The following is a 68,718-nucleotide window of genomic DNA, read 5'->3' on the forward strand; positions in this document are numbered from 1 at the left end:
CCAAAAGAACAGATATTTTATGACGGCCAAAAGATAGAAGGAATCCAAGTGTCCAACAGTGCTAAATGGATTTTTTGAGCTACTATGAAAAATTAGTCTCCTTATTTATTTTTGGTCTGCTAAGATTTTCCATTTCTTCATGATTCAGTTTAGTTAGGTTGGATGTTTCTAGGACTTTATTCATTTAATCTGACTTACCTAATTTATTGGTATGTAATTATTGGTAGCTTTATTATCCTTTGAATTTCTGTGGTATCAGTAGTATTGTCTTTCTCTTTTGTTTAGAATTTTTTTAATTTGAGTCATCTATTTTTTTCTTAGTCTACCTCAAGTTGGTCAATTTTATTTTTTTTAAAAACCAAGTCTTAGTTTTATTGATTTTTTTCTATTGTTTTGCTAGTCTTTTTCAATTCTGCTCTCATCTGTATTATTAAATTCCTTCTGCTAACTTTAGGCTTAGTTTCTTGTTTCTTTTCTAGTTTCTTGGAATGTAAAATTAGGATGTTTATTTGAGAGCTTTCTTGTTTCTTGATCTAGTCATTTGTCACTAAAACCAGGAGTGCTCTTGCTGTATCTCATAAGTTTTGGTATATTATGTTTCCATTTTTGGGTACTATTAGATTTTTAAATTTCCCTTTGAATTTTTTCTTTCACCCATTGGTATGTTGTTTAATTTTCAAATATTTGTTACTTCCCAGCTTTCCTCCTGATTTTTGGTTTCATGAAATTTTGGTCAGAAAATAATATTTGATATAATTTCAATCTTCTTAAATTCTTAAGACTTGTTTTGTCACTTAATATATGCTCTAATTTGTAAAGTGTTCCATGTGCACTTGGAACAATGAAAATACCTCTAGGAAGAGCTATTTCCAAAATATCAGCACATCCAAATCTAAGAAGAATGGGGGTGATACTTTTTTGTTGTTGCTTTGAGTGCTCTGCATGTGTCTGTTAAAACTATATGGGCTAAAGTGTAGTTCAAGTCTATTATTTACTAACTAGAAGCCCAGTGCATGAATTTTTTTTTGGGGGGGGGGGGTTGTCCCTCAGCCCACCCTGTACCCTCTCCAATCTGGGACCCCTTGGGGGATGTCAACATCCCTCTCACAATCCAAGACTGCTGGCTCCCAACTGATCGCCTGCCTGCCTGCCTGCCTGATTGCCCCTAACCGCTTCTACCTGCCAGCCTGATCAACACCTAACTTCTCCCCTGCCAGCCCGATTGCCCCCAACTGCCCTCCCCTGCTGGCCTGGTCACCCCCAACTGCTCTCCCCTGCTGGTTTGGTCACCCCCAACTGCCCTCCCCTGCTGGCCTGGTCTCTCCTAACTGCCCTCCCCTGCCGGCCCTCTTGTGGCGGCCATCTTATGCGAGGGCATGACGGTCAATTTGTATATTACCTCTTTATTATATAGGATTAATTTTATTTCTAAATAGTCTATCCTTGAGGGTGGATTATTAAAGTCCTCCAGTATTATTGCTTTACTGTCTATTTTTAACCTCCATGTTTGTTAATAACTGTTTAATATATTTAGGTACTTCAATATTGGGTATGTATATATTTATGATTGTTATATCCTCTTAATGAATTGACCTCTTTATCATTATATGATTACTTTATTTCTCTTGATCATTTTAAGCCAAAAGTCTATTTTGTCTGATGTAAATATAGCTACTCTTGCTCTCTTTGGCTTTCATTTGCATTAATACCTTTTCCATACATTTATCCTATGAGTGCCCTGAAAGCTTAACTGAGTTTCTTGAAGTCAGAGTCTTGGTTTTTTTTATTTTATCCTTTCAACCATTTCATGTCACTTAATTGGTGATTTTAAACCATTTACAAATTTAGAGTAATTATTAATAGATAAGGATTTACTAACACCATTTTATTTTCTGAATTTTTTATAGTTCCCCTTTTTCTCTCTTGCTATCCTTTGTGCATTTATTTTTTGCAGGTTTTTGTAGTGATATGCTTTTATTATTTTCTCTTTATCATTTATGTATTTATTATTGTTTTTTGCTTTGTGATTATCATAAGGCTTTTATAATACATCTTATAGTTATAACAGTCTAATATAAACTGATAACTTAAATTCCATAAAGAAGTTCTACACATTTGCTTGCTTCCAATTTATTTTATTGATGTCTCAATTTACATCTTTTGTATAGTATCCATTAACATAATATTATAGCTATAGTTATTTTAAATATTTCTGCTTTTTAACATGCTAGAGCAGTGGTGGCGAACCTTTTGAGCTCGGCGTGTCAGCATTTTGAAAAACCCTAACTTAACTCTGGTGCCGTGTCACATATAGAAATTTTTTGATATTTGCAACTGTAGTAAAACAAAGACTTATATTTTTGATATTTATTTTATATATTTAAATGCCATTTAACAAAGAAAAATCAACCAAAAAAATGAGTTCGTGTGTCAACTCTGACACGTGTGTCATAGGTTCACCATCACGGTGCTAGAGTCAATGTGATTTACAAATCACTATTTAGAGTGTTTTGAATTTGACTATATATTAATCTTATCAATAGACTAGAGGCCTGGTGCTCAAATTCATGCACCAGTGGGGTCCCTTGGCCTGGCCTGAGGAATCATGCCAAAACCAGCTCTCCAACATCCCCAAGGTGTCCCGGATTGTGAGAGGGGATCAGGGCTGGAGAGGGACCATGGGAGGGCTCCAGGGCGTCTTGCTCAGTCCTGATTGGCCGGACCCCAGCAGCAAGCTAACCTACCAGTCAGAGCGTCTGCCCCCCTGGTGGTCAGTGCACGTCATAGTAAGCGGTTGAGCGGCCTTAGCATATCATTAGCATATTATGCTTTGATTGATTGAACGGACGATGGGACGACCAGACACTTAGCATATTAGGCTTTTATTATGTACTAGAGGCCTGATGCACAAAATTCATGCAAGAGTAGGCCTACCTTCCCCCAGCTGCTGGCACCAGCTTTCCTCTGGCACCCGGGACCCAAACTTCCCTCTGGCCGCAGGCATGCACCTGGGACCCGGGCTTCCCTCGCAGCCCCGGCTTCATCTGGAAGGTCTTCCGAAGGACATCTGGTCTAATTAGCATATTAAGCTTTTATTATTATAGAGGATTTTATACTTTCCTTTTTGTCATGTTTCAGCTTGAGAAACACCCTTCAGCATTTCTGTAAGGCTGTTCTAGGGGTGATAAATTTCCCCACTCAAAGGTGGCTGTGAGGTCACTGACTGGCAGGGTTGCATTATCTATGGTTCTTGGGAGGACACAGCAGTATATTCTCCATACAGTTCCATCAGCTGAAGTCAATGTTGGGGAACACTGGGGGAGTCTCCTGTGGCCAAGACTGTAAAGGTCCTGTAGGTGGCGGTAGCAACTAAGGCTGTTAGGGTTCTTGGAGATAAAGGCTGCTGTGGTTCTCTTCTTCTCCTTTTTTTGCCCATAGGAGGAAGTTCTAGCTGAGGAAATCCTCCTGGTGCCAGGTCTGGTGTGCTAGCACTCAGATTAACAATAGAGACAATCCTGGGATCGGGTACACATGGAACTATCACAATGCTTGGGTCCTGGGACAAAGGTACACTTGCTGTGGCAGTGGCACTAGTGTCTGAGGTATGGGCATATGCTAATTTCCAGTGAAACTAAAGTCTAGGTCTCTGGAGTTTGCTGCAGTGACTGTGGAGGGAACATAGTAGCCACCTGGACTCTGGGATGACAGGGTGCAGAGGTGGCTTGGGCTCAGGGAGCAGGATGAAGTATCATCATGGTCTGGGAATGGTAGGTCGAAGTCTGAACTCTGGCCTGAGGGATCAGTCACAGAGAACAACAGTATATCCAGGGGATGATCTGTTAAAGCTAAGTGTCAGGACACACAGGATGGAGTATAGAGCAGCAGCAACTTGGTCTAGTGATGGCAAGTCAAAGACACAACCTAGGACCTGGGGCGGTGGCAACTCCTCTGGTCCCATAGATGATAAGGTGCTGTGGCTTCCAAATCTCAGAAAATGTGGTGCAGCAGCTACTCGTGACCCCGAGAACAGGTCTCATCACAGCCACAACTCCAGCCCTGAATAGATAGGGGGCTTGAGGGCAGTCCAGGCAGCTCCATCAGCTAGGACAGTGGTTCTCAATCTTCCTAATGCCGCGACCCTTTAATACAGTTCCTCATGTTGTGGTGACCCCCAACCATAAAATTATTTTCGTTGCTACTTCATAACTGTAATTTTGCTACTGTTATGAATCGTAATGTAAATATCTGATATGCAGGATGTATTTTCATTGTTACAAATTGAACATAATTAAAGATAGTGATTAATCACAAAAACAATATGTAATTATATATGTGTTTTCTGATGGTCTTAGGCAACCCCTGTGAAAGGGTCGTTCAACCCACAAAGGGGTTGCGACCCACAGGTTGAGAACCGCTGAGCTAGGATCAGCATTGGTGAATACGCTAGGAGTCCTCCATAGCAAAGGCTGCAAACATCCATGGCAGTGAGGGATACTGTGGTTCTCTTGCTATCCTTTTTCCTCTGGGGTAAAATCTCTCCCAGGAATTCCTTCCTGGCTGCCCTGGACTGGATGATAAGGTGATTCAGGCAAAATGCTCCCTATGCTTTTTTATGCAGCCATTTTTAGTTTTTGAGCTCCTGAGAATTTCTGCTGCTTTTCTTTGTAGGGCAGAAATAGCTCTCCTAGAGCTATTTTCATTGTTTACTCATTGTTTTTGCTGGGGAGACTAGCACTGGGACCTCCTGACCCTCCATCTTGCTGATGTCACCTTTATTATTATTTATTCAAGAAAACATGATTTTTCCTGTTCATTAATTATTAAAGCATAGTAATATATCTTCCGATTCATATCAGCACATCCAAATCAACTTAATTCTTTTTAAGACCTTTATAGTTAAGCATACTATAGTATATTTAGCTGGACCTCTGTTAAATGGGTTCTTTCCAGTTTTCTCTTTTTTTATAAAAAACAATCCTATATAATTAAACCCTAACCACCAAATGGCAGAACAACCAGTGGACCAACCGGTCACTATGATGTGCACTGACCACCAGGGGACAGACACTCTGCGTTGAGTGTCTGCCCCCTGAGAGGGAGATGACCGGCAGTGGTGATCAAGGGACAGGGCCGGCCAGCAGGCAGCGCCAGGCCACCAGCCAAGGCAGGGCCCCCCCGATTGCCCTGCCTGCCAGTCACCCCATAGATGGCCCTGATCGCTTGCCAGGCCTAGAGACCCTACCCTATATATTGGGAACAGTCTCTTAGATTTAAAAATTAAAACCTGGCAAGGCTCCTCTAACACTGAAAAAAAAAGGATGATGCAGCAATGACATGCATGGACTCTGGCTTGCACATTTTGTGGTCAGCCCTGATTCTGACACTTATAACAGTGTGACAAAGCCAATTACTTAACTGCTCTCTGCTTCAGTTTTCCCACCCATAAGATGGGGGAAATGGTACTACTGCCTCAGAAGGATCATGTAATGTACTACTTTTTATAATCAGGGCAAAAAAATGTAGTTTCCCATACAACAGCAAGGTGCCTTTCACCTGTATGAAAAGTATGCTCAATGGTACATGCAGTGTCCCAGATTGCGAGAGGGATGTCTGACTGCTGGTTTAGGCCAGATTGCAAGAGGATACAGGCCAGGCTGAGGGACACCCCCCACCGCACAAATTTTGTGCACCAGGCATCTAGTCCAGTGGTCAGCAAACTGTGGCCCCTTGAGTGTGGCTCTTCCACAAAATAGCACATGTGGGCGAGCACGTACAGTGTGATTGAAACTTTGTGGCCACACTCAAGGGGCCAAAGAGCCGCATGTGGCTCACGAGCCGCAATTTGCTGACCACTGATCTAGTCTATATGCAAAGTGTCCCCTCCGAGTTCGACCAGGAGACAGGGAGTTCGATCACTCATTATGACGTGTGCTGACCACCAGAGGTCAGCATAGAAAGAAGGAACACCCCAGCCAGCAGCCGGCAACCAGGGAAAGAAGGCCCAGCCAGCAGTCGGCAACAGGGGAAGGCCGTAAGGCCCTGGCCAGCAACTGGCAGCTGAGGAAGGAAGGCCCTGGCAGGCAGCCGGAAGGCCCCGATCGGTCCTGATCACTGGACAGGCCTAGGGACCCTACCTGTGCACAAATTTCATGCACCAGGCCTCTAGTGTTGCAATGAAGATCATTGGGATAAATAGATATTTTATAATCCAGTCTTGGTTTCCATTAATTCAAAATTAGTCTTCTACATAAAGGAATTGCTGCTCTTTTCTCCCTGGCACTAATTTCTTTTGATCTCTTTCATTACAGTTCATAAATTGGCCTCTCATTTAAAACTGTCTTTTTGAAGAATCATATATATATTAAGCATACACATTTTATGTATTCAGTTCACAAATTGGCCTTTCAGTTAAGAACTGACTGGTGTTTTTGAAGAACCATAGTATATTAAGCATACACATGTTATGTATTCCAAAAAACAATATTGCAGTGAACTTGAACTTTTAAAATTTCTCTATTCTATAAATGCTTCTCAAAGTTTGACTGCTGGATTAGCAGCCTGTGCATTAACTGGAAAAGTTATTAGAAAAACAAATTATTGGACCCTGCTGCAGATTTGCTGAATCAGAAGCTGTGAGGTTTGAGTTAAGCAATCCATTTTAACAAATCCTCTGGGTAATTCTGATGCAGGCTAAAATTGGAGAACCATTATCTAATCTAATAAAAAGAGAAACATGCAAATTGACCGCACCTCTGCTATACCCCAAGCCACGCCCACCAGCCAATCAGAGCGACTAGATGCAAATTAACCCAACCAAGATGGCAGCCAGTAGCCACGGAACTGGAGCAAGCAGGAGGCTTAGTTGCCCAGTTGATGGAGGAAGCCAAGCTTCCCACCTGCCCTGGCTGGCTGTGGCCTCCGCTCAAGGCAACAAAGTTTCAATTATAGAAGATAAATAAATCCCAGACACCTGCTTCCAGCCAACCTCCACTGGGAGCTTGTGTGGCTGGGGGCCATGGCCAGCCTGCAAACAGCCATCATCCCCTCACCCTTATGGCCACACCCTTATGGGGTGAGGGTCTCTGCTGGGGGGCTTGGCCAGCTTGCAAACAGCCATCAGCCACTCACCCAGACTGGCCAGGCACCCCAGCAGGATCCCTCACCCTGAAGGGGGTGTGGCCAGTCTGAAAACACCCCTCAGCCCCTCACCTAGGCTGGCCAGGCACCCCAGTGGGACCCCCACCCTGATCCGGGACACCCTTCAGGGCAAACCAGCCAGCCCCCACCCATGCACTAGGCCTCTGTCCTACATAATAAAAGGGTAATATGCAAATTGACCCTAACAGCAAACTGGGAATGACTGGTTACTATGACACACACTGACCACCAGGGAGCCAACACTCAATGCAGAAGCTGCCCCCTGGTGGTCAGTGTGCTCCCACAGGGGGAGCTCTGCTCAGCCACAAGCCAGGCTGATGGCTGCCAGTACAGCGGTGGTGGTGGGAGCCTCTCCCACCTCCTCAGCAGCACTAAGGATGTCCGACTGCAGCTTAGGCCTGCTCCCTGCTGGCAAGTGGACATCCCCTGAGGGCTCCTGGGCTGCCAAAGGGCTGTCTGACTGCCAGCTTAGGCCCAATCCCCCAGGGAGCGGGCCTAAGCCAGCAGGTGGTCATCTCCCAAGGGGTCCCAGACTGCAAGAAGGTACAGGCCGGGCTGAGGGACGCCCCCCCCCAACTGCACAAATTTTTGTGCACCGAGCCTCTAGTATTATATATTCTGCTCCAAGTTAAGTATGTCCTGATATAATTTCTATAGAAACATAGGTAGTTATTAAATACTACAGGCCCGATGCATGAAATTCATGCAACAGTAGGCCTTCCTTTCCCCAGCTGCCAGCACTGGGTTCTCTCTGGCACCCGGGACCCGGGCTTCCCTTGCAGCCCCAGATTTGTCCAGAACGTCGTCCAGAAGGACATCCAGTCTAATTAGCATATTATGCTTTTATTATTATAGATATGTACTGCTTTTCCATTTCCAATGTTACTATTATTAGCATGTAATGATATTCTGTTTTCCATGATATGCTATGTAATAAAAATTACATCAACTATAATGAAATTAAGTAAAGTATTTTTTAAAATCATATAACTTTTCTTTAAGTGCCACATACCACTGCTGGAAAACCTTCAACCTACTCTTGAGAATTAAAAGCATTCTGAGCAAGCTAAGCAACATATGCAAATCAATGAAGACAACAATGAAAAGTGCAAGTATGGAAGCCTTATGAAAATAACACTGATTTAAGTGGATGATGCTTACTGAGCAACAGTGAAAAATACCCTGAATAAACAGGATAAACTCAGATTATGAGGATCTTAATCTACAACAGGTGAGTTTGAATATTTATATTGCTTTCCCTTTTTTCTTTTAAAAAATTACAGCTATCTTTTAAATCACATATGATGAAAATATTAACCCTATTGAAAATATTAATGTTTGAACATTGCACAACCAATTTCAAAAAGGAAAGGAAGCAAACACAATGCCTCATAACTATAACCTGATTGAAATGTGCTAGAGCATATTCTGTAGAATTTGTAATGGCACAAATACAAGTGCTAAGATTTTAAAGACATGATTTTTGTCAATCAATATTAATGGCATTAAAATATTATTTTAAGTCACATTTTTATTGTGGCCTGGACAGCTTAATATTATTGAATGAGATTATCTTAAAAGCAATCTGGATTATCACTGACATAGGTATTTAATTTTATATAACATCTTTTTGTACCTGGAATCTATACTAATAAAAGCCTAGGTGGTCATCGTGCCTTCGCGCGATACCCTCACGTCATCACAAGATGGTCACCACAGATGGTCGCCACAAGATGGCCATCTTCATGTCATCACAAGATTACCGCCACAAGATGGCCAGCAGGGGAGGGCAGTTGGGGATGATCAGGCCAGCAGGGGAACAGTTAGGCATCATTAGGCCAGCAGCGGAGCGGTTAGAGTGGGATCAGGCTGGCAAGCTAAAGCAGTTAGGGGCAATCAGGCAGGCAGGCAGGCGAGCAGTTAGGAGCCAGAGGTCTCAAATTGTGAGAGGAATGTCCAACTGCCAGTTTAGGCCCAATCCCGCATCAGGCCTAAACCAGCAGCCGGACATCCCCCAAGGGGGTCCCAGATTGGAGAGGGTGCAGGCCAGGCTGAGGGACACCCCCACCCCCATGCACGAATTTTATGCACCAGGCCTCTAGTGTAAGTATATTTCTCCAGCATGGATTAGATCAATGAATAATAATATTAATCTAAATATTTTGGAGATCTATCTTTTGTCAAAATTAATAAGAAAATTGGGTTTTGATAGAAACAATATAAAGTAATATAAAATTAATGAAATAATGGCTATACTCTAAAATCTCTCATTGTAAAGCTATAATTTACATTTTCTATAATAGTAAAAATGTACAACTTATACAGTAAGAAACCATGAATTGAGCATAAAGTATCAGTCAATAGAAAATAAATGGAGTAAATCTTTACTAATGACTAATCATCTATTCTCTGAAACTGAAAGATACCAAAGGTAATATGAAGATGAAATGTATGAATAATTCTTTTGAGGGTTTTGAAGGCATATATGCAGAAATGAATAGGAAAATAGTTCTTGCAGCTTGCCAATTGGGTTGTGAGCAAGTAAATTTTATGTTATTCTCCAGAATTATTTTTCCAAGGTTTAATTAAGCATAACAGCATTCCCCTATGTCTAGAATTTGCTGAGATTATCTAAATGAAATCCAATCCAGCTTCTCAGTTTGCTGCCATGTACTACTACACAGATAATAGTGCCATATATATATATATATATATTAATCATGTGATCTTTTGATTAAATGAGCTAATATATGTGCTAAATCAGTGCTTCTGAAGCCTGTCTACAAAATCAGTGCTTCTGAAGCCTGTCTACAAAATAGGATTCACTTGAAGTGCTTTTAAAAAACACGACTTCTCTGCCTCCATACCCAGATCAATTAAACCAAATTCTCTATAGATTATTCAAATATGCATCCAGAGTTAAGAACCATAATGCTTATTATTTAACTAGAGGCCTGGTGCACAAAATTCATGCACTGGGGTGGGGGGTGAGTCCCTAAGCCCAGCCTGCACCCTCTCCAATCTGGGACCCCTCAGGGGATGTCCGACTGCTGGTTTAGGCCCAATCTCTGTGGCCCAATCAAGCCTAAACAGACAGTCGGACTTCCCTCTCACAATCCAGGACTGCTGGCTCCCAACCGCTCACCTGCCTGCCTGCCTGATTGCCCCTAACTGCTTCTGCCTGACAACCTGATCACCCCCTAACCACTCCCCTGCCAGCCTGATCGATGCCTAACTGCTCCCCTGCCAGCCCAATCACCCCGAACTGCCCTCCCCTACCGGCCCAGTAGCCCCCAACTGGCCTCCCCTGCCAGTCCGGTCCTCCCCAAATTCCCTCTCCCACTGTCCCGGTCACCCCTAACTACCATCTCCTGCTGGAGTGGTCTCCCCTAACTGCCCGCCCCTGCATGCCTGGTCCCCCCAACTACCCTCCCCTGCTGGCCTGGTTGCCCCTAACTGCCCTCCCCTGCTGGCCTGATCACCCACAACTGCCCTCCCTTGCTGGCCATCTTGTGGCTGTGGGCACCACCATCTTTGAGGGTGTGACAGTCAATTAGCATATTCCCTCCTTATTGGCTGTGGGCGCAGCCATCTTTGTGTCAGTGTGAGGGTCAATTAGCATATTCCCTCTATTAGATAGGACTAGAGGCCCTGTGCATGAACTTTGTGCACTGGGGGGTGGGGGTCCCTCAGCCCAGCCTGCCCCCTCTCACAGTCCATGAGCCCTCAGTGGATGTCCTACTGACGGCTTAGGCCCGCTCCCTGTAGGGGGCGGGCCTAAGCCACAGTCTGGCAGCAGAGGCTTGAAGCAGGCACCCATTGTGTGTGTGTGTGTGTGTGTGTGTGTGTGTGTGTGTGTGTCTGTCTGTCCTACTGTCTGCTGGGGGCCTGCCCCCAGCCACACCATGGAGGCCCGGAGCAGGCACCCCATGTGTGTGTGTGTCCACTGGGGGCCTGCTCCCAGCCGCACCATGGAGGCTCGGAGCAGGAACCCCATGTGTGTGTGTGTCCGCTGGGAGCCTGCCCTCAGCCACGTCGGAGCCTTAGAGCAGTTACCCCATGTGTGTGTCAGTGTGTGTGTGTGTGTGTGTGTGTGTGTGTCCCCACTGGGGGCCTGCCCCCAGCTGCATCAGAGGCTCAGAGCAGGCACCCTGTGTGTGTGTGTGTGTGTGTGTGTGTGTGTGTGTGTGTGTCCACTGGGGGCCTGCCCCCAGCCACACCACAGAGGCTTGGAGCAGGCACCACTCTGTGTTGATCTCTCAAGCTCCTGGCCGCACCTGTGTGTTGTTCTCTCCTTGAGCAGCAACCAGGGCAGAAAGCTTGGCTTTCCTTCAATAGCCGGGGCAACCCCCAAGCTCTCCAGCTCTGTGTGCTGCTTGCTACAAGGAGTGGCTGGGGTCGCCAGAGCAACCCAGGCTTCCAGCCTGCCCTGGCAGCTGCTCAAGAGAGAGAACAACACACAAATAGGCCTTCCTTCCCCTGGCTGCTGGCACCGGTTTTCCTCCAGCACCTGGGACCCAGGCCTTTGGTTCAGCTGCAGCTGAGAAGCCAAGCCTCTTCAGTCTTAGGTCTTTAGTCTTCAGTCTTCAGTCTTCGGTCTTCACTCCGGCCAGAGCCTTCAGTCTCCGCTCTGCGCCTGTGTATGCAAATTAACCGCCATATTTGTTGGGTTAATTTGCATACTCATCCATTGTCTGGTGGGCATAGCAGAGTGACACCAATTTGCATGTTTCTCTTTTATTAGTGTAGATGATATAAGAGAAATCAATAGTCAAGCCCATATACAAATGGTTACAACTAATTTTTAAATCTAGATTTTTTTTTGTAGAATGCATTGTAAAAAATAAAAAAGGGGTTATTTTTGGTTAAAAGAAAATGGTTGGGGTGAGAAAAATATTTTTAAAAACAATCTGTAGTTTAATACTGTAAGAATGGATATTGAGAAAAATGCAGTAGAAAAGAATAAAACTCAAAAAGGAGAAAGTATTCTTTTTTCTTTCTGCTGGTCTGATTATGTGTTTTCTGCTACCTTGTCTACCAAGTTTCTAATTCAGTGCTCTGCTTCATTTAATCTGCTGCTAATTTCTTCTAGTGTATTCTTCATTTCAGTTATATCCTTCTTTTCTGTTTTTTTTAATCATTTCTTTTTTTATTTAAATAATTTTTATTTCTTGAAGTATTACAAAGAGTATTACATATGTCTCATTCCCCCCCCTTGATATTCCCCCATCCCCTACCCCCTAGTGTCTTGTGTCCATTGATTATTCTCATATGCATGCACACAAGTCCTTCGGTTGATCTCTTAACCCCTCCCCCCAAACCCTTCCCAGGCTTCCCACTGTAGTTTGACAGTCTGTTCAATGTTGCTCTGTCTCTGCATCTACCCCTGTTCATCAGTCTATACTGGTCCCCATTATCTGTCCCACCCTAACTGGAGCAGTCCCAACCTCACCGGGGCCATCTCGGCCTCACCAGGGCCGTCCCTACCTCACCGGGGCTGTTTCAACCTCACCGGGGCCGTCCCTACCTCACCTGGGCTGTTTCAACCTCACCGGGGCCGTCCCTACCTCACCGGGGCTGTTTCAACCTCACCAGGGCCGTCTCTACCTCACTGGCACCGTTTCAACCTCACCGGGGCCGATTCAACCTCACCAGGGCCATCCTGACCTCACCGGGGCAGTTTCAACCTCACCAGGGCCGTCTCTACCTCACTAGCACCATTTCAACCTCACCGGGGCCGTTTCAACCTCACCGGGGCCGTCCCAACCTCACCGGGGCTGTTTCAACCTCACCGGGGCCGTCTCTACCTCACCGGGGCCGTCTCTACCTCACTGGTGCCGTTTCAACCTCACCGGGGCCGTTCCAGACTCACCAGGGAAACACGAAGTTTGGCCCTCTGTCCCCTGCCAGGCAGCTCCCCACCAGACAAAATCTCCAGGCGTTCCCAGTGGCTGAACATCCAGCACGCCTGCTTGGACTTCGCCCTCCACCAAGTGCACAGACTGCCCGTCTGGCGTCCCCCAGCATCCCACGCGAGACTGGAACCGGTAGGCGTGCTTGTGCGCCTGCTGGTACAGCGGTTCCACATCGCCGGCCCAGCCGGGCCCAGCCCCGGCCTACCCCGAACCCGACTCTGCCCCCCGAGTGCATTCCTCCCAGATGCGAGGAGCCAAAATCTGCAGCCTGCTGGGTTGGGCTCTGTACTTGGTGCCTCTGCACATCCTACTCAGTCTCAATGCTCTTCTTTCTATGCGATGAGTTGAAATCTGCAGTTTGTTGGGTTGGGCTCTGTACTTGGTGTCTCTGCACATCCTACTCAGTCTCAAAGCTCTTCTTTCTTTCCTTCCAGTTGTAGAGCTTCCACTGGGCCAGCTTTTCCATGGTTCTGTATGATAGCTGTTTGTCCTATAGTTGGTAGTTTCGATGTTGTTGTGGGAGGCAGCACGCACAGGTCTCTTCCTTACGCCGCCATCTTGGTTCTCCTGGGTCTGCTTCTTGAGTGTGTCTCCCATGGGTGCGAGCAGTTGAAGTCCGCAATTTGTTGGGTTAGGCTGCAAAAGCGCAGGTGGGTCTTTTTGTGCACCTGGCACAGCTTGGATGGGGATGTAAATTGATTAAGGCTGGGTCTCAGGGAGTCGCCAGGGCGGAGCAGATAGCAATGGTGGCATCTCCACGGCCCCTCACCTCCCTGGGACACCAGGGCTTCACGTCCCCCAGTGCCAGCGAGCAGCTGTGCGACAGAGCCTCCCTCGCTTTCTGATGGCTGCAAGGCCATGCCGTCTCTCCCCGTGGGGCCTGGGGCCTCAGAGACCCGCCCTGAGCAAGCCCAGAGGATTCGAGGGTTCGAAACCGCTTCTGATTGAAAAAAAACCACGCATCCAGTTGCAGCCCGCCTGGCCCGTGACTGTGTACCTCTGTTGTTGGTGCCTCTGTAGCTTCTACTCAGTCTCACTGCGCTTCTTTCTTTCCTTCCAGTTGTAGAACTCCCACTGGGCCAACTTTCCCATGGTTCTGAGTGGTGGTTGTTTGTCTTATAGTTGGTAGTTTCAATGATGTTGTGGGTGGCAGCACGCACAAGTCTACTCCCTATGCCGCCATCTTGGTTTTAATCATTTCTATGTCCTTTTTTTATGCTTACTATCCCTTTTTGAAGTTCTGAGTTCATTTATTCTTCCCTTAACTTCCTTGTGAATTCTTATAATCATTGTTTTGAACTCTGTATCTGGTAGTTTGCTTGTCTCCATTTTATTTAGTTCTTTTTCTAGAGGTTTCTCCTGTTCTTTCATTTGGACATGTTTATCTTCTCATTTTGGCTGCCTCTCTTTGCTTGTTTCTGTGTTAGATAGATCTGCTATGTCTCCCAGTCTTGGCAGGATGGCCTTAATGTAGTTAGTGTCCTGTGAATGTGAAGCCCATGCAGTCTCCCTGATCCCCTTAACTGGGTGCTCCAAGAGTATCCCTTGTGTGGGTTATGTTGTAGTTGAGCCTCAATTGTTATTGGCATGTCCATAGGTGTGGTAGACCTTCAGGCTGGCTGGGTGTGAGGATTGGCCATGACTAGTTTATAAGAGGCTGTTTCAGGGGCTGTCCCCACAAAGCAGAATTTGCCCCAATAGTGTCTTATGCCTGCTGAGATCTCTTTGAATGTGCCTCCTGAAGAGCTAATCAGATCATGCTCTGTTGTGGTCTGAAGCCAGCCAACTAGTATGTTGGTTTGGGGGCTTCTTGGGAGGAACTCTGGTGCAGTCAATGCCAGATGCTGCCTGTTACCAACCCTTGGCTACCTTTTAGGAGCTACAAAGTAATCCCTGGTTTGTAGCCACCTGTGTTGGGCCTGGGTGCATGTGGCAGCAGCCAACCTGAATTGCCACCAGTACCAGGCCTGGGACAGGTCAGCAAAAGGCCCAAGGTAGCCCAAGACCCACTGATAGATGCTGGCTACCTCTTAGACCAGGGGTGGGCAAACTTTTTGACTCGAGGGCCACAATGGGTTCTTAAACTGGACCGGAGGGCCAGAACAAAAGCATGGATGGAGTGTTTGTGTGAACTAATATAAATTCAAAGTAAACATCATTACATAAAAGGGTACGGTCTTTTTTCTTTTTTAGTTTTATTCATTTCAAACGGGCCGGATCCGGCCCGTGGGCCGTAGTTTGCCCACGGCTGTCTTAGACTCTGTCACTGAAGGAGCCTCTGGTGGTGTGTAAATTGCATAAGGCAGATTCTCAGGGAGTCACCAGTGTGGGGAGAGTGATGTTCACTAAGTTAATACAGATTCAAACTTGGCGTCAGTGCTGGGTCTGAGGTCTCTCAGCAAAAGTCTGAGAGTACACCTAGGCCTGCTGCCACCTGCCTGGGGTCTGTGAATCTTTTTGGTGGAGTGAGGTCTCAGGCAGTCTTCATGGTGAAGCTAGTAGAGCTCATTAGATTAAAGTAGATTAATGTGTGGCTGCGTGGAGGGAGGGCTTAACACATCAAAGTGGCACTTGTCAGGAATGTGGGAAGACGTGCCTCACCCTAAAACCACACAACTCAGTTTCTCCCTGTGTGTCTCTGCCCTCCCACTGCCCAAACTTACCCAGAATTCCTTGAGACTTTTTAAAGAAAGACTGAAATGGGGGCCTAAGCTGGTTGCTGTTGGCAGAGCTTCCAGCAATGAGCAAGATGGGTAGAGTGGGGCCTCTGAGAGTTGTCAGGTTGGGGCTAGAGTAGCTCTTCAGGCTAATGCCTTAAGCGAGGAGTGCTTGACCTAGAAATGATGGTGTCTGTCTGTGGGTGGTGCAGAAGAGGGACTCAACACAGGAGAGGGCTGTCCCTCCAGCCCTCTCCCCAAAGCCACACAGCTCAGCCTCACCTTGTATGACTGTGATACCCCCTGAGCCACATCCCTCCCCTGGAACCCTGGATGAGTGCTTGCAAGCAAGTTTGTGCATTAGCCCTTTAAGAGGATGTCTGAGTTTCCAGCAGCCTTCTTGATTTGCACAGCCAGATGTTATGTGGGCTCCTCTTCCCAACACTGGTGCTCTGGGCTGGAGAGCCTGGGGTAGGGTTGAGACCCCACGTTCCTCAGGAGGGATATTTTCAGGTAAATATCCCTCTGGATTCTTAATCGCCACACTTAGTTGTGGGGGGAAGCCTGTTTTCTGTCTCTGCCCCGCCCACCAGTTTATCTTAGAGAAGAAGGGAAAAGGAGAGAGAGATAGAAACATCAATGATTAGAAAGAATTATTGATTGCCTGCCTCCTGCACTCCCCCTACTAGGGATCAAGTCCACAACCCAGGCATGTGCCCTGACCAGGAATTGAACTGTGAACTTCTAGTTCTTAGGTCGACACTCAACCACTGAGCCACATCAGCTGGGCTGTACCATATCCTTCAATCTAGATCTTGTAACTACTGGCAGAGAGGGCCCAATGAACAGATTCAATGTGTATTGCATTCATTAAATGTTTCCCTCCAAGACCATATCTTTCATGGCAATGATGACTTCTATATATCACTCCCCAATAGAACTTCCTCTGATAATAGGAATGTTCTGTATCTGTGCCCACCAGAGTGGGAGCTATGAGTCATATATGGCTATTAAGCTCTTGAACTGCAGATAGTGTGACTGAAAAATCTAGGTGCTTAATTTTGTTTAATTTTAATTAGTTTAAATCTAAATAGCTACATATACTTTGTGGCTCCCATTTTGGTCAGTGCAATTCAAGAATTATCAATGATCCAACAGTCAGACAGGACCTGGGTAGACACTGAGCTGTTCAGAGGGATAAATAGAAAAGCTTTCTGCTAATTAATGACTGGTAAACTGAAAACAGCTGGAGAAGTTGGAGCAGGAACAATATTTCAACAAAACTGTTGGATAAAATGTATGGATAAAATGTAATGCTCCTTAGGATAGAAGAATGGCCCTTACTAGTGAGCAGGTGATGTCAGTTTCAACTACTGACTAGCTCAAATTAGGCCAAAGTGATTAGGATCTACAGCTTGGAAGGCTTTAATTACCATCAAAGATAAGGCAAATCCTTACCTTCTTGAAGAGGTCAGGTAATGAGATAGGGCATAGATATGAGAATAAACATCTAATGAACCCTGGACATTCAAATATTTCTTTGGTTCTATTGTGAGTCACTCAAAAGCTGAAAACTTGCTGGATATCATATGAATGCTTTAAGTGAACTGAAAAAGGCACAGAAAGTATTTCTCTCATATTTTGGGTGAATATACTTTTTATTACTATCCTTGATCTAAAGATGTTGCTGTTAAAGACAAATGTGGACCACCTAAGCTAAAGGTTCATATGAGGTCTGCTTTGGTGTGCAAATTAAAGTATCATCTTCATAAACAAACTCTGTTCAGAAGATGATGGAAGAATAATTTTTTATTTATAAAAATTATGGATTCGCCCTAACCGGTTTGGCTCAGTGGATAGAGTGTCAGCCTGCAGACTCAAGGGTCCCAGGTTCAATTCCGGTCAAGGGCATGTACCTTGGTTGCGGGCACATCCCCATAGGGGTTGTGCAGGAGGCAGCTGATTGATGTTTCTCTCTCATCGATGTTTCTAACTCTCTATCCCTTTCCTTTCCTCTCTGTAAAAAATCAATAAATTATAATAAAAAAAAAAAAAAGCTCTGCTTCTCTGTGGGAAAAAGAACCATCAACAAAGCTGTTAGTGAATTTGTTTTAAAAAAATTATGGATTCATTTATGCTGTTGAGGTTTATTCAGTGGGCAAGAGTGCCTCTAACAACAACAATATATCTTCGTAACAACCGAAGGCTCCACAAGACCGGAAGTCAGTGCTGGGTTGCCGTGGTGACCCTGCAGTGACTGGGGCACTGCGGATGCCCCGACCCAGCACTGACTGCCTAGGGCAGTGGTCAGCAAACTCATTAGTCAACAGAGCCAAATATCAACAGTACAACGATTGAAATTTCTTTTGAGAGCCAAATTTTTTAAACTTAAACTATATAGGTAGGTACATTGTTATTAACTTAATTAGGGTACTCCTAAGCTGGCCTTTGCTAAAAACGTCCTCAGCCTGAGGGGTCAACCTCAGCGAATGTACCCCCACTTCTTCTAATGCCACTTCTTCAAAATAGACTTGCCCAGGCCAAAAACCGACTTCTGCGCATGGGCCACGAAGTTTCAATCGCACTGTACGTGCGTGCCTGCACATGGTATTTTGTGGAAGAGCCACACTCAAGGGGCCAAAGAGTCGCATGTGGCTCACAAGCCACGGTTTGCCAACCACTGGCCTAGGGGGCTGCGTATCAGGCCTGGAGAGAGGCCGGCAGAGAGAGAGGCAGGGTTTGATCTGTAGCCTCTGTGGCAGCCATTGATCAGAACTTGCCTCTCTTTCTCTCCCGGCCTGGCCAACAGCCAGGCCTCCACCAGGGCTGCTGATCAGCCCCACCTTTTGGATCAGGCCCCATTGATAGGCCCAGAGACACTGACTGGCATAGAAACTGACCAGCATAGAAACTGACCAATCAGAACCAAATTTGCCAGCAGAACAGAACAGTTGCGGGTGAGATCAGGCCTTCAGGGGAGGGCAGTTGGGAGCAAGATCAGGCCAGCAGGGGAGAGCAGTTAGGGGTGATCAGGCCGGCAGGGATGGGCAGTTGGGGGCGAGATCAGGCCGGCAAGGGAGGGCAGTTAGGAGTGATCAGGCAGGCAGAGGCAGTTGGGGGTGAGATCAGGCCAGAAGGGGAAGGCAGTTAGGGGTTATCAGGCAGGCAGGCAGAGGCAGTTAGGGGTGATCAGGCAAGCAGGCAGAGAGGTTAGGGGCAATCAGACAGGCAGGCAGGTGAGTGATTAGGGACCAGTGGTCCCAGATTGTGAGAGTGGTGTCTGATCGCCGGTTTACATCCCCCGAGTATGTAAACTGGCGGTCCCCCGAGGGGTCCCCGATTGGAGTGGGTGCAGGCTGGGCTGAGGGAACTCCGCCTACATGGATGAATTTCGTGCACTAGGCCTCTAGTATATATATTTAAAGAATAAAAACATTAAAAATAAAAAGAGTGCCTCTAACATTCTCTTTTCCATTTGTCACTGTTTCTAATTGAAATCAAATTGGTGGTGTCCTAAACATCCAGTCCCAATATGCCATAGAGTTGGTCCAGGAAATTAGAGATCAACAAGTAATAATGTGATAACTTAATACTTTGTGAAAGACAAAAAAAGAAAATCCTCAATTTTCTTTTTCAAGAAAAAACATGTATTTGGGGAGGGAGGTTAAAGAAACTTATTTTCTTCCTCTAAATATTAGCAGTTAACTTTTTGAACAGGGTCATGATTTCATGGAGGGAGAGAGAGAGAGAGAGAGAGAGAGAGAGAGAGAGAGAGGTTCCTAAGTACCTGTTGATTAGAGTTACATCTATGATGCAGGTGCAACTATGCAATTGTTTTCTTATTTAGGAAATAATTCTCAGTATCTTGTGTTCTTATATAGATCAATGAGCACTGTGGTGGCAAGTGAAATGAAATTTTTAACAGGGTGTGGGAAATAATTGTTACTTATAGAATATGAATTTTCAACAGAAATGGCTGAGTGTTGGGCTAAGAAATAAAGAGTGTTGGTCACTAAAATATAGGGTATTAATATCTTTTAATTGAGTGAAATCCTGGTCTATGCAGATGCCTAACACTTTAAGTCTATCATTATTTTAATATAATGGCAGGAATGCACAACTCAGAGTTTCACTGAGACATAATCTACTGTCTCTGAATCCACAGACTGGGAAGAGTAAAGGCATTATAATTTTTCTCTCTATTATACATTTTCTATCTTTTTATCACCTGCCTGAACAGCCAGTCAGGTGCTCAAGTTGAAGATGGTAAGCTAATGGCAGGGTGCCCATGGTCAATATGCCCTAACCTGAAAAATAGAAGCATTTATTCCTGACCTAGAAATAAAGAATTCCCAAACCCTTCAGTCTGGGCAGAGTTCAGATAAAAGATGGGAATCCATACATGGCCTCTAAAGTCCAGAACTTTAATTTCTAATATATATCTTCACCACAAGGCCAAATCCAAAATAGCCAGCCTCAAACAAAAATCTGACATTTGTTAAAAATGGTAATGAAGACTTTATTCAAGACTATTGTAATACGGGAGTGATATTAAATTCAACTCCAAATATAGGAAATAAAGCTGGGGATTTACAGCTAATGAGCAGAGTGAGGATGTAAAATGGGTAAGAAGGAGCATTAAGGGTAGGGGAATTCTTACTAAATTAGCCTAACAGTGTTCTTGCTAACAGCAGGACAAGGACTGGGTCAAATGTGATCTTTCACTTAGATCTCACATTTTTCAAATCAAATTATGCTGATCAAGTATAGAAAAGATAACATTTTATTTAGACTGGTGAAACCAGAGCTTTAAAAAGTCCAACTAAAGTTTGTTTAAGGAGGGAGTCTTTGTCAATGTCCAGCTAAAATGAACATTCTTAGCATTGAGAGAAAGATCATTGATTTTTAAAACCAAAATGTCTAGATAATATTTTGAAAAAGTCCATACATTTAATATAAACCAGCAGTTTTCAGCCAGTGTGCTGCAAGAATTTAAAAAACATGCAATACCTGATTACTTAGTCAGGGATACTGACCTTTTTTCCTTCAGATTCTCAAATTAAAAATTACAACAGCCAACATAACAATAGCCATCCAGCGTAAATGAGTCAAAATTATACTCTCCCCCTTTTTTTTGTCAGACAGGCAAAACATATATATTTTTGGTGTGCTGCAGAATTTTAGTAATTAGGTTATATTTGCCATGCATTTAAAAATGTTGAAAATTATTGGTATAAGATATACTATAATAACAAGAAATGCACAAAACTGAAAGTTTCAGAAATGCTTTTATGTGTGTGTATTAGAGGTTGAATTAAATAAAAGTTATAATTACTTGGTTTAATTGCAGAACTCTTCTGTACTATCTGGAACAAATCTGAAACGCTAAGATCAAAGCCTCTTTGTTGCTGAATTTAAGAAAGGACTCTGTTGAAGTTACAGCTTGCTTCTAGTCACTAATGTCTCTGTAATACCTTCTGGTGTGTAAAAGCAATTAAATAAAATTTGTGCTCTGCATGTTTTGATAATGTCATAATTATTTAAGTGTTATATTATTTGCAAATCTATTCTACATGATACTATAAAAAAAGTCACCTCCATACATTTCTTAAAATCCCAGGTAAAGAAACTGAATTTAGAAAATAAAATATCTTGCTTCAGTTTTTTCATATTAAAACTAAAAATTCATTGAAGAGATTAGAACAGTCTTTCTATTTATATAATATTTATTAAACCTATTGAGACTCTAACTCTCAGTACTAGCACTAGATAAATTATGAAAAAGATGTATAAACTCAAAGAATTTATTCAGTGTGAGAACGATATTAATAAACATCAAGTTTAATTTATATTAATGTTAAAAAGGACATTGAAAGAGGAAAAACTTGTAAATATTGAATGAGTCAGTAGTCCAGTGTCTGTGTTGTCTTGTTTTCTCTTTTGACCCTGAGATTGATGGCTTTTCATTATTATTATCAACTAATCATGTGCCTCTTTTTATATTAATATTTTAAAATTTATTTTTAGACTATTTTATTAACATCTAATAGTTTTTTTATATTTTATTGAATTTTTTTTTTTTACAGAGAGGGAGAGGATAGAGAGTTAGACACATCGATGAGAGAGAAACATCGATCAGCCGCCTCCTGCACACCCCCCACTGGGGATGTGCCTGCAACCAAGGTACATGCCCTTGACCGGGATCAAACCCGGGACCCTTCAGTCCGCAGGCCGACTCTCTCTCTGCTGAGCCAAACTGGTCAGGGCAGCATCTAATATTTTATATATATATTACTAAGTAATATTTTGGTTCCTTATCTACTTGAAAACCCAAATGAAATAAAACTAAATAGAGAGAAAACCAAGATGGTGGCATAGGTAAACACTGGAAATTGCTGCCTTGCACAACCACTTAAAAAATACAACTAAAAGACAAAAGAGACATCATCCAGAACCACAGGAAGGCTGGCTGAGTGGAAATTCTACAACTAGAAGAAAAGAGAAAAGCACACTGAGACTCAGAGGAGGTGCGGAAGTAAAGTGCAGAGGTATGGAGGCGCACTCGGAAAGGGCTGGCAACTGGGGACGTGGCGCACTTGGAAAGGGCTGGCAGCTAAGGATGCGGCGCACATGGAAAGGACTGGAAAATGAGGATACGGTTGTCTTTTTCAATCGGGAGGGAGTCTCAAGCTCCTGACTGCTCTGAACTCCAGTTCCGGGCGAGTCTCTGTGGACACAGACTCATACGGGGAGAAACTGGACTGTCTGGCATCGGTCGGAACTCGAGAGCGGCTTTCTATCAGAGGTACTTGCAGTGATTACCAGGACACTGAGACGTGGAGCCTCTTAGGGTAGGACTGAGGAGCAGCCATAGCTGCTTGCTCCGCCCTATGGATCCCCTGAGACCCCGCCCCACCCAAGCTGTGCCCAGAGGCTTTTGCATATGAAAGGCCTGGCCCTTTGCAATCTGAAAATTACATAACAAACTGCAGCTGGGTCAAAGAAACCCAGAACTTCCAAAAGAAGGCCTAAGGCCCCACAGCAGCTTGCATTGCTTCACAGCTGGGCTCCTGCTGGGTAGGCTCAGGCAGAGGCTAAATTAGCACCTCCTTAGAGATCCAAGAGCCAGTGTACCCAGTGGTCAGAGTGGGACCATCCAGATTACAACTCCTCAGATCCATAAGGGACACACTCAGGGGGCAGACTCAGTGAGCACCAAAGCCCCACTGAAGCAAGTCTTGCCCCAGAAGGGTTTCTCCAGCACAGAAGTTCTCTCACTGTAGACACAGCTGATTCTCACAGCCAATTGGCCTGGAAGTCAAGTCCTCCCAGTGATACCTACAACAATCAAGGCTTAACTACAACAAGACTGTGCACAAAGCCCACAAAGGGGTGCACCAAGAGTTTCCACCTCAGGTAATTGGGGAGGCTGAGCCACTGGGCCCTATAGGACACCTAGCACAGAAAACCACTCTATCAACACAGGGAAGCATAAAAAATGTGGAGACAAAGAAACAGGTCAAAAATGACAGAAATTGAGGAAAGCAAACTACTGGATATAGAGAGCAAAACCACACTTTTAAGGTTTTTCAAGAATTCTCTAGAAACCACCGATAAACTTAGTGAGACCCTCAAAAAATCTAGAGAGACCCTCAAGGTTATGAAAAAGGACCAACTAGAAATTAAGCATACACGGACTGAAATAAAGAATATTATACAGAGTTCCAACAGCAGACTAGAAGATTGCAAGAATCAAGTCAAAGATTTGAAATACAAAGAAGCAAAAAACACCCAACCGGAAAAAGAAAAAGAAAAAAAATCCAAAAAAATGAAGATAGTGTAAGGAGCCTCTGGGACAACTTCAAACGTACCAACATCTGAATTATGGGGGTGCCAGAAGAAGAGAGAGAACAAGATATATAAAACCTATTTGATGAAATAATGACAGAAAACTTCCCCTACCTGGTGAAAGAAATAGACTTACAAGTCCAGGAAGCTCAGAGAACCCCAAACAAAAGGAATCCAAAGAGGACCACACCAAGACACATCATAATTAAAATGCCAAGAGCAAAAGACAAAGAGAGAATCTTAAAAGCAGCAAGAGAAAAACAGTCAGTTACCTACAAGGGAGTACCCATATGACTGTCAGCTGATTTCTCAACAGAAACTATGCTGGCCAGAAGGGAGAGGCAAGAAATATTCAAAGTGATGAATACCAAGAACCTACAACCAAGATTACTTTACCCTGCAAAGCTATCATTCAGAATTGACGGTCAGATAAAGAGCTTCACAGATAAGAAAAAGCTAAAGGAGTTCATCACCACCAAACCAATATTATATGAAATGCTGAAAGGTATACTTTAAGAAGAGGAAGAAGAAGAAAAAGGTAAAGATATAAATTATGAACAACAAATACACATCTATCAACAAGTGAATCTAAAAATTAAGTGAATAAATAATCTAATGAACAGAATAAACTGGTGAATATAATAGAATCAGGGGCATAGAAAGGAAGTGGACTGACTATTCTTGGGGTGGAAAGGAGTGTGGGGGGTGCAGGAAGTGACTGGACAAAAATCGTACACCTATGGATGAGGACAGTGGGGCTGGGGGGGTGGTAAGGGCAGAGGGTGGGGTGGGAACCGGGTGGAGAGGAGCTATGACGGGAAAAAAGAGGAACAACTGTAATAATCTGAACAATAAAGATTTAATTAAAAAAAGAAATAAAACTAAATAAAATAATGCTCTTATGTATTTAATTAGTTTTTTTGCAGAATCCAAAATTATTACATTAGTTCAAAACATGCTTACATTGATAGGCTACAGCTTTAGTGAAAAAAAAATTTAATAGGTACTTAAATTTCTACGTTTAATAATTTAATCTTTCATATGTATCTCAGCATATGTGAACTCAGCATATAACACACACATTCATTGTGGATCCCAGAGATGATTCAAAGTGGTTTCTTTGACATGTCCTTGGTGCCTCTCAGTGATACACACATTTTAAATCCAATTACATGTATAGTCCATCAGCATAATTTGATTTGAAAAACATGAGATCTAAGTGAAATATAACATTTTATTCCACTTTATCTTCATTTTATAGAAGAATATATTTCTTTAAAAATATAAGAGCATGAGTTGTAACAAATCATACACAACATATCATTCTACTCCATATAGAATTCCTTTTACTTATTATTTTCAAAGACGACCATTTGGCCTCTACATAAGTACATCCCATTCTAGTAATCTCATCTCTCAACTAGAGTCTTCCATGGTCAGAAATGGTTCTTAATATTCAGTCAAATTCTACCTTCACATGTTATTTTTATTGTTGAAGCTAGAATGAAAGTTAAAAAATAGTTTAAAGAAAATCAAATGAAATAGAAGTAGAGTTCTGGGTCAGTGCCTGGCACCAAAAATGTTACCTAGTTATTATCATCAGAATCATTGAAAAAGCTTCAAAAGAATTATCTCCATGAGTGTGATGATATCCTATATAATAAAAGAGAAACATGCAAATTGACCTTACCCCCAAACGCTTCCCATTGACTAATCAGCAGGATATGCAAATTAACTGCCAACCAAGATGGTGGCCGGCAGCCACGCAGCTGAAGCGAACAGGAGGCTTGCTTGCTCCAGTGAAGGAGGAAGCCAAGGTTCCCCGCCTGCCGCTGCCGGCCTCTGAGCTTGGACTCTAAGCAACTATGTTGCAATTATAGAAGCTAAACAAAACCCAGAAACCTGCTTCCAGCCGTCAGAGCTGGAGCAAGCATGACCGAAACAATGTTGCAATTATAGAACCCAAACAAACCCTAGATTCCTGCTTTCAGCAGCCGAGGCCTCAAGCTGGAGCCGAGCCTCAGAGCTAAAGCCGGCTCTCAGCTCCAGTGACAGCCGTAGAAGTTAAATAAATCCCAGAATAAAAGAAAAAAAGAAATAAAGGAGAGGTTGGGAGCTTCAGTCACCCGCCAGCCTGAAAACGGCCCTCAGCCCCTCACCCAGACTGGCCAGGCACCCCAGTGGGGACCCCCACCCTGAAGGGGGTGTGACCAGCTGCAAATAGCCATCATCCCCTCACCCAGGCTGGCCAGGCATCCCAGTGGGGACCCCCACCCTGAAGCAACAAGATGGCGGCTAATTTGCATACTGAAGGCAGGCGGCAGCGGGCAAGGCTGTCCGCGGTCCTGGGACCCAGATCTGTGACCCTGCCAGGGGGGGCGGCAGCGCTTGAGACTGTCCTCGGTCCGGGACCCAGATCCGTGACCTGGCGGGTGGGGGGCAGCGCGGGAGGCTGTTCGCTGTCCCGTGACCTGGATCTGTGACCCTGCGGGGCGAGGGGCACCGCGGGAGGCTGTCTGCAGTCTGGGACCCAGATCTGTGATCCTGCCCAGCGGGGGGCACCGCAGGAGGCTGTCCACTGTCCCGGGACCCGGATCTGTGACCCTGCCGGGCGGGGGACAGCGCTTGAGGATGTCTGTGGTCTGGGACCTGGATCTGTGACCCTGCCGGGCGGGGGGCAGCGCTTGAGGCTGTCCGCTGTCCCAGGACCCGGATCTGTGACTCTGCTGGGCGGGGGGGCAGCACTTGAGGCTGTCCATGGTCTGGGACCCAGATCCGTGATCTGGCGGGGCGGGGCGGCAGTGCTTGAGGCTGTCCACGGTCCCGGGACCTGGATCGGTGACCCTTCACGGCGGGGAGGCAGCTCGCACAGGGGCGGATCGGCCGGGGTTGGGCAGGGCAGGACGCCTGGCTTCTGCCCAGCCCCAGTCAATCTGTGCAGGTGAGCAGCGCAGAGAGCCTCTGGACAGGGGAGGCAGGCCAGCAGAGGGCAGCCTGTACTCCCCACATGGCGGTGGTGACAGCTGTGAGCATGCCAAGCGGAGCCTGCAGGCTGAGCTGAAGTAGAGCCTGCAGGCCATCAGCACCCAGGAGTGGCTGCGCAAGATCCGCCTCCTGGCCCAGAAGGTGCAGGATCGCAGGGACAGCCACCGTGGCGGGCCAGACTGACGTCCTCCTGGCTGCACCACGGGGGTTTGCGGATCTGCAAAGCCAGAGGCCTCCAGTGTGCACATCCCCCCGTGGCATGCGAACATCCCCCAGCACACTGTCACCCTCCCACACCTGCAACAGTTGCAAACCAAGGCGTGCACAAGTTCCCCCCGCCTCTCCACCACACTTCCATCAACCCAGCATGCCTAACACCCCCACAGGATGTGCACACATCCCCTCTGATGCGCTCATGTCCTTTGGAGAGTGTCTGGGTGTTCTGGGTGCTGAGGGTGGGTGCCTGTGAGATGACAGTGAGAGGGCGGAGTAATGATGCCCTGTTCCCAAGGAGGCCAGTGCAGCTACGAGATCACCTCTGGGGGGTTAATGCAGGTGCTGAGGCAGGAGCAGGTGCAGATAGACACACCTGGTGGGCGCGGGCGGCCCTCTCTGAGGTGCCTTCGGTCAGCGTTCAAGATCAAGAACCCAGAGGCGGAGAGGAATTCCGTCCTCTCAGTGAAACAGTGGGATAGTCGGGGCGACTGTAGTGGAGGAATGTGCACTTTGGGTGCCAGCACCCAAGAGTGAAGGCTGCCCTGACTGAGCCTTGCTTGCTTGGGGCCTAGCGCACTCCTGGCGGGCAGCGGGTGACAGGACGTGCTTTTCCGAATGAATGAGAGGATACGTTGATTCTCCTGCTGCCCACAAAGGTGGAAAGTGAAATGGGGAGACATGTGGGGAGTGAGCAAGGTTCCCTGTCTGGGGGTTCCAAATCTGCTGTTGGTTTCTTTCACCACTGACTAGAGATATACAGGGTGTCCCCCCAAAATGTATACACTTTGAATACCTACTAATTCCAATGGTTTTAAGCATAAGAAAGGAACAACAATGGAGCTGTTATCTGTTAAAAGTGTGGGCACAAACAGGTAGTTAGACATTCCCTGAGGGGTCTCAGATTGGAGAGGGTGAAAGCCAGACTGAGGGGCCCCTTCTCCCCCCGCCCTACCCCAGTGCACGAATTTCGTGCACCGGGCTACTAGTACTATATAATAAAAGCATAATATGTTAAGTGTCTGACTGAACAGTTGACCATTTGGTCGACCGCCTGACCAGTTGCTATGACGTGCACTGACCATCAGGGGGCAGTAGGTTAGCTTGCCACTGGGGTCCGGCCGATTTGGACTGGGCGAGAGGGCTGGACATGCCCTGGAGCCCTCCCACCGCCTGGCCAACCTCCCGCGGTCCCTCCCCAACCAGCCGGCCCCCATCGGCACTGATTGGTACTGGGCGAGACAGCCCCGATTGGTCCCGATCACCAGCCAGGCCAAGGGACCCCACCTGTGCACAAATTCGTAAAATGGGCCTCTAGTAGTCAATAATCTATCTAATAATAGGGTAATATGCAAATTGGTCAGGATGCTGTCACATAATGACCCATCAGCAGGCTGCACGCACAGCAGGGGCAGGTGGGCAGAGACCTGCAGCATCAGGGACGGGGGTGGCAGGGTCTGGTGGAGGGTGGCCTGTACTCCCCACATGGCAGCGGCAGCTGTGAGCGCTCCTGATGGCCGCTGCCGCTTGCCCAGAAGGACCACAGGTTCCTCCTGCCAAGTGGCAGCAGAGCCGCTCTGCTGGGAAACCTCCGCACTGCAGCAAAGGCAGGTGAGCAAGGGAAAGCCCAGAAGCGAAGGTAGGTGAGCAAGGGAAAGCCCAGCAGTGAAAGCAGGTGAGCAAAGAGCTCCCGCCCGGCCACGCCTCACCTTGGCCTCTGGGTCAGGGGTTCTGAGAAAGGCAACGCCTTATAGCGGCTCCTCAAACTCCCAGGCCACCTCCACCGCCCCTCAACGCCCCTCAGGTCAGGGTGGGGAATCTGGAGGCCTCCAGGTGTCCGGGCAACCAGTGTAGGGAATTTCCTCTAGTAGCCAGACCCAGTGACCCAGGGCCAGAGGGAGCCCTGCACCCTCCCCTGCAGACAGGAGAACCCTGGAAGACGTGGTCTGTCCATCACTGGGGAAGCTCGCGGCCAATGGCCGCTGCCACTTGCTTAGGGCCAGCTTGGGGCTCAGACAAGCTGCCGATTGCCCAGGGCCGGTCTGGGGCTCAGGCAAGCCGCTGATGGCCGCTACCGCTACAAGGGCCCGAGGCTCAGGCAATGAGGGCCGGGTGAGGCTCAGGCAAGCCGCATTGGCTGCGAAGGCCAAGGCTTAGGCAGCCTCGCGGCTGACAGTGGCAGCAGCAGAGGCATCGCCTTCCCCTGATCACCGGATCGCCTCCTGCAGAGGGAGGCCAGAGGCAGCAGCAGCAGCGAAGGAGCGATGGGGGTGGTGCCTTTCCCTGATCAGCCGGTCGCTTCTGGCAGAGGGAGCCCAGACTGCAGCCTAAGCCCTTTATAGGCCATCCCCTGAGGCTCCCAGACTGTGAGAAGGGGCAGGCCAGGCTGAGGGATCCCCCCAACTCAGTGCACAAATTTCATGCACCGGGCCTCTAGTATTGTAATAACTATATATGGTATCAGATGGGTACTAGATCTATCTGGGTGATCACTTCATAGGTTATATCTAATCAAACATATCTTCTAGTACAGTGGTTGCCAACCGGTGGTCCGTGGACCACTGGTGGTTCATGAAGTCTGAAAGGTTGGCGACCACTGGTGGTTGGTTCGTGAGGTGCAAAAGGTCTGCAACCGCTGTCCTAGTATACTACTGTAGGTGGGGGAAGAGAAGAGGGAGATGAAGATTTATCCAATATTATTTAGAGGGCTCAAAGATAGTCTTAAAATCTATTTTTCCATATTAATTATTGGTAGTTATAATAATCTAATTATTTAACAGGAAAGGATTAAAGGGAAGACTAGATAATATAAGCATGCCATTTATTCAGCTTTGCTAATTTCACTCTCCAAGTCTGATCCCCACTGATCACTGGAGAAGGTACTGGACAAAGGCAGACTGGACACATGCCCAGTAAGGTCTAAGTGATGGAGGAAGGTGCTTTCCCATCAATCACACTTGGGAACAGGTAATTGGCCAGAATAGGCATAACCACTGCAGGTTAAATATAAAACCTGAATATTTAAACTTCTGAACAAAGGGAATTCACTTCTGGCTCTCTTGGCTCTTGCCTCTCCTGTTTGCCTGTGCTTCTGTGACTCCTGTTGTAGGGGCACACTCCCCAGCATTCTCCCATGTGGCTCGTGACTCACAGCCATGTGTGACCCACACAATGGACAGAATCTGGACTGAATGTACTTGACCAAGCTCCAACATGAAAGTGACACTTTTGGGTTCCTTTTGGCTCTACTGGAACCCCAGCAGCACCTTTTTCAGGACTGGTTGAAGGGCCATGAGAATTCATAACCCAAGAAATATAATTCCATGCCAATAAAACCTATTCATTCTCCTGTGTGAATCTTAGAAAATTCTTTTTCTAAAGATATTATAAGACTCCACTTCCATGATCAAGGGAGGAATTTGATTCTCTGTTAAAACTTTTGTCTCTAGCACATCTTTCCTTTTTTTTTTTAAGAACTATGTTTTAGCTCTTTTGTTTTTTAAATCTCACCCGAAGATATGTTTTTATTGATTTTTAGAGAGAGAGGAAGGGTGAGAGAGGGAAACATTGATGTGAGGGTATGCCTCCCATATGTGCCCCAACCAGGAATCAAACCGGCAACCTAGATATGTGCCCTGACCATGAACTGAACCCACAACATTTTGATGTATGGGATGACACTCCAACCAACTGAGCCACCTGGCCAGGGCTGTTTTAGCTTTTTAAGTAAAATACCCATTAACCAGAAATCTTTTACATCAACCATTTTAACCTAAAAACCTTCTTAACCCATGCAAACAAACTAACAAAATATATCAATATAGAATGAAAATACCCAATTTGTTATTTTATGCATTTTTATTTAATAAATAACTTCAGTAAACAGCATTGTAAAAAGTGAACTGTTAAAATTAAAAGGCACTTAAAATAAGAATGTGACCAGTATGAAACAAAATGGTCAACTCAAACAGTGAGGAGTAATGTACAGTGGCCTGTTATACAGCACTAACTAACTGAAAGCATGCCTGGCACAGTGATAGCTGTTGCTTAAACCACAGTACAACTTCACCTGTTCATTAAAAAGGCAAATTTACAGCTACTAATTAAAGTACTAATTAAAAAACGTCTTACTTCAAAATTGTAAATACGTTAAATGATTAGAAGTGGTGATAAAAAGCACCAGGCTTTAAACAAAATAACATAACCCAAAAGTTGCCAATTCAAAAAATACTATGTAATTTAAGGCCTTTAGGTAAATAATGATAAATTAAGAACTTTTTGCAGAAAATTTCCCAATACTTTTATCCAAGGCTTGAATTTATAGAGAAGGCATGAAAAGTTCCAAGAATTAAGTAATTCTTAAAATGGCACACAGCTTTTCAAGCTGTTTTTCCCTTCCTAACTGACATTTTCCCATGGCCTTTGCATATCAAATATTTCAAAACTATTTTACACAACTAACTCCTAATATATTCATTCATCTTTCAGATATGTCATCAATCATGTCTAGGAAAATAGCAAAATAAATTTAAAACAATTTCTAAGCCAGCTAGTAAGACGATTACTTTGGATTTTTTTTAATAACTGAAAATGACATATCTATAAAGCTAAAAATCAGTTTGAATACTTGATTAAAAGAAACTCTCAGCATACTCACTACTTTAACTACTGTCCTTTCAGTCATTCTAGAAATATCACTTAATCAAACAAGAGCTTGATTTCAATAGTCCAGGAAGAAAAGGTAAAAAAAGGCACGAAGTGACCTTAGCTGACAAGGATAACCATCCTGTCTCAAGTATTATGTCAGTCCCTGGCATTGATTATAATATTATTTTCAAAATAACAAAAAACATTTTTTAATTATACATATTATACATTTTCAAAACCTACACAAGTAAAACCCATGGGGACAGTGCCCTAAAGCTATCTTCCTCTGTGACTATGAAATTCACTATTTTGCATTCAATGTTGTAAAATTGGTATAGGTAGTGCTCATTTTCCCTCATACTTCGGATTGACAACAGTTGTCACAGCACTCTTATAAATAGGATTTTCACCCTAAAAAAAAAAAAAATGAGAAAAATGATCAGTTACTCTACTAAAATCATGTAATATTATTTTATAAAACAATATAAGCTATAAGGTCAATATAAGGTCATTTTCAAAAGTCATTTCCATTTTATTGATCCAGATATCACATGAAAATTTTTAAAAGGGTACAAATAAAAGTTTACACAAATACGAAAAGTGAAAGCTTTGCTCTACAGGTCTAAAGGTGCACCTAGGAACTGGCATTATTTCATTCCTGAGTCCATTCTGTACTGGAGAGTTGATTGGAGAATGTCCTCCATAGCAGAGAATGTGCTGTTATGGTTTCTCTTTTAGTAGTTTTGAATGCCTTTTTAAAGAAAGAATTAACTCTTTTGCCATCAACAGCCTAATTCTTAACCCTTTATTGTGCACAAAAGGTGCTTGACAATTTACAGGAATCGTTGGCTTTAATTTTTGTGAGAAAGGAAATTGTTCTCCTGAGGTTATTCCAAAAGTGTTACTGATTTAGAGAGTTCTGGGGTAAGGCTGTCAGTGTCACTGAGGGTGCTGAGCCTCCAACCAAGTCACCACATTGCCAAATTTGCTTAGAATGTTAACAAACATAATTACCATTTCTCAGAAAATAATTATTCTTCTTCAATATTGTACTGGTGAAGTGTCTTAGTTTTATTGCAACAGTATATTTTAATAAGGAGTACTGAAATTAAGTCTAGTAAAAAAGTCGAAGCCATAAATACAAAAGATCTTTCAAGATCCAAAAATATGTTGAGTGATGTTTTAAGTGGAAAAATAACTAAGAAAAAAATGTAAAAACAAAACAAAACAAAAAAACAAAAAAAAGTAAAAGAAAAATATTCATGATGGCCAGGGCAGCTCAGGTTAAGAAAAATAAAAAGGAAAATAATGTACAATTTCACACTACCATTTTCTTTAAAAAGTCTCATGCTATCTGATACATTCAAATATCTGCTATAGAAAGCATTCTTTTTTCTCCTGTTCTTATAAACTGAAATAGGCTTGAAAGCTGAGAAATACAGGCAAATAATTCTCTATCAGAGAAAATTACAACGAACATTTCACAATGGAGACAGGAAATTGGAACCTCGCAACTATATTCTTAACAAGTTATAAAGCACAAATAAGTTACACTTATCTTCCTATCTGCATGTAATACTACCCATTCTTTCAAATATGCTGGGAAAATAAGTGACCATTTACTTAAGTTTATCCTATATAATAAAAGCCTAATATGCTAAGTGTCCTCGTCCGTTCAACCAATCAAACCATAATATGCTAATGATATGCTAAGGCCGCTCAACCGCTTGCTATGATGTGCATTGACCACCAGGGGGCAGACAGTCCACTGGTCAACCAGTTGCTATGATGTGCACTGACCATCAGGAGGCAGACACTCCGACTGGTAGGTTAGCTTGCTGCTAGAGTCCGGTAAATCAAGATTGAGCAAGACAGGCCGGACATGCCCTGGAGCCCCCCGTGGTCCCTCCCTGGCTGGCCAACCTCCCGCATCCCTCCCCGGCCCCGATCATGCACTGGTGGGTCCCTTGGCCTGGCCTGCACCCTCTCACAAACCAGGACCCCTCGGGGGATGTCAGAGAGCCGGTTTTGGCCCAATCCCATAACCAGGCCAAGGGACCCCACTGGTGCACCGGGCCTCTAATTTAAAATAAGTGCATTAGATAAATCAAATATTTAATACTTAAGAATTGTAAAGGAGGTACAAAAAACAAACAAACAAACAAACAAACCCGGGAAACAAAAGAGGAAAAAACACTTGTTATTACTGATGAGCCCAAAATACAATTTATATAGTAGACCTTACCTTTGGAGAAAAGTGTGCCTTTTCATAAACACAAACATTTATACTTATTATTTCAAAGTCCATTCAAACAAAAATTCAACATGCAAGGTTAGAGGTAAACTGAAACTAATCTACATTAGGCATCATTTTAAATAGAAGTAAACTAAATAATTCAGATTAGTTTTCACTGTTCAGAATGCAACCCCACCCCTATCCTCCAAAAAATGCAAGGCCTATTTAAATCAAAAGAATAGGGTTATATTCAGTAAAATTTCATCTTTGTGCTCACTCTAGAATAGCTGACAGGGGCAGCTACAGAATCATCCCTATAAAATATATTAGATTTACAATGCACAACTGTGGACCATTAGGAATGCATTTACATTAACACCAGAGGAAGACAGACTAGACAATTTTTGAATCCATTTTAACAATTATAAAGTTAATAATTTGATTTTTCTAATGTCCCTACATTAGTCTTATGTGCTAAAATAATTACAGTGGCTGCCCATTATCCAAAATACATTAATGACGTAATTGATTAGCAAACTTTGGTCCCATATCAGAAACGTTCTTTATAAGCCTTGACTTATTTTAATTTCTATTTTTACTTTGGCTGAAAAAAATAACATTTTAGCCAGAAGTTAAGTTAGCAATAGAGATATTAAGTTTCACTAATATTGATAATTTTCTTCAAAGTACAATTTAACATACAGCAAAGGTGAAAATTACACCTTTCAGCAGGACATATAGAATTTTCTCTTCTATGAGAAGTAACCATATGAAATTGTCAATATTTTGCTGTTTTTTGACTTAACACAAGAAGGGAGGAACGAAGTAAGGAAGGAAGGAAGGTAGGCAGGAAGCAAGCAAGGAAGGAAGGAAGGAAGGAAGGGAGGGAGGGAGGGAGGGAGGGGAGGAATCTAAGCAACAGTTTTCTTCTAAAAATGACTTTCTGGAAGTATTAGATAAGAAAAATAATGTGACAAGTATCAGACTAATATGAAAATGGACCAACCTGTCCATATATGAATCTGACTATAATTTCCTGCCATCAAATTTAACTTTGCCATTTCAAAAGTTTTAAAATCTGCTTTGAAATAAAAGAAAAATCAGACTAGTAATGGTTTTTATTATTGATACTTCCAATATGTTTAAAAGTATTAAACATTTCTATATTAATATCTTACTTATTTTTATTTTATAAGCAAAACTACAGTGTGGTTTCCATATAATCAAGTGCTTACCCTAAGTTACAACAAACGTCAAAAAGCTTAATAATTCTAATAAAATAAAATAAAATAAAGCTTAATAATTCTCTATAAAGAGTGATCTACCTCTTCTTAACCAGGTAATAATCTCCTGAAGAGTATGTGATTGCTACCAGTGCAATGTAGTGGATACCATGACCTAGACCCCAAATGCCTGGGTTTGAATCTCAGCTCTTCCATTAACCAGACATGAACCTGGGTCAAGTTACCTAATCCTTCTTGTGCCTTGGTTTTCTCACATGTGAAATAAAAATAGATGGGAAAGAAAAGAAGATTTCTGGATAACCAGTCAGGAGAATCTATTCTAATCACAATGTTTTTATCACAGAGTTTTATGTTAGAAGCATTTCATGAAAATTCAGACATAAGGAAGAATCCTGTCCACTACTGATAAGAGACAACAATTAATTTGTCATCCAGGTATAACATAGACTCATCAAAATAAATGGCCCTAGCTTAGAGGATAAGCAAGGCTTATTGTAACTATAAAATTTTCCACTAAGTTGTAGTTAAAACTGTAATAGGACTTTTTCTCTTTAAAGTCTTTGTTAGTTTTTTTTAAAGTTCAATGTTAGATTTAAATATTAGACTCATTCAAAAGTTAACAAGAAATATATACACATATAAGACCTATATAAATAGAAGGTCTTCTGGTTATTAATAGAATTTCAATTTACAATCAAGAATAAAGAATCTCAAAATAGTTCTAGAACCAACAATGTTATACCAGGTTACGTTCATTTTTTTCTATTTTCCAATTTAGATATCACAGTCATTTTTCACTATTTTACCCTAAAACATGCATATGATAAATAATCCCTTCCAAAGTATTGGTCTGTAATGAGGATTATAACTGACATGCTGATATCATATCAGCCAAAAACAATCATATTACACAATAGACATTATTATTGACTTCTTGTTAAAGATATGAAAAACTAAAGTGCTAGAAAGTGAGGGACTCACAGCTATTCTACTTACTCAGTGGAAGAGCTGGGATTTCACCCTAAGTCAGTCTGACCACAAAGCACATTCTCTTTTCACAACACAGCTGCTGCTTCTAGCCCATTATTTAAAGCCCTTCTAAACACTAACTCTAAATTAATACACACACACAAAAAAGCCGTAATATAGTCATATAAATAAAGACAGACTTTTAAAAAAATAGCAATAGTGATAAAGGACACACAGTGCAATCAAAAAGAATAAAAGTTCACATGCAAAGACAGAAAATGAAAGAAAATACGAACGGCAACTTAGAGACCAGCTTTATGTCCATAGTTTGGATTCTTGAAATTATTAATAGGACTCTTGTAAATCGGATTTTCTTGCTAAAGTAAAAGAAATAGTTTCTAATGATTTCTCAGAAAAAAATTGACATGTGTGTTTAAACACTATAAAGGAGAATTTTTACTATTTTACTAACTTTACTATTTTTATACTTCTGAAATTATTTTTTTAAAAACCCCAGCAAATTGTACTATAATGCAAATGACTAAAATTCATTTATAATTTAAAAATACTGAAAAATGTCATAGCCTTCCTTTATCAAAAGACAAATACACAAGTGCCAACATCTGGCCACCCCACCTCCGACTCCAAATTTCAAAGCCAACACTAGCACAAACTTTCAGCCACTAACAGCTTTCAAAAATTTTTATAAAGCAAGGTTTATTGAGTTATAATTTGCAGAGGGTAAATTTATCTCTTCTTAAGTACAGGTTCATTAATTCTCAAATGCATAAACATACCCACAATTAAGGTCATCCCAAGAAGATCCCTCATGACCCTTACCCCTACTCTAACCCCTGGAAAACACAGATCTGCTCTCTGCCCCTATAGTTTTGCCTTTTCCAGAATGTCATGTAAATAGAATCACACAGTAAACAGCCTTTTGAGTCTGGCTGCTTTCTACTTAAGGTTCTTTGTTGAAAAATAAAAAAAGAGAGAGAGAAAGGTCTTTCTATTGTATAGGATTCTAATTTACATGAGATAAAAAGACAGAATAGTAGATTTAAGACCAAAATTATTAAGGAAGTAAAAATAATGACCACAGTAACCAGAAGATACATTTTTACAGTATTTTATTTTAATGGAATATATTTAAGATGTTTTGTTTTTTCACTAAATATAAGTTCTCTGAATAATGAACTTACGGAGGAATAAAACACTTAGTGAGGACTTTAATAATCAGTTTTAGTTTTAATAAACAAATCTCAGAAGTATTACACTTACTTTATGACTGACTTTACTTTTTAGATGTTTTGCAACTTACCGTGTCCCATTTGGCATTCATTTTTTCCTTTTCAAATTTGGCAAATTCCCTTCTGTCGTGAATTATCATTAAAAGCTTCCAAATTAGCAGCAATGCAAGACCAATCAGAACAATTCCAGCAACCACACCAGCTACAATTGGAATGATGTCTGGACCAGTGGGACACTCTATAAAGTATGAAAAAAAGACTGAGTACACCAGGAATTAATGTGTGTAGAATACAGCCAAAACTACAAAGAACTGGGCAGTCTCCTATAAAAAGATAAGTGAATGCAGATTATCCCAAAGAATCTATAAAAAAGACTCTAGAACTAACAAGTGAGTTGACAAGGCCCCAGGATACATGATTAATAAACAACAAATCATTATGTGTTTCTGTATGTTATATAGAAATTTATTTTTAAAAATCAGAAATTGAATTTTAGAATAGTATCCTCTACAATAGCTTTAAAAGTCATAAATCCAACAAAATGTGTGCAACATTTGCATTTGCTAAAAATTACTAAACACTGATGAAAGAAATTATTCCATGTTCATGGATTGGAAGACACAACATTGTTAAAATACCAATTTTCCTCTAATTTGATCAATGCAATCCCAATCAAAATCCTGGCAGTGCTTATATAGATATTAGAGGCCCGGTGCAAGAAATTCATGCACTCAGGGGAGGTGGAGAGTCCCTCAGCCCGGCCTGCACCCTTTCTCAGTCCAGGAGCCCTCAGGGGATATCTGACGGCTTAGCGCTGCCACAGAGGCAGGAGAGGTTCCCGCCATCCCCGCTGCACTCGCCAGCCATGAGCCCGACTTTTGGTTGAGCGGCGCTCTGCCTATGGGAGCACACTGACCACCATAGCAACTGGTCATTCTGCCATTCGGTTTATTTGCATATTAGCCTTTTATTATATAGGACTAGAGGCCCGGTGAATGAATTCGTGCATGGGCGGGATCCGGCCGGCCCACCCTGTTGGGACAGATTGGGCCAGGCAGGCAGCAGGGAGGGGCTGAAGGTGGTTGGCTGACTAGCCCCGCCCCCAATCGGGGTGAAGGGCTGGTAGGGGGCAGGGCCAGCGAGGGGGAGGGGCCGCAGGCTGTTGGCCAGCCCCCTGGTCTTCAGGGGACAATTTGCATATTAGCCTTTTATTATATAGGATCAGCAAGTTACCTCTAAAATTTACAAAAAAGGCAGAGAACTAGGAAAGTGTTACAAAAACTCTTGTCAGCTCACTTGTTAGTTCTAGAGCCTTTTTAATAGATTCTTTGGGATAATCTACATTCACTTTTGGAAAAGAACGAAGTTGGACAACTCACAATACCAGACTTCAAGAGTAGTATAAAGCGACAGTAACTGAGACAGTGTAACATTAGCTAAAAGACAGTTGCATAGACTGGAATATAGTCAGAAATAGGCCCACACATCTAAAGTTATTTCATTTTTAACAAAGGTTAAGAAAGGTCAGTCTTTTCTACAAATGGTGCTAGAACTACTGGACATTCATATGCAAAAAACTAAAACCTCACTCCATATAATAAGATTAACTCAAAAGGGGTATAGACCAAAATGAAAAGGCAAAGCTACAAAACTTCTAGAAGAAAACACAAGAGAAAAGTTCTTATCAACTTGAGTTCTCAGATTAAATAACAAAAGCAAGATACATAAAACAAAAACTTGGTAAATTGTAGTTCAATTAAAATTAAAGCTTCTGGTCTTAAAAACAAACAAAAAAAACCCCTGTTAAACAAAATGAGAAGACAAGGAGGGAAAGACTGGGAGATACTACTACAAAACACAAATATGAAAGGGCAAGATAGTACAGACTTTTAAAACCAGTTTGGCTCCTCCTTATAAACATATACATATGTCCCCCAAGTCCATTCCTAATATTTATCCAAGAGAAATGGAAACTTATATTCCCACAAAAAAACAAATATTTTTTAAGTGTATAGAAACACCAAGAAATATCTTATCTTCTGAGAAGCTGAACAAACTCATACTTTATAATATCCCTTAACAAATTATCTTTTCCAGTGTCCCATTCTATTTCCAGCTCAAAGTTAGATATCATCAATAATGAGATAACTCTTATTGAGTACCTACTAAGTGCCCTAAGTGACAAGCATTGTGCCAATGTGGATTATTGCACTTAATCTTCAAACTCTTCACTCATAAAACTTAAAACTTGCCTTCTCTTTTCCTCATTTCTTATATAGTTAATTAAATACTGTTTAAACTTTGAGATAAAAAAATGTCCCAACTTGAACCTAAAATAATAAAGGTGGAAGCCATTCCTGGATATTAGAGAAACTTACAATAAGCCTACGTAGTAAAAACAAGACATAAAAGAAAATGAAAGGCATTTTGAAATGATCAGATTTCTACCTGGAGTCTCTACAACGTGTACAATGGCCTCATTGTTCCCATTCACTGAATATGTGAAATAGAACCAGCAATCGTCAACATCCTTCTCCTTACAGTGGGACAGGGGATCCACCTGGCCTGGCTGGGGTAATTTGTCCCGACTTTCAACCTTGGTAATGTTAAAATGGGAACATTCCTGTGCACATGTGTCTTTCTTTTCTCCTTTATTGAAGGCTCTGCACTGAACACATTCTCTGTTAAAACATAAATTGTTACATTTAACCTTTATTACTTAAAATATTTGCTTAAAGATTATTTTGTGAGCTAGATTCAAAATCTGACCAAATTAAATCAAGAGCTATGAAAGATTTGAATAAATGAAGAGGCATATAACATTTCTCAATGAGAAACTAAATATAAAGATGCCAGTTTCCCAAGTGAAACTATAATTACAGTTCAAACTAAAATGCCGAAAAGAAATAAAATAGAAAAATAAAACTAGCCCTATCGGATATTAAATATATAACATAAAACCAAAGGAACTTAAACTATGTGTTGATACAATAACAGTTCTTCAAGGGCAAAACCTTCAATTGTGCTTAGTCAAAAGATGGTAATTAAGCAATTGGTAAAGCTAACTTATCAACAGTCACCACGTGGATTTGATTTATAGCAAATTCAGATCAAAATAACAGTACCTGCCGGAACCGGTTTGGCTCGGTGGATAGAGCATCGGCCTGCGGACTGAAGGGTCCCAGGTTCGATTCCGGTCAAGGGCATGTACCTTGGTTGCGGGCACATCCCCAGTGGGGGATGTGCAGGAGGCAGCTGATCGATGTTTCTCTCTCATCGATGTTTCTGGCTCTCTATCTCTCTCCCTTCCTCTCTGTGAAAAATCAATAAAAATATATTTTAAAAAAAAACAAAAAACAAAAAAACAAAATAACAGTACCACCCTCAGATGACACATTTCAACATCATGTGACAAACACTAGCTATTGAGAAAGAATATTTAAGATTTAAAGACTGTCTTCTGTGTGGCAGATACTTTGTTTACAGTGTAAGTTACTATAGGTACTGTTCTGGATTTAGTGATAACAGGGTAACAAACAGTAAATATCAACTATTTCAAGTAATTAAGAATACTTACTTATGCTCAGCACAGACGCCAAGGCAGGTCTGACACATCTCACAAGTTGGCCCTTGAAACTTGGGATCCGTGCATTTACAGGCACCACACTCACAGACGCCCCGGCCATTGCAGATCTGTCCGTTTGTGGCCATGCATGAAGTCGTGTCCAGAGAGCAGTCACACGCACTGCCTGTGTAGTTGGGATTACATTCACACACACGACACTTGCAAACACCATTTCCTGAAATTAAAAATATCATTTCTCTTAACAACGGTAAAATATAAAAATCAGAGCATTGATTTAAAAGTAAAAATAAGCAATAATGCGAAAGAAAGTATATGTAAAGGATGAACTGATTCTCAATGCTGTCCTTTTTTATTTATTCACCAAGCATACTTGAACATTTTTATTGTATTAGATGGGGATCCCATTTTATAACCATTTTTCTGACCCCTTTTCTCACCTCCACAAATTAAGCCATTGGATCTATCACAGTTGAAATTATCACACTCGCAGAATTTGCCAGAATAAATTTCATTTGTATTATCCCTCTTCCTACAAACACACTGTCCACAGACACACTCTCCGTTGTTACTACAGATTTCTGAACTGTTTTCTTTCCTGCAATAGGCATCCATATCTTCACTGTTAACTTCATCTGTGCTACATTCACAATGTCTGCCAACACGTCCCTCATTGCACCTAAAGAAAGAGTCCAAAATTTCAATTACATAAAAGAAATAACAAAACAAGTTAAGCTGTGAGAAACAATGGGAGAGGAAATAAGACTGTGAACACTATCTTTAAGCTACAATTATATTACATGGGAGTGCTTGTGTACCCAAAAGTGCACATATGCACACATACCAGCCATTCAAGTTCAGATGCAGGGTCTAGGAAAAAACCTTTCTTCAGGAGAGTAACCATTTTAACTAAAATGAAAATATAATCTAGCAATTAACAGGTGAATAAAACATATAGGAACAGGATAAATTTATTTTTAAAGGGTATGTTTTCAAATGATACCCTATTACATTTGCTATTATAGGTGAAGTAACTCTAAATTTAAAGTTACACTGCAATTGTTAATCTAAAAAAGTACAATAAACACACTATAAAAGTGCATGGAAGTTGAAGAAAAACACTGAGCTTATCACTTTAACATACTGTTTAAAAATAAATATATCCTATGGGTCCAGACTTTTCAGACACACTGTATATTTTTAAACACAATGCTTATAGACACTGACTACACTAATTCTGTATCTGGTAAATATAAAGGGAAGGAAGGCAAAACATTTTCAAGATAATTTTTTTAGTTAAATATTTTACTGAAAATGGGTCTATATGTCTCATGATACGTACATGAAAAATAAAAATGTAACATTTTAATTGCTATTTAAAATTGATAGTTAATAACTGATAATGAAATAAATTTATTTATTTTTCTTGTGATTAAAACCCTTATGAGCCCATTTGGGGTTGACATTTAATCAAAATACTGTCCCTTCCTCCTATGACTTTTTAATTTTAATTTTTAATTAAAAAGTAACCTGAGTGTAAAAATAAATTTTAAAATAATATGATTAAAGTTAATTTGATTCTAAGTTCTGAAATACTATTTTCTTTTTAATTTTGCAAAATGTATCCTTTCATTTACTTATTTTGTTGTTGTTGTTAATCCTCACCCAAGGATATTTTTCCACTGATTTTTAGAGAGAGTGGAAGGGAGGGGGAGAGACAGAGAGAGAGAAATATCGATGTGAGACAGACACATTGATTGGTTGCCTCCTGCATGTGCCCTGACCAGAGCTGGGGATCGAGCCTGCAACTTAGGTGTAGTACATGCCCTTGATAAGAATCAAACCCGGGACCCTTCAGTCCATAGGCTGATGCTCTATCCACTGAGCCAAACCAACTAGGGCCAAAATGTATTCATTTTTTAAAAATTATTCCAACAACGCAGAAGTATATGCAGTACAATGTGAACATCCTTTACTGCTTTCTAATTCCATTTCCCAGATAAAATCACCATTATAAATTTGGTATATTTTTCCAAAGCATCTTTATAAACATATTTATATAAGCTTATTTTGCTCTAGAAAACTCAGATTGCTATTATGAGAGAAAAATCCAAATGCTACCTTAAAAGTTTGTTATAAATACATCTTGGATGGCTATAAAAGCTTTTATTTTAAAGAGCAGTCTTAAGAAAACAGACAAGGAAGAACTTTCTATAAATAGTACACACAAGATCATAAAACTAATCTTGTGGTAAGCAACAGTGATTGGAACAAAACATTTATTTGTTCCATATAGAGAGATTTTTTCTGGATGTCCCAAAACATAGCCTGCCTATATGTTTCCAACACAATCAATACTTCTCTGTGTCCTTCTCCAACCACTTCCAGCTTACCTGCAAGCTCCACACTCAAACGTTCCATTCCCTTCGTGACACTTTGGACTGCTAGGGATGCCTTCACTTTGGCAGTCACACTCACAGATGAACTGAAGAATAATCTCTACTTCTTCAGTGAAGCCCAGAGGTTTAATTTTAATGGTTTCAGAATTCTTATTTGGACATTTATTTGAAGTTATGCTAATTTCAAATTGAACCTTAAAGGGAAGAAAACAAAATTAAGTTTTAAGTTAACAACTAAGCAATTTAAATATACTAAAAAATATTTTAAAAAGCTCCTCATTTCTTTTATTCTCAAATTACAAACTAGATTGCTTATATAAAACAGCAATATTTTTCTTTTCTTCAGAAAATGTTTATACAACCTACCTCATCTCCAATGGAAATATTGGAGCATTTTCTTCCATTTTCCCCTGTTCCATTCACCCCATTTTTGCAGTAAGATTTATAATTTATTGTTACTCCTTCTGGCAATTTGCTGTTTTCCAAAATTACTTCTGAGGAAAGGGACTAAAACAAAGACTAATTACACATAGGAAAGGCAAACAAAATGCTACTATAAGTTGAATGCATAAAACCAATGGGCCCATTAAGAAAACAGTATCCTATATAATAAAAGCCTAATATGCTAAGTGTCTGGTCGTCCGTTCAACCAAACCATAATATGCTAATGATATGCTAAGGCCGCTCAACTGCTCGCTATGACATGCACTGACCACTAGAGGGCAGACAGTCGACTAGTTGACCAGTCGCTATGACGTGCACTGACTACCAGGGGGCAGACATTCCAACCAATAGGTTAACTTGCTGCTGGGATCTGGCTGATAGGGACTGAGCGAGATGGGCCAGATATGCCCTGGAGCCCTTCCACAGTCCCTCCCGGGCTGGCCAACCTCCTGCATCCCTCTCCAGCCCTGAATGTGCACTGGTGGGGTCCCTCGGCTTGGCCTGTGCCCTCTCACAATCCGGGACCACTCAGGGGATGTTGGAGAGCTGGTTTTGGCCCAATCCCACAGGCCAGGCCGAGGGACCCCACTGGTGCACGAATCCATGCACCAGGCCTCTAGTAATTTAAATAAAATGTTTAAAGCCAAATCCTGGGTGCTTAGAAAACACAGAACCTAGAGAAACAGGCTCTAATTAATAAGGACCAATTCTTCAAAATAATGTACATGATTGAAAAGTAAAAATATTTTTGCTTTAATTACTAAGTCAAAATGTTAATGATCATATAGCATAGAAACCTGATATTATGAGGACTCCTCATAATTTTCTTACCCCGTTGCCAATATGGCCCTATGACTTCATCTAACATGGGACTAAGGTAAACAATCTACTACACAGTCTGAGAACAAATTTCCTTAGAAATTATGGTACCCCTGGCCAAAAACAAACAAACAAACAAAAAAACACACAAAACAACAACAAACAAACACACACCAATAGCTCCAAGTAAGAAGTATTCAAACCAGTGATTTATTAGAATATGAGACTGCTCAGGACAAATGCAAAAGGCTATAGCTTGTACACACACCTACACGAATGGGAATTTATGCTGTTAAGATGGAGAACTATAGGCAAGATATGAAACAACTAGAATCTTGAAAAACTTTGTAAAAACTTCCCTTTTTGAGTAGGGTCTTCCTAAAACATTTTGGGAACCCCTGACATGAACTAAAAAAATATATTTTAAAAATATCTAAAATTCAATCTGTCAAGGGAAGAAGAGGAGTAGAGATAATGTATGCAGCACACAATGGTTACCGTAATGTTACAAATGCCTTCAGATTACTTAAATGATCATTAAGTATTGGTTTATAGTAATCATTTTAAGTAATCTGAAGGCATTTGTAACCAATACTTAATGAATATCACTAAAGGTACTCTGATTAAGCTCTAGACAGAGCAAATAATTCCTCTTTAATTTCAATTCAACTTCCTTCCATGTGTGTGGGGGGGAAATCTTATAAATCCTTTTAAAATAGTTGTCATACATATATTTAAATTATACTTTTTTAAGAGAATGTGAGATTTTCCTCCAGATATATTATGGAATTTAAACTTTATGTTGTCCTCTGTGTTTTGCTATATTGTGTATGAAGGGAGTTTTATTCCTTTGAGCACAGTCCTCTCAATAGGGTACTGTCCAAATAGATCTTATTTAAAATGTACTCACATTGTATGCATCAATGATCAACTGAATTACATTGCTGGAATTTGCAGATAATGTTCCTACTGCTGACTTAGGGATCAAATTTTTCAGCTCCTGCAATTAAAAGATAAGCACATAAAATGCAAATATATCCATTCAACAAGTAACTACTGAATACTTATTTTTAAATGCCAGTACCTAAATAACGTGGTCTAGAAGTTTGATGTTCTTTTTATCTCACATATATATTTACCTTGTAAACGGGCTGAAATTCTTCAGTAACTGCAAAAATTGTCTGAATGTTATTTTCACTTAATTTCTGGACAAGGTGAGCGATAGAAGGATAATCCTAAGAAATTAAGTAATAAAATTTAGTATGTAATTACATCCAATCAATACATTTTTAAGTCATTTTTGAAAATCAAATTGCATATATAATTGGATCACTCACAGAAGACTGCTTGAAATAACACAAGCAGTGTGTTGAAGTGGATGGTGTTATGTGTTTCTACTCTTCTCTCTTTATGTATCAAAATTTCCATAATAAAAAGGTTTTATAAAACAATATTTTCTATGTATATTAAATGTCAGAACAAATAAATTAAAGAATTGCCAGTAATTAAAGATTGTATTATCTGTCACTTAAGAAAAAGACCAAGATTCACCAAGGTTTAAATTTCTTCCAGACTAAATAATTGGCCAATCTTTATTTTTAATAGAAGCAAGGTGCCTATTTGTAAAACTCACATGTAAATAAGATAAGGAATGTTAAGACTATATTATTTGTTTATAAATAATATCACATTTGCTAACAAGCGATGCATACAAGTGAAAGGAGAAGCAGCCATTGTCCAGGCATGGAGAAAATGTGTCTAAGTAGCTCCTTTCACCCTACTGAGGCCCTAAGTGCAAGGAAGCAAGCACAAAGCCACATCTATAGAAACAGCAATACTAGCTTTCCTGAAATATTAGGTCAGGACCCATACTTGCCAAAATAACAAAACCCAAACCCTTATGGACAAAAAGAGGCCATAGAGTAAACCTGACAAGCTCAGGAGAGGACTACATGGCAGCCTTACAAACTCAGAGACCTAAAGTAACCACATAGGATGGTCTGAAATTAAAGCTTTTTAACTAAAAGCGGTTTATGGAGGGTAGTCATGTCCTAGGCGATATCTTCCCTGACAAAGGTCAATCTTTACTTTAACTGAGCTTACTGTCTTTTTGCATCTATGATAACATATCTTTGGAATGTCTAAGTAATTTTCCTTTTTCTGGACCCCTCAAACCACAGGTATTGTTCTGTGAAGACCACAAATCCCCTGTTATTGAGTTAATTGTTGACTGTTAACTATCCTATATCCACCTAAGTAAAAGAAGTGTGTGTCTATCATTTTACTTTTTATCCAATCCCAGAGGTATCCTGCTTTGCTTTCTCCCACTTCCCTAATCTATCACCAATGGATTTCATGTAACCTACTTAAGTCTCCTCTTTTCAGTGTAATGCATAAAATAAGGTACAAAACTGCCATTCTCCAGAGCATTATCTCAATCTGTTGAGACTTTGCTTCCTACCAACTGTTGACAGTTTGGCCCAAATAAACTCACAAAAATTCTTCACAGGTTTGAATGTTTCTTATGTTAACACCGGAAAAACCCACAAGCCTGTCACCCACACTTCTCTTAGTGTTAAACACTAAAATCAACATGATTCCACTCAATGTGTAAGGAATTAAGCACTTACATAATAATGGCTCATTGTGTACATATCATTTTCCAGGTGACACTGTCCATCATTTGGTAAAACAATGCCACCAAGTTTCCCATCTCCAGCAAAGTGAAACCCAGCATCCGTAGAAAATACCAGCAGCCGTGTAACATTCCTCCAGCCAATCAATGACTTAAAAAGAAAAGGATTAAAATTCTAAAATACTACTCACAATAATTCATATATGCTACCATTGTATTTTTAACCTTATTCTGTATCTTTCTTTACCCTCTCTTTGCACAATGCTAAAACTATTCTTGTGATAAATACATAGAACCCATTGAATAAAGCTCCTCTATCCCACTGTAAAACTATATTTTGCCTGGTTGCCCATTTATCTCAGCTCTGTTTTAAAAACTGTATCTTTTAAAATCAATGTCTTACTCCCACTAGGAGGTAAGCAAACTAACTCTATGTGTGACAGGGCCCACATCTGGTTTTGCTTATCTTCCTATCTGTAGCAGCTAGCACAGTGGTTAGCACACAGTACATGCTTCACATCATGTGTTTGCTAGGTAAATAAAAATGTCTCAGCCCGTGTTTTCTTAAAAAATATATATATTTTATTGATTTCAGAGAGGAAGGGAGAGGGGGAGAGAAACAACATCAATGATGAGAGAGAATCATTGATTGGCTGTCTCCTGCATCCCCTCTGCCCCCACTGGAAATGGAGCCCACAAGCTGGGCGTGTAACCTGACTGGGAATTGAACTGTGACCTCCTGGTTCGTAGGTCGATGCTTACTGAGCCCTGCCCAACAGGCTCAGCCCATATCTTTACCTTTCTGATGCTGTCTTGTTCCCTTCCATCCTCTATCCTTGCTCTATCTTCTACAGCATATACCTCCTTTAGGGCCCTCCATATTAGGCCTTCCTCTTTTAAGCACAGAAACAAAAAAATCTCCAAAGACTTGCCCTGCTTAATTCCATCATTCTAACACATCAATACTATTTACTTATTCGTTTATTTTATTTTCCACAAAGAATTTAATGTAGTCGTAAAATCTTTTTCTCTCTCAGTAATTCTGTAATTATGTTTGTCTAAATTTACTGAATACATCTATTTATGTCCTCATAAGACTGTAAATTCCTTGAAGGCAGAAATTAAGTTTATTAATGCTGGCAACTCAGTGGAACATATGTCTCTATTGCATCTATAGTGAGTGAACAGTTACTCTCAGTTAGCGTAACAATCAGAAAGATAGTAGTGGCCATGAATATTATGGCTTGCTTTAATCCCACAAGCTGAGGCAAAGTCAGAGGTAGCCCAGAGAATGCTCTCTCTCACCAGTGAGCTGCTAACAGGATCACAAATGAATGGCTGGAAAAAAAAGTTGTCAGGCTAGGCACTACCTAGATTACTCTTTCTTTCCCTTTAAAAGCAGGCTACCTTTAAATTGCAACTACCCAGAGAGATGTCAAAAGTAACAATAATATATTAGTTAATTTTCTGCTGAGTGCTTAGTGGCACTTTAGATGGATTACTATATTTAAATTTCATAATATGCCTAATGAGGTATATCTATTATTATCCTTTCTTAAGGAAAAGGAAACAACCCTCTAGAATGGCTAAGTAAATTCCCTGAGATCAGTAGTGACGGAAAAATTTGAAGTCATGTTCTAATAGTCCAAAGACTGCTCTCTTAATCACTATACCATGGTGTTATATTATATTATTATCTTAGATATCATTAGCACCCTAGCAAAAATTGTTTGAAAAGTAACCAGTAAGAAACATCTGGAATCAAGGAGGGACTTCTAGGGAATAGGAGTACTACAAGAAAAAAAAGGGGAGGAATGATACAATAGTAGGTACTTAAGACAAACATTACCCAAGTGCCTATCAATAGACAAGTGGATAAAAAAGCTGTGGTGCATACACAATGGAATACTACTGGGACATAAAAAAGAATGAAATCTCATGAATGGACCTAGCGGATATTATACTAAATGAAATAAGTCAGATAGAGAAAGACAAATACCAATGATTTCACTAACATGTGGAATCTAAAGAACAAAATATACAAATAAACAAAACAGAAACAGACTCATAGATACAGAGAACATACTGATGGTTGACAGAAGGGAAGAAAGTTGGGGGATTGGGTGGAAAAGGTAAAGGGATTAAGAAGTACAAATTGGTAGTTACAGAATAGTCACAGAGATATAAATTAAGCATAGGGAATATAGTCAATAATATTGTAACAACTATGTATGGATCCTTGAAATATCAGGGATCACTCTGTAAAGTACATGACTAGTCTAACTATTATGCTGTACATTATCTACCTCACAGTGTTTTCTAATTTCAGCTTCAAGTACCTCACTATAAGGTCATCCCAAAAGCTTCAGCTAGTAAATGGATCATAAAATTCTAATCACTAGTATAATGCTACTACTGAAAATCTTATAATTAAAATCTCAGCCCTAGCCAGTTTGCCTCAGTGAAAAGAGCGTTGGCCTGCTGACTGAAGGGTCCCGGGTTCAACTCTGGTCCAGGGCACATGCCCAGGTTTCAGTCTCGATCCCCAATAGCGGGCGTGCAGGAGGCAGCCGATCAATGATTCTCTCTCATCATTGATGTTTCTATCTCTCTCTCCCTTTCCCTTCCTCTCAGAAATCAATAAAAGTATATTTTTTAAAAAATTACAAATATTATGTCTTCTCAAAATATTATGTTCTCGGCTTACAAATTAGGAGAAAGGTCAGTGTGAGAGAGAAACATCAATTGGTTACCTCCCATACATGCTCTGACTGAAGATCGAACCTGCAAGCTGGGTATGTGCCCTAACAGAGAATTGAACTGCGACCCTTTGGTGCATGGGACAACACTCTAACAAACTGAGCCACACCAGCCAGGGCTAGGGAAAGGCATATTTTAAAGATGATAAGCAGAACGTTGATCAAAGGAAAATGACACCCGAGACACTGATCCATTTGAGCACTTTTAATGCTACTGTGATACCTCAGATGACCTCAATTCTATTTCTGGCACAAAGCCAGAAAGTCAAGATACCTACGTTTCTTCTAAAACCTAGAACACCAGCTGAAGTGCCTAACTGTTTCAAATGGTAAGCATTCTGGATTTTTAAAACCCTGTATAAATGAACTAAGTGACTAGTTCAAATAGAGACATGATTACATATGCTTATATAAAGCACTTTCGGTTGGAGGAAATTTAAGGGACTAAATTCTGTACTTCTCTGGAATAACTGAGTATGATATGGTAATAAAGATAATTTTTCCCATTAACTGATAGTAAAATCACACTAAAATTCACACAAATAATATTCCTTTGCAGAAAATGAGCCGAAACCGGTTTGGCTCAGTGGATAGAGCGTCGGCCTGCGGACTGAAAGGTCCCAGGTTCGATTCCGGTCAAGGGCATGTACCTGGGTTGCGGGCACATCTCCAGTGGGAGATGTGCAGGAGGCAGCTGGTCGATGTTTCTCTCTCATCGATGTTTCTAACTCTCTATCTCTCTCCCTTCCTCTCTGTAAAAAATCAATAAAATATATTAAAAAAAAAAAAAGAAAATGAATGCACTTACCCCACAAACTGCAACTTGCATGATTGCATCAAAACCACCTTCTGGAGAATCCAAATTTCCAGATATGCGCTGTTTACCAACAAGATCATTAAATACTCCCCCTTTATCAGTAAGACTGAGCACATTTTTGTAGCTAAATGGGCTGGTGCAGTTCTGTTCACTTGTGCAAGGGTTCTTGAGCTTAGCTGGTGTTGTACTAATGTAAGGCATCACAGTCTTCTCCACAAATGAGCCAAACCCTGTGTAAGAAAAATGCATAAAGAGAAACGGATGGATAGATGAATGGATAAATTTGCATTAAAAAAAAAATCAAGAATGTTACCACATGTAAGTCAATCTTTTTCCTTACAAGAAATAATAAGATTTAAATAATAAGGTTTCAAAGGAAATCATTATAATACGAAAAATCCAGGTCTGAAATGAGAGTAGGCTATACTGGCTGGTGCAATCATATTAATTAGTAATGAAATAGCATCTGAATACTCAACATGTTCATAAAATAAATCAACAAATTAATGACTAAATTCCTAAACACAAGCATGCATTTCATTATCCATTTGGTAGAATATCAGCCCTCCACATCCGTGGGTTTTGCATGTGCAGATTCAACCAACTGCAGATCAAAAATATTTTTAAAAATCTCAGAACATTACAAAAAGCAAACATTTGAATTTGCCATGCACCAAGCACTATGATGAACTCATGTGAATAAGGTGACGAGTAGGCAGATCCTGCTGTTGGCCTAAATGAAAATACCATCCTAATAAAGAGGGAATATGCAAATTGACCATCACACTGTCACAAAGATGGTGGCGCCCACAGCGGAGGCGGGGTTTCCATAACACAAGATGGCTGCACCCATAGCAGAGATCGAGTTCCCGTAAACGAGCAATCAGCAGGGGTCTGAGGCTGCATGGCGCTGGGCTGGGGCAGGGGACCTGAGGCTGCGCTTCCCCCGCCCGGTGGGGCTTGATGGGGGCCCTCAAGGTGCGCCTCCTGCCCCGGTGCTGGGTCAGGGGACCTCAGGCTGCTCCCCCTTCCCCCCGGGCCAGGGGACCTCAGGCCGCGTCCCCCACCCGGTGGGGCTTGACGGGAGACCCAAGGCTGCGCCCCCTGTCTGGCAGGGCTTGATGGGGGACCTGAGGCTGCACCCTCCACCCTGTGGGGCTTGACAGGGGCCCTGAGGCTGTGCTCCCCAATCCGGCAGGGCTTGACAGGGGCCCTGAGGCTGCACCCCCTACCCAGCAGGGCTTGACAAGGGTGGGGCTGGCCGGGTCTGGATCTCGCCCAATGGGGGTGGGGCTGGCTGGGTCTGGGTCTTGCGTGATTTTGAGGCACCACGGGTGGGCGGGGACTAGACTCTGGGTCCCGTGGCGTGCCCCAGACTCTGACAGGAGGAAGTTTTTCATATACATTTTACTAATTTTCTTTCATCTCTGACACTTCTATTATAGAGAAAGGGCAAATAGCAGTATTAAAATATTTCCTCTAATCCCCTTTTAATGTGCATAAATTTCATGCTCTGGGCCACTAGTTCTTTATATAAAGGACTTGAGCATCCTTGGATTTTGGTATCAGCATGGGTCCTGGAACCAACACCCAGTGGATATGAGGCATAACTATAATCTGTGTTAAATAACATGGTAGTATATATAAGAGAGGAATAAGAAAACAGAAAACTTATTAGATGTGTGACAAAATTATCAGTCCTTTCTGAAAGAAAAGGCTAAAACCTGACCTTATTTATCTCATAAGCATGTGGTGAAGAACAAAACTGCCAAGATTTATACAAATGAAAATTATTTTTTCAATATCCCTACCTATTCGGAAGTCCGAAGTAATCCTCTTCATTTCATTCATCAGATCTGTTCCAAGACTTTTTACATTCTCCAAGTCATCTTTCATAGAGTAAGAAAGGTCCATTAGGTAGTAGAGATCAATGGGATAGTCTTCAGCTCTCTTGAATTTTAATGCAAATGTTTGAGGCTCCCCTAATTAAACAGATATTAGAAAATGAAATTAGCTTGTTAACAATAAAAGCAATGAGGAAAACCAAATAGACTGTATTTACAAGGTAAACACCATAAAATGAAATGTATTATTGCTGTATTTTTCACAAAATTCCATATGTAATACAATGGGTGTGTATTCAATTTCATTCACAAATCTTTTTAAAATGCCAGAGCCTGGGGATACAAGATGAAAAAGACAACATCCCAAATCCATAGTAAGTAAAACAGACAAAAATGGTTGATTTATAACTAGCACAGAGGAAAACAAGTACATGGAAAAACATAAATGAGACTGGGGTGGGTGAGAAGGGCACATTATAAGGAACACCTGACTTTTTAGAGTTTGAAGTTCTAAATCAAGACTGTTCTCTGTTTAATGGGATCCTACTATATGCAAATAACAAATTCTGTTTTTTTACTTTAGAAAACCTGGTAAAAAGTTTTAAAAATGACTTACAGAGACAAAGAGATTTGTTAAGAAACTACAGCAAAAATCTAAGACAGTGAAAGTCTGAATGGAAACAGTGAGGAAGGAGAAGAGAGAAGAGTAAGAGGTGGCAGGTATAATTCACTTAGAAAATACACGAGAAGGTTTGAGTGAAAAAAAAAAAATCATAAAAATTTTAACTTGTAGTCCTAGCCAATTTGGGTGGATAGAGCACTGACCTGTGGGTCTAGGGCTCTATTCTGGTCAAGGGCACATAGCAAGGTTGCAGGCTCAATCCCTGACCCTGGTCAAGGCACATGTGGGAAGCAACCAATCAATGTGTTTCTTTCACATCAATGTTCCTCTTTCTTTTTCTCCCCCTCTCTTTCACTCGCTCTAAAAATCAATGAAAAATATCCTCGAGTATGGATTAACAACAACAACTACCTTGTAGATTATTTCTATGCAAATTTCTAGTACATAATTCAATAAATGGGTTTGAAGCTTAAAACTCTGTGCGACAGTATACAGTATACAAATGGTTTTAAAGCCGTAAGAGGAAAGCCTACAACTAGGAGGACTGCAAAAAGAAAGGAAGACAAAAAGACACAAAAAAAGAGATTAGAAAGCAGTATTAAGAAAAACGAGTGATATCATAGAAGTCAAGAGAAAGAGCATTTCAGAAGGCTCAAAGGCATCACTTGGAACAGAAAGGTTAAAAAGAAAAAGCCCCCCCGCCCCCCCCACAACAAGGGTACACTAGACTTGGTGGTTCAAGGTGATGGTAGAGCCTTGTCAGAACAGGCTTAGAAGCAAAAGCTTGACTGCACCAAGTTGAAGAGTAAATAAATGGGAGTGGAAATCAGGGACACAAGTAATGTGCACCACTCTTTTGAGAGAAAGGGGATGGACCTTGGAAGGAGTGGGAAGAGGGCTTGTGTTTTGTTGTTGTTGAGATACGAGATTGCTACAGATTCTGATAAAAACCTTAATAATTTAACAATACTAAACATATACAAAGGAAAAATATAGGCTAAAATGCTGTCTGCATATAGGAACACTTTTATTTTTAAAACCCAATAAATCTAATACTTTCTTAATCTTTAACAATTATTATTTCAAGTATGTATTACAAATTGTTATGTCTGGAAAAACATGTCTAAAATGTAATGTATTCCACATTTCTACTTGAGAGCCAGTCCACATATGAAAATGAACCCTCAACAGAAACTGATAAGAGACTTATATAAAGTTGTTGTCAAAAAGCTCAAGTAGAAACAAAGGTATTCACAGAATTAGATTTCTTACCTGATCGTAATTGCAAAACCAGCTGCTGTGGTTGGATCTGCGTAATATCTTCTGGTTTGAGCTTCTCTGCAGTTCCTTTGCTACGATTGGTTACATTTTTATTTTTCTTTATATCTTTGGAACCTCTGGGATTTTCTATATCATCTGGATGACAACCCTTCTTTTTTAAGGCTTCTAAATCATCACATCGTGCAGAAGTAGGCATTCCTTCTTGTAAAAATGTCTAAGTGACATATAAAATATAGGTATAAATAAAAAGGTCAAATCTTTTACTTAATTGCAAATACACAATCAAATTGTGCAAATCAAGTGACATATCGAATGTACTTAATTTCTGGTTTTTAAACAAAATGTTTCCTTCATCCAATCCATAATAAGTGCTCTTGTTTATAAACAAAAGTAGAGGCCCGGTGCACGAATTCGTGCACCAATGGGGTCCCCCAGCCTGGCCTGTGGGATCCAGCCCAAACTGGCTCTCTGACATCCCCTGAGGGGTCGGAGAGAGACGCGGGAGGGAGTTTGGCCAGCCAGGGAGGGACCATGGGCGGGCTCCAGTGCGTGTCCAGCCCATCTCGCTCAGTCCCGATCAGCTGGACCCCAGCAGCAAGATAACCTACCAGTCGAAGCATCTGCCCCCTGATGGTCAGTGCATGTCATAGCGAGTAGTTGAGGCCTTAGCATATCATTAGCATATTATGCTTTGATTGGCTGAATAGCCGACCGGACGACCAGACACTTAGCATATTAGGCTTTTATTATATAGGATATTTCCCTGGAAAGTAATACTCTTTTTACTAATATATTATTAGTAATTTATTATTTTAATAATACTTAGGAGTGATCTAAGTGTACATTTTAATTATGCCACCTGCAAATTCAGAGTATCTAATAAAATAATTTATTTAGTGAAATCACTAATTCAGCATGGTTAACATCCACTAATAATGTATATACAACCAAATATCAAATATTTTTCCTTAAGAAAATTCCTTAGAAGCCTCTCATATTATGTAGCATTCTCCACCATAATAACCTTGAACAATATATTGCAGAAAACATGTTATTTTAAAAGCCTCTTTATTAATGATGTCATTTTAAACCAAAAGAAGAAATTTAGCACAAATTTAGTATTCTTGGAGGTTTAAAACAATTTTAAGTATTGGCTATTACTGTAAACAATACAATAAGTGATTATATGACAAGGGCTATGAATATATTTCGACAAGGTAAACTGTAAAAATAGAAAAGATCATAATGGTATGTAAATGGTACTTGTGGCTTGGGGCAAAATTCCCAGTAGTGACATGATTTCAGAATGTGTTATACGTCAACAACTTAGATGGAAATAAAAATTGTATCAGATGACCGAAGTACCTTAGTAAAAACAAAAACACTGCTTTTAAGATGTATATAAAAGATTTTGAATAATACGTTTTCATGAAATGTGAGGAGGGGAAAAAAAACAATGTGAGTGTATGTGTGTATGATTTTTAAATGTGTACATATAACTAAATCAATTATTATAATAGATATTTGACATATATCCCTAAAAATTTTATATTTCGTAAGTCAAAAATTTTTTAAATCTTAACATTGGGAAAATGAGAAAATGCCTTTCATTTGTGGTCACTTATGTTCACTTTGATATGGTATTTTATGATCTACCAATTTTATGGTGTTGTATATAGTTAGAACACTTAAATACAAAAAATAAACAGTGGTTTTGATCAGTTGTTTTTCAAGGGAAATATAAGCCTAAATGAGAGCATTTAAATAATTAGAAAAACAACTGGGGGAAAAAACGTGCCATGGATCAGATGGTTCAAAGTTGTACTGTTTTTATGTATTATCAAACTTAAATTACTACCTAGTATATTATTACTTTCCAAATATTAGCCAATTCGGAAATCATAACATGTAAGTAAAATGTCATTAAACATATTCCAAAATAGCCTTTAATAATTTAAGAATTATGCTACAAAGATCAAAGGCTAAACTACTTAAATAGTTTGGGTAGGATAACTGTCATCTCCGGACAAACTATAACCCTAATAAAATGGATACTGTTGATGATAGTAGCTATCACTCATTTAGAACCTTCTAAGTGAAACTGCAATTAAGTTCAGCACTTTCTATTTCCTCCATTGTCTCCAATTTAATTCCAGAATACTATTTTTAGGAGAACAGAAAGTAACCAAAATTTTGAAATAACAAAACAAAAACCTCTCATTTTGTCTTTCATATGGTCAAACCAAATTTGACCAGTTATGTCTATAAAACGGATACTTGAAATGTGGAGGTCAAATGACTGAATAAAAACAAATAATAAGTTTTGACCTTCTGATATTCACTCTGAATAAATTATATATTTTCAAAATGACTTTCCTTCAATTCCTGTTCTAATCCATCCATTCATTCATTGGTTTGTTTATTCATTCCCTCATTCAACATTCAGTAAGCTATTGTGGAAGGTTCCATGTTAAGCAATAGAGATGACAAAAGTGAATAAAATTTAAACCCTAACTTCAATAGTTTGCAAATCATTTAGGATATAAATCAATTCCATATTAGTTTAACTCAAATATAATTAGAAAGATTAATTTATACCTCTCCCATCAATAAAAGGGAAAACCCTAAAATAGTCAAATTAAATGGCTAGAGTTTTAGGGGCAGCTATCCAATGGAAATATAATACATTCCACAAAGGTGAGCTATATATAAAATAATGATTTTTAAAAGTATTAATAATGTTGAAATGCTAGTAAATCTTCAAACTTTGGTATTTATTTGAGGCTTACAGCAATTCTCAATTTGAACCACCCATACTTCAAGTGTTCAAGTCACATGAGGTGTTGATCAGCACAACTCTAGACCATCACACAATACTGTACACAGAGTTGACCCTTATTCAACAAACACTGCTTTAAATGAAAATTCACATCGAGCTCTTCCAAGGATACAGTTGTGTGTAACACTAAATGACTAGAGAATAAATGGAAAGAATTTGTGCCGTCTTACTTACTGAATTTGTACACCATCCACAATTTGGCCCTGCTTGTATACATTCTCCACATGATTTGGCATTTGCTTTTAAACATCTATTTTCATCTGTCAGGGGAAAAAAGAATAGACCATTTTACTTGATATGTCAAAAGAGAAAATAATAAACAATCAGGATCACAATGACAAATAATCCAATATATATATGAACGTTAAATATGAATACTATGATCTAGATCTGCCCTAAAGAGGCCCCAAAGAGAAGTGATTCTGGGTTACCTTAACACAAAGCCATAAAAAGACAGTTATCTTTCTTGTCTTCTATAGCAAGGACTACATACAATTATTGATGCACATTTATCCTTTTTGTCAAAGGCATAATTCCAGATCTATCAGGTTGAATGGTCATAATTGTCAGTTTTCTTACAAATGGGCAAAGCATACTTCATTTAAGTCATATCGCCATACCCTGAGCAGTTTTCCCTTCATTTTTATTATGTTAAATAATTGAAAAGTTCATATTCATCCAAGCCAAAATCCCATGACTTATCAGGCTCTGTGTTCAAAGTATGTTTTACAATTCTTTAATCTAAATATCAGCATGCCTTTCATGTGGTAAACACTGACATGGACTGTCTCCAATGTGTCTTTTCAGATTATGCTCATTATGGAAAATTTGAAAAATACATAAAAACATAAAGAAAAGAAACCTAAAAATTAACCACAATCTGCTCATAAGATATAACTACTATTAACAATTTGTATATATCTTTCCAGGCTTTTTTCATATAAATAGATAAAAAAATATCAAGAATGCATAATATATATAAACGAAATTGAGGACATACATTTTGTGTACTACTTCTTATACTTTAGCCTGAGTATCATTATAAATTCTTCAAAATGATGCCTTTTAATAATTGCATATTTCATTATATTGCACCCTATTTAGTGAAAAAACTTGTGTTCACACATCCTTACTCACATGCACACACAAACCCCTGAAACACATATGTACATAGATGCACCCACTCAGATGATCCCATTCTTACAATATAAAACTCTATTTTTTATCATAGATTTTAAAAAAAATACTGAGTTGAAGAATATTAATGGTTTTAAAATCCTTGATACACACTAATTTCTACCCAGAATTAATATTCTCACAAGCAATATACAAATAGCATTTCATTAACTGGTATTTAATTAATGCACTAAGTAATTAATATAAATTTTTCAACATCACTAAGTAATTAATATAAATTTTTTTACTCTTTTAATAGGTATAAATTAGAATATCAATTCATTGTCAATTATTTAAGATCTCTCATTTTTTCATATTTTTACTGACCATATCTTTTGTAAATTTTCTATCTTTTGCAAATTTTTCTATTATGTTCATATGTTTTTATTGGATCTCTACACATGATAAAAAAATTAAACCCTTTTTTGATTTTCTTATTGTTGATGGTGTTTTGACATATAGATATTTTGGGATTTTTATGTTGTTGTTGGTTTTATGAATTTCAAAATTATCAATATTTCCTTTATGATTTCTTTCATTTTTCTGTGTTGTAAGACCTTCCTATCTGAGATAAAATAACTGTTCTACAGTGCATTTTTTTAGAATTGGAGAACAGCATTCTATTATTTCAGATGTGGATGCACCATGGTTTCTAAGAGGATTAAATACATTTTTGTCTTTATTTTCCACTCCTCTACTAACAACACCAACATTTTTCAAGACTTTTTGATCAAAGAGTAGGAACATCTACTCGTCAACTGTTCCTGGTTTCAGTTTTTTAGAGCATAATAGATAGTTCATAATCTACCATTCTACACTTTTCTTCTAAATATATTACATGTTATTGCTTTTTCTATGCTCAAATCACTCTATTACATTCTCAAAAGTTTTTTCTGTAGTGTATTGCTGCGACTTTCGCAGCAGGGTTCAAGATCTGAAGGAGGGGCCAATGCACAAATGAAAATGCTATACAAGAAATATGAATTTAGAAGGCATTGGGGGCCGGTTGGAGTCTCTTTCTTGAAGAAACACACCGACTTCTGGCCTGGTCTGCTATTTATTTACTTGAATACACATTTGACCTTTAGCAATGCATACAGGCATATCAAAGGTAAAGTTTGGTAAACAGTAAAAGGATTATCAGGTTAGGGAATTGCCTTGAGCCACCACTGTATCAACAAACGAGGTGCTTAGCATCAGCCCTGCTAACACCCAAGGTCCAACAGCCTTCCGAGTTCCTTGGTGCACTGACAGTATTGGCAAGAGGTGGCTTCCTGCAGTGTATTATCTCTATATATAAAAGCCTAAGCGACTGAACGACTGGTCAACCGGTCGCTATAATGTGCACTGACCACCAGGGGACAGATGCTCAATGCACATGATCGTTCTCCCTCCTGTCTGGATCGGGCCTGCGGGGATCGGTCTGAACCAGGCTATCAGACATTCCTCGAGGAGTCCCGGATTGCGAGAGGGTGCAGGCCAGGCTGAGGGACCTTACCAGTGCAAGAATCTGTGCACTGGGCCTCTAGTATCCTATCATTTTAGCATTTCACTTACTAACCTGCCTACCATCTTTCGGGGTGGCAAAGGTGAGGGGCCTTGCAGGCCATAGTAAGGACCTTGCCTTTTACTCTGAGTGAGATATTGCACGGCTTTCAAATGGATCAGCAGGATCTGATTTAGGTCTCCCTGGAATATAACTGGTCAAAAAGCCATACAAGATACTGAAATGAAAACACAAATATGATTTTTTATTTACCTGCTTGGCCAAACACATAGCAAACTGAACTGATCAGTCCAATCCAGAAAATCAGTTGTAAATTCATCTGAAATATAAAATGTACATTATATTTTAAAAAATACATTAAACATAAAACATTTCCATCCACCTTATCTTCTGTTGATTTTATAAACATACCTCTCAATCATTTTTTCTCCAACCTTTCTCCACACCCCAGTCATTTTACCTTTCCTCTCCATGAACCTCATCTTTCACCTACATTAACTAAAATAACTTTCATAACAAATCTCCAGAATCTGTTCTTACTTTTCTTCAATTCACATATATTTTAACATATAATTAACAGTATTTCAAAAAAGAGTAACGGTGGTAAGTAGTTAAGGGATAGGATCAGTGACCTCTGGCTATAGCCATCTTTGACTATAAAAGCTCCCTAACACTATAAAAGCTATTAACAGTCTTTGTCCTGTGAAATATCTATCTCTATACTGCCTATGGCTCCTGGGGACCAAACAGGCATATCCAGAATACAACATCCTCTTACAATTTTTCAATAGTTTTTATTTTTCTTCAGGAGACGACCAATATCCTGTACAAGGTCCTGACTCAATTTTTTTAATTACTTCTTTTTAAGAAAATCAACTTTTATGCATGGAGTTAATAAAATATTTAGTTTAATTCCCCACAATTTCTATACCTACAAACTAGACTCCAAAAAGGTGGGGGAGGGAGAGGCATAAGAAACCTTAAAGAGGCTTAAAGTTTTACAGAGTCTCTAAAGAAAAATTAAACAATATTTTGTATATTAAGCAGAATAACCCAAACCATTATACACACACACACACACACACACACACACACACACATATACACACACACACACACATATATACATACATACACTAGTGTCCCAGTGCATGGACTCATGCACATTGAAAGGAAATTAATTAGAAGAAATATTTTAATATCTCTATTCACGGCTTGCTAATGAAAAGAAAATAGGATTCTATCGAGTCTCGAATCTACCTACTCCAGGACTTCTGTGAGGATCAAATGAGATGAGGCACAGGAAAACGCTTCACAAATATTTGGTTAAACTGTTATTACCCGGCGCCCACAGCATTTCTGGGCTGGGCTGGGCTGGGCTGGGGGCTGCATTTTTTCCCATGGGGTCTTAGCAGCATTGGCTGCAATTTGGTGGAGTGTCGCTCTGGGGTGGTGGCGGGCTGTGACCCACTTGGGGGAAGCCGAGTGTTGGTTTGTTGGCGCCACGTCCGTGATGCTGTTTATTTTAAAATGGCCAGTGCACGTCATAGCAGCTCCTGCATTGAGCATCTGCCCCCTGGTCATAGCTACTGGTCGGACAGACGAACATTTTGCCTTTTATATATAAAGATAACAATTTTCTGTGAATCAAAGTTTTTACTATATTAATCTATAACTTTCCAGAGTTTATCAAAGATGGCTATAGCCAGAGGTCACTGATCCTATCCCTTAACTACTTTCTGCTTTGAACTAGCAGCCAGTCAAATAATTATGCATAAGTATCTGTCCCTACCATATAAAAAAACAAACACAGACAAAAAAAAGGAGAGCTCCACTAGTTATCAAATAAAAAGAAATGAAAGCAATATAAGGTAAACTAGCAAGCAAAAAAAAAAAGGGGGGGGAGTCTTTTTTTAACCTAACGAAACTTACTACAGAAGACTGAGAGAAACCAGATATGGCTCTGTATAATATGGGGGGAAATAATTTAACAACCTACATCAAAAACCATGAAAATATGTTTCTACCCTCTGAAATAGCAATCTAGCTATTGGGAATTCATCCTAAGGAAATAATTAAAAATATAAGAGGTGATACACATACACAGTAAGTATAGAACTCAAGGGTGGAAATAGGTTTACAATTGTTTGTATGGAAATAATACAATAATTACTAAATATTAATATAAGAATAAACTGTGTTTCCATATTCACAACTGTAAAGCAACTTTACCCAACTCTGTATATTTACAATAGGTGAAAGTGCAAACATCCTCTTCCCAAAAATAGGGCAATGGCTAACTGCACCAACTTAATAGACCTATTAGAGTCATAAGAATAATAAAATGAAGTAACATCAAAAGTTTTAAAGAATAATTTTGGATGCAAGGTATACATTAACATAACAGGTATGCAAAAATAACAGCATATAAAGTAACCCAAGAGATCTTCAGATGACAAAGAGCTGTAAGCACAATACAGATAATGGATTTATTTGTTTTTTTAAACTGTCATAGTCTTTTCTTTTATGGATGAGTAGCTGTGTGCAATTATTCACTTGGTAAATTTCCTTCATTTAGCAAACATGTTTTTTTTTAAAAAACCTCCACCTTCAAGACCTTACATTCCAGGATGCAATTTCCATAGCTCCCAGACAGTGCTTCAAAATTGTCTTAGAGCACCCAGGATACTTGCATTTTCCCTGCTGTGAACAGTTGTCCCCTTTTCTCTGTTAGCTTTCCAGAGAAAAGCGATAATAATGTTCATAGTCATCCACTTTGCAACTGTGCTCAGACTAGCCAAGTTCTGTTATGCCAGGAGCTTACAGTTGTGCTTATATATCAGTGACTGCATACAAAAGACCAAGAAAACTGTCACAGAAGTGTGAAATGCCTAACAGTTCACCTTTTAAGGCCTGCCTAAAAGATGCAACATGTAATAAACCCATGTAGGCCATAATTCTAAGCAACTCAAATGTTATCAATTCCAAAGCTGTGACTAAAAGGACCTGGAACATTAAGACTCCCAAGGAAACGTATGACTGTGACAAATGGAGCATCAAGGGCAGTTTCTGCACAAAGGCCATATATGGACTGATATGTGTTTCTTAGGGATACTTCTCAGGCTATTTCAAGGACCACTAGACTACCTTGAGAAACCTCTTAAAATATTACACACTTCAGAGAATTACCACTAAGATAAAGTTATTAGGTAACATAAAATGTTTCCTAACATTCTTAGGTTACATAGTTTTAAAATATTTCTTTAAATGCCATCATCCTCCTATAAACTTTGTCAAGCCAAAGATCAGCCTTCTGAAAACATCAGGCCTCTGGAAGAGCTCAAACCCAGAAGCAGACAAACCAAGATTTTAGTGTTGAAGCACAGCTGAGAGAACAAGGACAACATCCAAGAACAGCTCAAGAACAAATGTCAGCTCTCCTGTGATTGGTCAGCATACTGGCAAAACAGTCACTGGCTGGTGATGTAAAAGGCCAGGAGATAGAAGACAGAAGTTAAAAATAAAGAAGAGCGATGAGGACAATAAGGTTTAGAAGAGAGCATGGCTAGAAGTGGCCACCAGGAAAGTCAGCAGCAGAGAGCTGGATAGTGAAGAGGAAGTACAGAGAAGACTCAAAAGCCTCCCCACCCAATCATGACAGTCTTTAAAGGTACCAGATACTTCTGCACCTGTATGGGGAAGAAGGACACACCAAGAGCTTCCTAAGGCAGCACTTCCCAAAGTGTGGTGCAGGGAACAATTGCATCAGATTTACCCGGTGCCCACTGCACACATAAAAACCACCATTTTGGGAATGGGGCTTGTGCTGTACTTCTGGGAATTCTTACACTGAGAAAAGGTGGCCTAAGGAGTTTCCCATCAAGAACATTCCACATAGAACAGTATATATTAGGGGCCAACAGGGAGAGATGTGTTCAGCTATTATCCTGACCCTATCTTTTGTATCCTCTTACATTCAAAGGTCTAGAAATAGTTGTCTACACTGGTCTCCAATTCAAAACCTCCTACTCCCTCTGCTATAATTGGTGTCCACTCGCTACCATGCATGTACAACTGCTCTTGCAAAAGAAAACTTTCCAGACCTTACCTTACCCTCTACATTCATTAATTCATTCAAAAATGTCTTGACTGCCTACAATATGCACTTGAGGAGATACAGTAACTTATGACCCACAAAAATTACATATTTAATACATTTCACCATTTCACATTTCCCTGGACCACTGGTGTCTCTGAAAGTTCTTCCTCAGACGACTATGTCAGGTTTGTGCCCTATCTGGAGATACCTCAAGGAATTTTCACTTCAAAGACAAAAATTCAAATAATTACAAAATGACATGATGGTTTCTATAATGAAGACAAAAACAAAGTGCACTGAGGACCCAAAATATGCCTGGGTATGTTCAGAGGCTTCATGGAAATGGCGATGTTTCAGCCAGAAGTAGACATATAAGAAATGGGTTGGCAAATGGAGAAAAGTCTTCTGGGTAAAAAGGTTTGCACATGCAAAGCCATGGAGTCCTGAGAAGAATTCTAATTATTTCTTTTCAACCTTAATTTCTAAACATGTTTGGGTGACTATACACCTCCACAAATGGAACTGTCTCACTCTACCTTTAGAGGAAGAAGACCAGAAAAAAAGTCTATATATATAAAACCCTAATATGCAAATAGATTGAATGGTGGAACAACTGAACAACCAGTCGCTATGAGGAGCGCTGACCACCAGGGAGCGTGCGTGAAACATGGTGGGCGTTGGCAGCAGGTGGCAGAGCATGGAACATGGCGGGCATCGGCTACGGCGGGATGGTGGAGCAGGTGAGTGGGGGCGCCAGACCAAGGTGGGGCACCAGTTGATGTCATCAGGGCGAGCCTCTGGTGGTTACTGAAAATTCTTTGCTCCTGCACGCCGTGGTCCTGCCCAGCACTCGCACCTGTTGCCGGAACCAGCCTTGCTCGCACCCAATGCCGGCGCCCGACTTGGGCCCTGATTGCTTGGTGCCATCAGTGGCTGCTGGCCCTGATCGCCCCTCAGGGCTTCTCCACCTCCCCCTGCTCCTGAGGGGTGATAGGGGCCAACTCTCGCACCTGCTGTTGGCAATGGCCCTGTTCACACGTGCTGCTGGCACCGGCCCCAATGGCTCCGTGCCATCGGTGGGTGCGAAAGGCCCAGCACTGTCAGCGCGTGAGAGTGGTGGCAGCGGGAGCAGGGCTACCAGCAGACAGGGGACCGGGGGCCATGGTGGGAGGGGTCGGGCAGGGGCACGAAGGATGGGCTGAGACCCGCCCCTGTGCCCACTGCAGCCTCACGACCCACAGTTCCTTTCAAGGTGCACAAATTCTTGCACTGAGCCCCTAGCCTATATATATAAAAAGCTAAGTGACCGGCCAATAGGCCGGTAGGTATGACGTGCACTGACCACCAGGGAGCAGACACTCAACACAGGAGCTGCCGTGTGACAGCAACTTTGCAGAGTGCCCTCTCACACTCAGGGACCCCTTGGGGGATATCAGACTGCCGGTTTTGGCCTGATCCCCACAGGCCAGGCCGAGGAACCCCCGCCTGCCGGAGGGACCCCTGCTCACTCCACAGATGCCCTTTGAGCCCCGGTGCAGCCAGCCAGGGAGGGACCGCGGGAGGTTGGCTCCAGGGCATGTCCTTTCAATGTGCACCAGGCCTCTATTTGTTTATATTATTTGTAGTTAAATCTGGTCAGTGAGATGAGTGAGTATTTTATCCTTGTAATTTTCTACAATAAGTATCAATTATGTTAAAATCTCAAAATATTATAGAGGCCAAAAAGAATCCTAAAGTACTTAACTATTTGTGAGGTTTAAATTATAAGTGGGAAATAACAGAAACTGAGGCCAGTGAGGCAGGAGGAATTGGGTTACAGAGAGCCTTCAAAGCCATGCTAAAAGAGTTTAGATTCTATTCAACACATTGTAAGGAAATTGAAAAAAACTGGGGCAGAGAGGAAACAAGATGGTGGCGTAGGTAAACACAGGTATGTGTTGCCTCCCACAACCACATCAAAATTACAACTAAAATATGGAACCACCATCATTAAGAACTGCCTGAAAGCTGGCTGAATGGAAGCCTTACAACTAGAGAAGTTAAGAAAGCACACTGAGACTGGAAGGAGGGGTGGAGATGCAGAACAAGCAGGTCCAGCACCCACATGAGCCATTTTTTAAACAGGAGGGAGATTATCCCTGTGGAGGCTGCCCATGAGGAGCAAGGGGTCCCAGCAGCACACTAGACCACCAGCCCAAGGTTCCAGAACTGGAAAGAGAAGTCCCCATAACTTCGGGCTGTAAAAATAAGCAGGGATTACAGAGGCTGATGGAGACCCAGCTGTTCCTCTAAAGGGCTGGCACACAAACTAATTTGGACTCCATCTCTCCAAATTCCAGCACAGGACGGCTTTGGGAGACCCAGACACATTAGGGGAAGAACTGGATTATCTAGCATCGGGGCAGGAATTTGGGGGTGGCTTTCTTCCAGGCGGGGGTGCTTACAGGTTCCTGTGCTAGGACCTCCCCAGCATGATTCACACTGTTGGCTCAGCCCTGGTGATTCTCTGAGACCTTGTCCCATCCTATTTGCAGCCCCACCCAACCTGTTTGCAGTAGCTTTTACATATGAATGGCCTGTCCTAGCTCAGGCTTCAGACTTTACTAAAATCTATCAAACAAGCTGCAGCTGGCATCAACGTGCCCCAATAAAAGGCCCAAGACCTGGCACTAGGACCAGCTTGCCTTGCTTCATAGCTGGGCCTTGCTTGGGAACTTCCTAACCCAGGGGTGGGCAAACTTTTTGACTCGAGGGCCACAATGGGTTCTTAAACTGGACCGGAGGGCCGGAACAAAAGCATGGATGGAGTGTTTGTGTGAACTAATATAAATTCAAAGTAAACATCATTACATAAAAGGGTACGGTCTTTTTTTTTTTTTTAGTTTTATTCATTTCAAACGGGCCAGATCTGGCCCTCGGGCCGTAGTTTGCCCACGGCTGTCCTAACCCCATGGTCGGTAAACTGGGGCTCACAAGCCACATGCGGCTCTTTGGCCCCTTGAGTGTGGCTCTTCCACAAATACCATGTGCGGGCGCGCACGTACAGTGCAATTGAAACTTCGTGGCCCATGCACAGAAGTCGGTTTTCGGCCTGGGTGAGTCTATTTTGAAGAAGTACTGTTGATATTTGGCTCTGTTGACTATTGAGTTTGCCAACCACTGTCCTAGCCCATTACAAATAGCAGCCATCTGTGGATCTCTCTGTAGCTCCTGCTGGGTGGCCCCAGGTAGTGGCTGACTTTGCACCTCTCTGGAGGCCTTAGTTCAGTGATCCAAGCCCTGGCACCTTTTGGACAGCTTCAAACCATAGCAGGTTACAACTTTACACAGCTATAAGTGACACACTCAAGGGGCAGACTAGGCGAGCACCAAAGCCCACTGAAGCAAGTCCTGCTTCAAAGGAGTGTCTCCTGCATAGCAGCTCTTCCACTGTAGTTGCAACTGGTCCTTAAAGCCAATTGGCCTGGAGGTCAACTCCTCTCAGTGACGCTAACAGCAATCAAGGATCAACTATAAGGATCAACACCTAGAGGGCCCAGCTCAGATGACTGGGGAGCCTGAGCCATTGGGCCCTACAGGACATCTACTACACAAGACCACTCTAAGAATTTTAGAAGACATTGCAGCTCTAACTAACACATAGAAACAAACACAGAAAAGCAGCCAAAATGCGAGTTTTGATTTTTAGATTAAATTATTGATAGACTACAGGCCCGGGACACGACATTCATGCACTTGGGGAGGGAGGGTCCTTGAGCCTGGCCTGTGCCCTTTAGCAGTCTGGGAGCCCTTAGGGGATGTCCGACTGACGACTTAAGAGCGGGCCTAAGCCGCCAGACAGACATCCTTGGAGCTGCCGCGGAGGTAGGAGAGGCTCCCGCCACCGCCGCTGCGCACGCCAGCCATCAGCCAGGCTTGTAGCTGAGCAGCACTTCCCCTGAACACACTGATCACAAGGGGGAAGCTCCTGCATTGAGTATCTGCCCCCTGGTGGTCAGTGTGCGTCATAGCGACTGGTCATTCTGCCATTCGGTCAATTTGCATATTACCCTTTTATTATATAGGACTAGAGGCCCGGTGCACAAAAATTTGTGCACTTGGGGGGGGGGAAGGGGGGTCCCCCAGCCCGGCCTGTGCCCTCTTGCAGTCTGGGACTCCTCGGGAGATAACGACCTGCTGGCTTAGGCCTGCTCCTGGGTGGCAGAGGGCAGGCCCAATCCCTAGGTGCAGCCTCTGGTCAGGCTCAGAGCAGGGCCGATTGGGGAGTTGGGGCACCGCCCCCTGTCATGCACAGAGCAGGGCGGATCGGGAGGTTGCGATGCCACCCTCAGTCACACTCAGGGTAGGGCCGATGGGGGGTTGGGGCACCACCCCCTGTCACACTCAAGGCAGGGTCGATGGGGAGATTGCAGCGCCACCCCCTGTCACACACAGAGCAGGGCGGATCAGGGGGTTGGGGTGCTGCACCCTGTAACTCACAGAGCAGGGCCGATCAGGGGGTTGGGGCGCTGCCCTCTGTCACTCACAGAGCAGGGCCCATCAGGGGGGTTGGGGCTCCGTACCCTGTCACACACAGAGCAGGGTCAATTGGGGTTGGGGAGCTCCCCCCTGTCACGCACAGAGCAGGGCCGATCAGGGGGTTGAGGAGCTCCCCCGTCACTCACAGAGTAGGGCCGATAGGGGAGTTGGGGCACCGCCCCCTTGTCACACACAGAGCAGGGCGGATCAGGGGTTGGGGCGCTGCACTTCTGTCACACTCAGGGCAGGGCCGA

At 41.4% G+C, this 68,718-nt stretch overlaps 1 protein-coding gene across 3 annotated transcripts; it reads right to left on the bottom strand.

Annotated features, from left to right (window-relative positions):
- Positions 1-30,615: 30,615 nt before the first annotated feature.
- ITGB1 (integrin subunit beta 1) lies at positions 30,616-60,190 on the bottom strand. Of its 3 annotated transcripts, XR_002828696.1 has the most exons (17): positions 60,100-60,190; positions 57,339-57,424; positions 54,317-54,539; positions 52,390-52,560; positions 50,570-50,808; positions 46,998-47,153; positions 45,507-45,602; positions 45,278-45,367; positions 43,471-43,611; positions 43,099-43,298; positions 41,146-41,384; positions 40,700-40,922; positions 39,571-39,803; positions 37,194-37,360; positions 36,169-36,249; positions 32,058-32,174; positions 30,616-31,834 (listed from the first exon to the last, which is right to left on the bottom strand). XR_002828696.1 is itself a non-coding variant. In XM_006086678.3 (16 exons), the coding sequence occupies exons 1-15, from the start codon at positions 60,164-60,166 to the stop codon at positions 36,175-36,177; spliced, it is 2,406 nt and encodes an 801-aa protein (XP_006086740.1). In that variant the 5' UTR covers positions 60,167-60,190; the 3' UTR covers positions 30,616-31,834; positions 36,169-36,174. The 3 variants fall into 3 exon arrangements, 2 of the variants coding, with proteins under 2 accessions (XP_006086740.1, XP_006086741.1); XM_006086678.3 differs by lacking the exon at positions 32,058-32,174; XM_006086679.3 differs by lacking the exons at positions 32,058-32,174; positions 36,169-36,249.
- Positions 60,191-68,718: the final 8,528 nt, after the last annotated feature.

The sequence above is a fragment of the Myotis lucifugus genome, unplaced genomic scaffold (genome assembly GCF_000147115.1).
Source record: "Myotis lucifugus unplaced genomic scaffold, Myoluc2.0 scaffold_29, whole genome shotgun sequence".
Taxonomy (NCBI): Eukaryota; Metazoa; Chordata; class Mammalia; order Chiroptera; family Vespertilionidae; genus Myotis; species Myotis lucifugus.

What these genes read in the sequence shown, in the direction of transcription:
- ITGB1 (XM_006086678.3), bottom strand. Translation starts at nt 60,166, where the DNA reads ATGAATTTACAACTGATTTTCTGGATTGGACTGATCAGTTCAGTTTGC. An exon ending in GTGGATGGTGTACAAATTCA is followed by an intron (nt 54,540 to 57,338) that starts GTAAGTAAGACG and finishes TATGTCACTTAG; the next exon opens with ACATTTTTACAAGAAGGAAT. An exon ending in TTTGAGTGTGGAGCTTGCAG is followed by an intron (nt 41,385 to 43,098) that starts GTAAGCTGGAAG and finishes CTCTTTCTTTAG; the next exon opens with GTGCAATGAGGGACGTGTTG.